The 60,948-nt window shown below is 38.6% G+C and overlaps 8 protein-coding genes across 16 annotated transcripts; 5 read left to right on the top strand and 3 right to left on the bottom strand.

The window, feature by feature from the left end:
* Window positions 1–812: 812 nt before the first annotated feature.
* On the bottom strand, window positions 813–2,711 carry RB195_000497 (uncharacterized protein; the record flags this gene model as incomplete). Of its 2 annotated transcripts, XM_064196879.1 has the most annotated exons (6): window positions 813–893; window positions 976–1,038; window positions 2,108–2,208; window positions 2,282–2,380; window positions 2,437–2,591; window positions 2,668–2,711. In XM_064196879.1, 6 exons carry the CDS (start codon window positions 2,709–2,711, stop codon window positions 813–815), a joined length of 543 nt encoding a protein of 180 aa, XP_064052760.1. The 2 variants fall into 2 exon arrangements, with proteins under 2 accessions (XP_064052760.1, XP_013296977.1); XM_013441523.2 differs by lacking the exon at window positions 813–893 and having other exon boundaries at window positions 934–1,038.
* Window positions 2,712–3,454: 743 nt separating this feature from the next.
* On the top strand, window positions 3,455–6,274 carry RB195_000496 (uncharacterized protein; the record flags this gene model as incomplete). Its single annotated transcript, XM_013441524.2, has 9 exons — window positions 3,455–3,648; window positions 3,712–3,814; window positions 3,888–4,016; window positions 5,080–5,183; window positions 5,269–5,356; window positions 5,475–5,555; window positions 5,624–5,710; window positions 5,787–5,876; window positions 6,224–6,274. 9 exons carry the CDS (start codon window positions 3,455–3,457, stop codon window positions 6,272–6,274), a joined length of 927 nt encoding a protein of 308 aa, XP_013296978.2.
* Window positions 6,275–6,314: 40 nt separating this feature from the next.
* RB195_000495 (uncharacterized protein) lies at window positions 6,315–6,784 on the top strand (the record flags this gene model as incomplete). Of its 2 annotated transcripts, XM_064196877.1 has the most annotated exons (3): window positions 6,315–6,317; window positions 6,445–6,588; window positions 6,644–6,784. In XM_064196877.1, 3 exons carry the CDS (start codon window positions 6,315–6,317, stop codon window positions 6,782–6,784), a joined length of 288 nt encoding a protein of 95 aa, XP_064052758.1. The 2 variants fall into 2 exon arrangements, with proteins under 2 accessions (XP_064052758.1, XP_064052759.1); XM_064196878.1 differs by lacking the exon at window positions 6,315–6,317 and having other exon boundaries at window positions 6,463–6,588.
* Window positions 6,785–17,653: 10,869 nt separating this feature from the next.
* On the top strand, window positions 17,654–20,796 carry RB195_000494 (uncharacterized protein; the record flags this gene model as incomplete). Its single annotated transcript, XM_064196876.1, has 7 exons — window positions 17,654–17,761; window positions 17,827–17,976; window positions 18,057–18,188; window positions 18,585–18,691; window positions 19,010–19,111; window positions 20,636–20,696; window positions 20,749–20,796. The coding sequence occupies 7 exons, from the start codon at window positions 17,654–17,656 to the stop codon at window positions 20,794–20,796; spliced, it is 708 nt and encodes a 235-aa protein (XP_064052757.1).
* Window positions 20,797–23,090: 2,294 nt separating this feature from the next.
* Window positions 23,091–29,583, bottom strand: RB195_000493 (uncharacterized protein; the record flags this gene model as incomplete). The annotated part of the gene is made up of 14 exons (XM_064196875.1): window positions 23,091–23,274; window positions 23,329–23,418; window positions 23,475–23,597; window positions 23,656–23,730; window positions 25,215–25,315; window positions 25,403–25,478; window positions 25,610–25,717; window positions 25,774–25,937; window positions 26,694–26,821; window positions 26,883–26,966; window positions 27,042–27,159; window positions 27,767–27,868; window positions 28,261–28,344; window positions 29,479–29,583. 14 exons carry the CDS (start codon window positions 29,581–29,583, stop codon window positions 23,091–23,093), a joined length of 1,542 nt encoding a protein of 513 aa, XP_064052756.1.
* Window positions 29,584–29,823: 240 nt separating this feature from the next.
* Window positions 29,824–36,972, bottom strand: RB195_000492 (uncharacterized protein; the record flags this gene model as incomplete). Of its 5 annotated transcripts, none has more annotated exons than XM_064196873.1 (11): window positions 29,824–29,892; window positions 31,016–31,123; window positions 31,917–32,015; window positions 32,084–32,151; window positions 32,851–32,962; window positions 33,580–33,702; window positions 34,182–34,301; window positions 34,367–34,516; window positions 34,571–34,723; window positions 35,832–35,963; window positions 36,023–36,040. In XM_064196873.1, the coding sequence occupies 11 exons, from the start codon at window positions 36,038–36,040 to the stop codon at window positions 29,824–29,826; spliced, it is 1,152 nt and encodes a 383-aa protein (XP_064052754.1). The 5 variants fall into 5 exon arrangements, with proteins under 5 accessions (XP_064052754.1, XP_064052755.1, XP_013296982.2 ...); XM_064196874.1 differs by having other exon boundaries at window positions 34,188–34,301; XM_013441529.2 differs by lacking the exons at window positions 29,824–29,892; window positions 31,016–31,123; window positions 31,917–32,015; window positions 32,084–32,151 and adding an exon at window positions 36,827–36,972 and having other exon boundaries at window positions 32,846–32,962; window positions 36,023–36,128.
* Window positions 36,973–37,153: 181 nt separating this feature from the next.
* On the top strand, window positions 37,154–39,962 carry RB195_000491 (uncharacterized protein; the record flags this gene model as incomplete). The annotated part of the gene is made up of 6 exons (XM_013441530.2): window positions 37,154–37,196; window positions 38,365–38,483; window positions 38,573–38,647; window positions 39,575–39,664; window positions 39,747–39,791; window positions 39,858–39,962. The coding sequence occupies 6 exons, from the start codon at window positions 37,154–37,156 to the stop codon at window positions 39,960–39,962; spliced, it is 477 nt and encodes a 158-aa protein (XP_013296984.1).
* A 2,174-nt stretch (window positions 39,963–42,136) lies between these two features.
* On the top strand, window positions 42,137–52,673 carry RB195_000490 (uncharacterized protein; the record flags this gene model as incomplete). Of its 3 annotated transcripts, XM_064196871.1 has the most annotated exons (22): window positions 42,155–42,328; window positions 42,428–42,517; window positions 42,572–42,699; window positions 42,855–42,972; window positions 43,347–43,454; window positions 43,660–43,712; window positions 43,770–43,816; window positions 43,892–43,978; window positions 44,200–44,259; window positions 44,966–45,042; window positions 46,351–46,446; window positions 46,504–46,604; window positions 47,695–47,749; window positions 47,805–47,960; window positions 48,179–48,337; window positions 48,409–48,559; window positions 48,616–48,732; window positions 49,691–49,798; window positions 49,856–49,965; window positions 50,389–50,454; window positions 51,212–51,300; window positions 52,592–52,673. In XM_064196871.1, 22 exons carry the CDS (start codon window positions 42,155–42,157, stop codon window positions 52,671–52,673), a joined length of 2,232 nt encoding a protein of 743 aa, XP_064052750.1. The 3 variants fall into 3 exon arrangements, with proteins under 3 accessions (XP_064052752.1, XP_064052750.1, XP_064052751.1); XM_064196869.1 differs by lacking the exons at window positions 42,155–42,328; window positions 42,428–42,517; window positions 42,572–42,699; ... (4 more) ...; window positions 43,892–43,978; window positions 44,200–44,259 and having other exon boundaries at window positions 44,974–45,042; XM_064196870.1 differs by lacking the exons at window positions 43,892–43,978; window positions 44,200–44,259; window positions 44,966–45,042; ... (10 more) ...; window positions 51,212–51,300; window positions 52,592–52,673 and having other exon boundaries at window positions 42,137–42,328; window positions 43,770–43,866.
* Window positions 52,674–60,948: the final 8,275 nt, after the last annotated feature.

The raw sequence follows: 60,948 nt of genomic DNA, 5'->3' as shown, positions 1-60,948 counted from the left end.
TTTCATGTTTTCTATGTTGTAATTGTAGATATCGGCCCGAACGCGACTTATTACTAGTGTGAATTGAACAAAAAGAAAATCTTTCAGTACGCTGCCTTCAAGACCATTACTCTATAGATGTCGGTGTTCAGCAACTCGTAAATGTATATGGGAGGCTCGTACCTATGCTGGGATTTGAATGGTCGTAACTGTTTATCTATTGCTATCAGTTGTCTTCATTGTTTTTCTCGATTCCAAGCAAGTATACGCTCATACAAAATCTCTGGACCAGGGTAAGAGTAAGGACTAAGATACAACTGTAAAACTCCTTGAAATCCACCTAGATGAATAGTGACAGGCGAGGTTTTTTTGGCAGTTTATCTCTCAACTTCTGTATGAAGAGATAATTTTTAAAATTCCCAAAGAGCCGCGTCATTCGTCCACTTGCCCTGGACTCGCCGTGTACATCCATTACCAATTCCCAAACTAAGAGCACAAAGTGTCTCGCGTTAATCAACCCGCTTGGAATGCCGGAAGGATGAAGAACTTGGTTGGCTTTAGGCTGGTTTCGAACTGTCGACCATGCGGAACGGCTTACCAATTGCGCTACACCAGAACCATATCGAAAAAAATTCTTTTTTTTATTGCACTACCACTATTCAACACTACTTTACAACGTGAATTTATTTGTAAGACAAGGAACAAATGTTAACGATATGAAAAACAATAGCATGAAATAAAAGAATTTCCACTTAATTTGTACAAACACGGCTATTATCGACCTGATCACTTCAGAACTTTCTAAATAAGAAAATCCAGAGTACAAAAAGATTTCATGGACAAAAATGACTTGTGGAAGACGAATGAAGAAGAAAGAAAAACTTGAGTATTAAGAAGTACAAAAGAGTCGGTTTCTGAAAACTATTCTTTATTTGAAAGTACTCATGTAAGACATCAGCTCAGTCTTGAATCATCGCTCGGATAAGCCTTTATTACCCGTACTTCTGCACGTGGTCGGTCTTGATTGTCGGTGTCGACCTTTCCCATATTTTGAACGACCTGTAAAAATGAGGAAATTAAAACCAGACGGAAAAAGTACTCTCATTACAGGAGCCTAACATATCACGAAGACAGAGATGGAGGATGTGACCCGTATATCGTTAAAGGAACTACAAAGTTATTTTTGGTAAGACTGAAATTACCTTAGGTAGGTATTCTTAGCGGCAGAGAAGTGAGCTGCTGCAGAAAACAAATTCGATAACAGGGTTCCAAACGTAACCTCCGTGGGCTGCGTTTATGGCATCAAAACCATAACTAAAGGTGTTAGCAGGGTCTGATGTTTCTACAGATTTGATGATGTCGGGCCTATGTGCTGATTGCCACAAATTGTAACCAATTGTCGCGAATTCGTGGAGACACCAGGAAGATTCGCGCCGCCGCAAACTCTGTTGGCATCTTATAGGTCCAGAAATTCACAAATTAGATGGCATTGCTACCAAATGGCAGTTGCTTGAAAGATAAGAGCGGTTTAAGATAACTCCTAGTAGGTCAAACAGCAAGATCCTCAACGCGCTTCAATAGAGTGCAAAATCTTGGGCGAAAAGTCACGATGGTAATGACCTTTTCGAAATTTCTCATATTCTTCCCACAAATTACTTATTTTCGTGCTTAACTACGATAATAGTCAAGTTCATAAAAGACTGTAGTACAACAGGTGCCTCTATCTTCAGCGAGACATGTGATGGTGGTTATCGATCGTATTCTATCGGATGACGTTAGGTCGATAATCGCCAATTAGTTGTAACGCACCATGCTACGTCAAAAAACACTGAAAATCCTTAAACTCGATTACCTGCAGCACTTATCAAATGTTAAGCGTAAAATGTCTTGTAAATGTATTTAACACTCACTTTTTATTTAGGTTGCTTTAGGTGTTCTTACTTTACAGCTTTAAGTGCCTTACTTGAAACCTCCAAGTAAGTCACTCAAAGATCATACATAGCGTTCATTTAAGTTTCAAAACAGCGGCAAAACTTCGAATAAATGTAACTTTTACAACAGGATTCCGCGTTTTTCTTTGAAATTTTCAAATTGATCTCTTAGTTCAGTTATGATGAAGACAACATACCTTCATACCAGCTGCAACTCGGCCAAAAATTGTATGCTTCCCATCCAAATGCTGAGTGGGAGCAAGTGTAATGAAGAATTGTGATCCATTGGTGTTCGGCCCTAGAGGAAGTAAACAGTAGTGTGCAAGCTTGAAAACATAGAAAAAAACAACATATACAGAGATAAAAATTACCAGCGTTAGCCATAGATAGAATCCCGGCTCCGGTATGCTTAAGCTTCTCGGAGATTTCGTCAGCAAATCTGTCACCATAGATTGAAGCTCCGCCTCTTCCTGAAACCTACGTCATAGATTGAGAACTTCATGTACAAACATAACCACCAAATCACCGGTTCCCGTAGGATCGCCTCCTTGAATCATAAAATCAGCAATTATCCTGTGAAACATGGTGCCGTTATAGTATCCTCTTCTAGCCAATTCGCTAAAGTTTCTGCATGTCTTTGGAGCATGATCCCAGTACAATTCTAGGCAGATTTTGCCCATACTTAAATAAAAATTTGAGAAAAAACAACAAAAACTACTCTGAACAACAAAACTAACTCTCTGAAATAGAAACCAACCTCGTTTCCAACATAACAAAAGGAGGCTTGTCATTAAGCGACATGTTCCAAAGCTATGGCCTCTATGAATTCGAGGTGGAAATTAAATAAATTAGAAATTTGTCGCCGAGACACTAAAATGGAACAGTTATACGAACAACAGCAACAAACTTGCAAAAAATTACTTTTTGAACATTTTACGTGAATGCGGACAACTTTATATTTGACGTCAATGCTAACAGTAATCATTTTTCTCGAGTCAACTTCGTCTTCGTTGTTCTCCTTGTACCAACAGTAATCCTGTTTACTGTGTAGTTCGTATCACTCTCATGTGCTAATTTTGTCCCTCTGCCTGTAGCGTTGCAACTTGCTCGCCTTGACTCCCGTTGTTCGTCGATTCGTTCGAGCGGGCGCTACTAATCTTCCCATTTCTCCGGATCGCTGACCAGAGTAGCCCTAGTGGTTCTTCTTTTCACGTGGACGCCATTAACATTCAATTTGTGGGAAATATGGTCATCGTAGGACCACTTGACCGCGCCCTGGAAGTTTCTGGAAGCTCTATCCTCCTTTTTTCTCGCAGCAACTTTAACTTACTTGTCATAGATCCTCTAAGACTAATAATTAGGTCCTAGAGTACCGACTGATTTAGTCATTCGCCTCCAAAAATAAGAGCGCGATTAAATGGTCCCCTCATCACCAGCTGCATTTTCCTCTCAAATTTCTTTGAAGGACTTTGGAGGAGCTTACGCTTTGTACTTTTTCGTGAAATATTTCTATCAGTTATTAATCATGAGTTTCCAGTGCCCAAATGGACATGCAGAATCTCGTGAACAACTTGAAGAGCACAGCGCTCAGTGTTGGCGAAATGCTTACTCCAGTGTTGAAGGAAAGCAAATTTCGAGAGACCGGGGTGCTGACGCCAGAAGAGTTTGTCATCGCTGGAGATCACCTCGTTCACCATTGCTCTACATGGAAATGGTCAAAGGCAGCTGATCCGAGCAGGTAGTTGCGTTCTCAATCACTGTCAGCGTGATTTTCACGAAAGAATCATCCGATAAAATCTAGGATGCGTTCATATCTGCCAGAAGACAAGCAGTTTCTCATTGTGCGTAATGTACCCTGTCATAAAAGATGCCGCCAAATGGAATATGACGCTAGCCAGGAGAAAGTTTGTGTCTATTCAAACTTCTTAGTAAGGTTTTGATCACAACTTTTTGTGAGCTGTTCATTATTGGTTACAGATTTTGTCATCGGAAGAAATAGGCGCAGAAGACGGGTTTGCTGGTGATGAAGACAGTGGCTGGGTTGATACACATCATTTTGGCCATGAAGGAAGCGAACAAGCTCGAAATGTTGAATTGTGTGCGACAGTTAGTTTTTCTGTTTAGTTTTGTTATTAGTTTGCAAATATGATTCGGTTTTAAGCTGTGTCTAACTCCTAATAATTAGTTTTTATGTATATTCTGCAAGTATTCGGTTTAAAACGTCACATATATGGAAGTTTTTGCTTTTCTGATTTTACCGCTTTTTCAGCAAATTAATTAAAATTTCATTTCTGTGATCTCAATAACAGACTTCTCATGGCGTCTGTTTCACTTGTATAATACCTCTAGCTTCTAAGAAGAGAATTTGATTTTTAAAAAAATATTTCTCTATACTGTGTCTTTTAACCAGTATGTAACGTAAGAAACGTAAGGTGATCCAGTAAACCGAGTGTTCCGATTACAAAGTCTCTTTTGATAATTTTTCTCTAGCTTCAAGGAACTATTAGGACGATGGCGCTTTTCAAAGAGAAGTGAGAACGATATTTTGGCTTTCCAATACATTTGAAAACTGTAAGCAAGGATCAAAGATCTGATTTTTGTTTTTAACCGAAACAACTTGATTGGAAAACATTCTTAAGGGTTTTTTTTTTGATAGTGAGTACAAACTTCTCAAATTTGATCATGAGTACAAATTTCTTAAGTGCTGGATTCGTCGATACTTTCTAACCAGATCTATTGTCTTTTTCAATTCTAAAATCCTGTGCACTTTTGCTATTTAGTTTTGGGGTGTGCAACTTTAACTTCTGGTTGCTTGGAGAGACAATTATAGCAAATCACAGACATTACTGTTGTTTGTGCAACAAACGTCATGTGTAAAAAAAAAGAATTCCATAGGTTTTTATTGGATTGGTAGCCTGATTGTGCGCAGTTACGTGTCCATGAATCACGGCGAAGAAGCCATGAAATCGTGGTTTCGCAACTTTGTGATATTCACAACTTCGACTACCTTATGTTAAATTGTTATTGTTTCGTGTTACGTGAAAACTATACGCTAGAGGGAAGTTATATGAAGATTCTGGTGCATCTTCGAAAGATACGAATGAGACGTTATTTAAATTTTGGACTGTCATTACAGTAGTTCTTACGTCTAATCCTACTTTATTTTTAGGTAAATGACAATTCGAATGGTGACGGTGACGATGAGGATGAACCGGCTATGGATCTTGATGATTTTGTTGAGTCTGGTGGTCTAGAGGACATTGACCCAAACAGGTTTATGATTATAATTACTTCTTTACATTATTTGATATTTTTTGCCACTTTTTTCAACTCTGTGGTGATATTCAACCCCTTTTAGGTATGTTGCCTCACGTTCAGTGGCAGTTGCTGAAATGGAAAAGCCACGTACTTATGACTTGCACATTACGTACGACAAGTATTATCAGGTCACATATTGCTTTTTTTCTGTTCTGTTTTTATTTTATTTCTCTACGCTCTTTTTTCTTAAACGGAAAAGTTTCTACCGTTTTTCTAAAGCTGGGATCACTTCAGTATTATTTTTAGGTACCAAGATTGTTTTTAATGGGGTACGATGAAAATCGTAAACCTTTAACTGTGGAGCAGACGTACGAGGACTTTTCTGCTGTATGCTTTAACACTACTTTTTCAATAGCCTCTTTTTTCATTTATTCACTACTTTATTGTTATTTTAGGACCACGCAAATAAAACTATAACCGTAGAAGGGCATCCTCATATTGATTGTGATATGCCTACTGTACATCCATGTCGACATGCAGAGGTACTTCTTCATTACATCTATTTCTCTCAGTTTTATTATTAATTAGCGTTTAACCGATTATTATCATTGTATGAAGATGATGAAACGTTTGCTTGATCAATTGGCGGAGAATGGGAAAGAACTCGGGGTGCACGAGTACCTGCTTATCTTCCTTAAGTTTGTACAGGTACGACAATTCTCTCTATCTCCAAGGTAAAGACCGAGACCACTTAAGCTCGTTTTGCTATTTTTATTATGCTATTATTTCTTCTCTCTTCTTATGCAGTTTTTTTTTCATTTGAAATAGAAGACGTCATGGATGAACGTAGCAGTTGGTAGATTATTTGTAGAAATTTTCTTATTTTAGCAACTTATTTCTTTGACATGACTAACAACACATAGTCGGTACCTTTAAAATTCCGCATTTCTCGTGCATTATTTTTTCTACCATTTTCAAAATGTTGGTATTAGTTCTGCTAGCTTTTGCTTTAAAAGTGTACTCGGTCACCCTAAATGCGATTGAGACATTTTCAGGCTGTTATTCCAACGATCGAATACGACTATACGAAGTCCATACATCTGTAGTCTTCAGTAACTCGACAATGTTAAAGATGCTGTGATATGAATGGTGCGAACGCATGCTTTTCTCTACAAATTTCCCCATATTTGTAAAGTCCCTAAGAATGTTGCTACAGTCTCCCCTTTTCCTCTTGTTTACTTTGCATTCATTGTAATTATACATTAGACTGTTCAAGTTTTTTCCATATGGGAGCATGAACAAACTAGCAGTTTGTTGGCAAAAGGCAGGAGCTTTGTTCCTTTCATTCTTCCTTAACAATCGGTGTATTCTATGCGATATGGATTGCAAAAGTGTTGTTCACCTGTCCTACAACATTCAGGTCTGTCTTATGCATGTATCGTCCTAATTGAAGAAAGAAATTCAATGCGTTGTAGAAGATTACTTCATGCACCGAGAACAGGTCGGGTCTCGGCGGATATAACGGAGACCGTCTTTCGCTTCTTGCTTACGCTAAGCCGGATTTGCTATCTTTCCCTTTGAGTTCTTCTTTTGTTACTTCACTAACTCGAACATGAGTTCATAATTGTATGAAGCTCGTGCTGTTTCACGTTAACGTATCAAATGATATTTTCTTCCCCAGTACTGTAGTGAAAATCTTCAATATGCTGATTACAAGGTTCACAAACTTCATTTTAGTAATGTTGATTATTGTAGTATCCTCTCCAGAATGTAACGAAGCGAAAAAATTTCAGTTGCTTATGATATTGGTAGTTTGCTTTTGAACTGTGTTATTTTCTTCCACTGAAGAAAAATTTACTATGAAGAAGGTGATAGACTATCCCTGCGTAAAACTTTGGGACAACAATTGGATTAGTTAGGTAAAACCTCCAAATGGGTACTTGGTGGTCTGCTTGTTAGTCTTGGATCTAAGATGTATATCACTTCATTTGCATGCTCTACTCCTCCGTTGTAATTTGTTATTTTCTCAATGATCTCTGCTTATCGTGTTAGCAGTTTTTTCTTTTCTATACAGTTCATTCCTATGAAAACATCTGCTACTATTTTAGGAATACTCTAAGTTCATTTTCGAATTTTTAGGATGCCTTCTGCTTTGGAATTGATGGCGGTTTGCTTCTTCTATGCTTCTTTGAGTTTGGAAAAATGCTTGGAAATTTGCATTAATGTTTAAACCGTTTTGACGCTTGGGAAAATCGACAATGCTCTGTTAAAACTCCATCACAACAGTGCAGCATGGGGAATTCATAGAAGTTTCGTGGTCGGTGCGCTAGGTTCACTACAAATTTCCTACGGGGTTCGGATAGATCAACAAAATTTTCACGTTTGAATATGTGGAAAACATCAGAGGGTGGAAGGCAAATGAAAGAATCAAACTCGTCCGTCCCTGCTTTTCTAGTCTCTACTTGATACGTTGACGTACACAACACGAGCAGCTTATTTCTGATATCTTAGAGCTCTGAGAAAGAGGATAAACGATGAAACTATGTGTGAATAAATATCTTCTTAGAACGAGTTTTAACATCACATGGAAAAAAAGATGGTCAAATGTCTGGAAGTTATGTCGCGGTTTGAACTTTGAAGAAGATTGAGCTGAGCGGTTCGAGTATGTTTTCGGATATCGCTCCGGATATAGGCCACAAATGATAGAAACTAGTGAATAAAAAGTAATAAGCATCAGGTATATCCGTCAGGATATATTTTTCTTGATGGAATGAAACCCATGATATGAAGGAAAGCGTGCACTTTTCCAGTTGTAGAAGCTCAACAGTAAGTGTTTCTGTTTGCCACCCACAGGTTTCCCAGCTACATAATGCCCTGCTCTTAAGTCTTCCTTAAAAACAGGGCATCATGTAGCTGGGGAACTTGTGGGAAAATATAGAATTTCCCAACTACGTCAGTTTCGTGATACGCTGTCTTTGATGAGGTGAAGTAGAGAGTTTTGGACAAAGACGTAAGGAATCTCCAGGTAGAGGTTTTGAAGGTAGATAGCTGTTTTAGTGTTTGAAAAATGTAACTGATTGTTCTTTCAGAAAGATGTTTGTTCAGAAAGTTTACTGCATTCATCTCTTCTTAAGGTAAAAAGGAAAAAAACAATGTTTGCCTACGAGGAGATACTGGGTGACTTTTGCTTTAGTATGGATCTGGGAGATCTCCAACTGGCACCAAATTTCAAGAATATTCTCGTCGTTGTGATTCGCTATGTATTCTAGCAGTTTTTTTTTTCATAGCTGTACATTTATTTCTATTCAACCAACCAAAAAACGTATATAGATATAATTTTTAGATCTGGAACGCTTCATTTTTGGGGAAATACTTACTTGAATACTTAATAATAAATGCATACTTAAATACCTGTAGGTGCACATTGGTGGAACCATTGACACTATCTTAGTTCCTTTCAGATTTTAGATTAGATTTTTTAAAGATTTTTTTCTCGGAAACTGAGTGTGTGCTGTACTCCTGCATCACTTCTGAGTCATTTATTCTGATTTTTCGAATTATCTAGGATCAACGTGGCACAAAAGATCAGGGAGATCGGCATAAAAGAGGCGGATCTCCAGATCCATACGACAATTCACGATTGCTGAATTGGAAAACACAAACATCAAGTCTAACTAGGAAATAGAAAATTAGAATTATTCACTACACCTTATTTTCTGCATATTTCCAGCGCCTGAGGAAGCACCATAAATTAAAAAAGTAGAATAAGATTTAGGTGCAGTTTTAGCTAAAAAGTATTCACTTAAATAGTTTGATGTATAAATAGTTTAATCTGATGTTTAATGCTTAATTAAGGAAACCTGTAATATTTTTTTACAAATAGGAAAGGAATCCTTGGTCTATTTTGTTACATGGTTGGGTGAGGCATTCTGTGAATATTAGAAAAGGAACAAAAAAGTTTTTTCACACAAATACATATTTCTTCTACTATACTACTATACTTACTACTATAACTTCTGAATTTTGTACCTGTGAGCATAAAACACTAGCTGTTAAATATTTACGCTTGTCCAGTTATTCTTGCCAATAATATACTATGGATCTAAAAATTAACAAAAATTAAATCAGCATAAAATAAAAAAAAACTCTTTCTTGTAGGGGAAAAAATGTCTTTCAAACCACATATTACAAAACGTCAAAGTTTTCTTTGCGTTTGCGCGAGTTTAAATTTAAAAAAAAAAAGACATTACTTATACATCAACCAAATAGAGGCAAACATCTACACGTGAGTGTCAATCAACGTGAACTAACTGATTTACGAAAATAGTTGTCTATACTAATTCACCCCGGCTTTCTCTCGTGGATGATCATTTTAATCAGGGTGAAATCTACCGTTGACTTGAATGAAGAAGTAGCTACGATGTCGAATTTTTACACGAGATTGCACCTCAACACCTGATGATGAAGATCCGAGGACATGGGAGGATTCCGGACCGTAAATGGTCCACGACCTCCCGACCAAGTCCCTCCAATAACCATCTGCGATATACATATTCTCAGCCAAATTTGGGTATTTGAACTGCAATTAAATTATTTTTGAATTAGTATTCGCATACAGGATCGTAGATTATGGAGGGGGGAGTGATTCTGCCCATTTCTTCCTAATTGCCGTAAAAAACGGCCCGGAAGATGCGGTACGTGCACAAGGCTGGCGCGCTCCAATCGAACTCGTTGTAGAAAGTAGCGCGCCGGAATGCTCGAAGCCGTATCTTCCGGGCCGTTTTTTAGGAAGAAATGGACGGGATTACCCCTTTCTCCGTAATCTACGATCCCGTTTACGAATACTCCATCTGAAATCCGTACCACCTCAGATTCGTGGGGTGATGCCTTTAAATCACTTAACGTTGAACACGCAAGTTCAAATAAAAAACACCATTATTTGTTGATATTTGCCCGATATTCTAAGGCGTTAATCGACAGGTTTCCGCTGCACAACCTGTTAATTAATGTGATTGATTAAAGAGCTAAGGTAAAGCGTTCTCGTGACAAGCCTTCAATTTTGCATTGCATTTTGCAATCGCTTCTGTTTGTCCTCGGTAAAACGGTCTTCGAGACGAATATTCAACTTCATGCAGTCATTCGTGCTCATCCTCAACCACACACGCATAAAAGAGATCCACATTAATTCTTTATTATCCATTTTTTTCTGCTGATTGCTTAAGAGTCACGAGTCTTTGGGGTGCGTCGTAGATCAGAAGGAAAAAAATTCACTTAAAAATAGGAAATATTACTCCCTTAATTGCAACATCGGTTCAAAACAACACCAATGTTATTTTTGAGGGATGCATTGTGCTGCTTAATCTTTGCGAGGAAAAATTGCCACATCCTGTTTGGTTCTGTCTACGTTGTTCTTATAATCCTTCTAGCTAAATTCTATAAGAATCTTTTTTTTTCAAGAAAATGTGATTGTTGTTCTTGATTTCGTGTCCTATGATTGTTTTTTACTTTTTCGTTTCTTCTTGTATGATTTCGAAGGAAAAAAAAACAAAGGAATTTATGCAGGCTCTCGTGAGGTCGTTGGCCTATTTCCAGAAGGAATAATTTTGTTGAGAACTTTCTTAGAGTATTGTAACCTTTTAGTGACCTCGTCTTCAGGCGCATCACCGTGAATCCTCCTTAATTCCGAATATGTTACTTGTTCACTGAGAAAATGAGCAAATAGTATTCAGGTGCAGTCAAGTGCAGGAGAATAAAAGGCTGGGGAAGAACGTTTTGAGAAATTAATTGAAGCGAAAAGGAAAAAAAAATGAAGTGAAAAAGGTACAGGTCTACCGCAGTTCACGGAGCTTCACAATGTTTGTTTATTTGTTTATTTGAAAACACTCATGTGGGTACCATAAAACAAACGCAAACAGGAACAGAGTTCACCAGAATTATCGTCCTATCATTATGTCGCAACGATTACAGTTTACAATCTTTTCAGAAGCATATCTCGTATTTTTCATATTCAGGCAAAATTTTTGCATTCAGTAACTATTTTGCCAGTAAGTATTTTTAATATAAGTAAAAATAATAAATAATAATAATAAATAATAAAAAGTAAAAATTAAAATAAAATAATATAAGTTAAGTAAAAATATTACATTAGTAAGTGTTTTTTTTTCCAACCATTGCCGTATATTTTCCTTTTAGTGAAGATATTTCATTGGGAACACTTCGAAAAACCTCAGAAATTCCTATTAATCAGATCATTTTTGATATTGAGCGTTGAGCTCAATGGTGTTTTCCGACCATTGAGGCCAGTCATAAAAAAACACTTTGTCGATAATTGTTAGAGTTTTATGCTGAGGGCGTAACTTGTGATAATAGATTTCATGAGGTAATAGTCGACCATTTCATCACTTCCAACTCAGCACTGATTTCTGCTGTTTTCCTTGCTAACGGAATAGTGTTAATGGTACGTTACATTTTGCGAATGTTGACAGCAGCACACATTTCGGCGTATTCCAGAGGGATTTCTTCATATAAATGTTAATTCGTGTAGATGTAATTTTTTTTTTTTTGAAATTATCTATGATTGGAACTTCAGAACATGATTCTGTTTTAGAAGAGAATGAAAAATAAATCCTTTAAAAATTGCCCTATTTTTTTTTGGAGGGAAGAGGTATTGCCTATGATCATGGATTGGATTTCGAGATTGCGGAAGCGAATGGAAAAAAAATCAAGGAACTTCTTTTGTTTCTTTGTTTGATGTACATACTTCCCAACACCCAGGTGCAACAACACGGCAAACCCAAATCTCAATAGCTTCAGTTACATAGCCTTGTTTTCGATTGGTTGAAAAATTAAATTATCATAAATTACCTAGCTGGAAATGGGAATCGATTGTAGGATTTATTTTGCTGATTATTCGCTATTATCCATGAAGTTTTGTTGATTATTCGCCATTTAGAGGCAGATCAAACTCACTTACCTATATGTCTCGAGTCTTGTCGGCACTAGTAATTAGTCCAAGTAGATGTATACTGATATGCAAATCTTAAGGACGTTTCGTATGTGATCTACCAAGTGAAATAGCTCGATGAAACTTGGACCATACATAGAAATAACTGTTACGGTATAGTACAGAAGGTAACATAAAAATACGCAATGAGATAAACAGAAATATCATTTTTATTCGACGACATTAGTTATGCCGAAGTCATCACGATTTATGATGGTTGCTTCAACATTAGAAAAAGGGAGAAATTGTTCTTAGCAAGATGTGTGATCTCTGTGGATAGCAAAGAATGCTCTGCATTGTACGCCCATCCTGGCCACAAGGTTGGTAAGGAGTTGTTGTGGTGGGGCGCTACAGTCTACAGTCGCGCTATAGTCACGCTGACCTCACACCATGTGACCTCCAGCTTTCTGTACAGAACTGCGAGACTTCTAGCAACATACTCGCACACTTTTATTCATTTCCACCGAGTTGTTCATATACTATGTTACTTTACTTATCTCGTTCTTAAGGACATCACCCCACGAATCTGGAGTGGTACGTATTTCCGGTGGAGTATTCGTATACGGCACTGTATATTATGAGGACGACGGTGATTCCGTTCATTTCTTCCTAATTTCCGTAGAAAACGGCCCGGAAGATACGGTTCCGAGCGTTCCGGCGCACTATTTTCTACAAGGAGTTCGATTGGAGCGCGCCAGCCTGTGTGGCGCCGCATCTTCCGGGCCGTTTTTTACGGCAATTAGGAAGAAATGGACGGAATCACCTCCCCCCCTCTCCATAATCCTACCATCCCGTGTACGAATACTCCACCTGAAATCTGTACCACCTCAGATTCGTGGTATGCTGCCTTTAAGTTTTCCATACCAATGAGTTAAAGCATCCGGAAGTTTTGAGACAGACAAACTGTTCCCGAGATTTCCTATTGTAACGATAACAGATTTCCCTGACAGATAATCGCAGGCGAACTCGCATTATCTCAGGCCCTCTAGCAATGCTTCTAACATCACTAGTACTTCAATCTCATACAGAATAGGGTTCTTTACAGTTACTGCATTTTTGAAATTCTTAGGTTTTTTTTTTCGTAGGTGACTTAATTATTGTGTGAAAGCTGAAGAAACCTACTCAATTGCTTACTGTTCAGGATGGTGTTGCATTTGATATTGTTTATGGAATATTGGTTATTCTAACAGCAATGGCTGTTCTCCTACTGTATTTCTTCATTCTAAAGGTAAATCTGCTTCTTGCTGGGAAATCCGAAATCCAGAGCACATCATTAGTTTATTTATTCACAAAGTCGGATGGAATCACAGTGAAAATCGTCCCAACAGATAATGGGACAGGAACTGCCATGACACAACGCCTAACGAAACGATAACCTTATCTTCAAAATGCTCAAAATCATATATTATTTTGCAACCATGTTTTTATCTTCGTTCATGTGTCAAGTTCAAGTTCATGTGCCAGCAGATCCAGCGCTTCTGAAAATTTAGGATTAGAATCATTCGCCTTCAACTGACCTCGCAGCTTAATTGCTCAAGGACAAAGTACACTGCTGATTCGAGGATGCGCCTACGCAGCCAACTTCAATTCCGAATAGTTTCAATTCATAAGCGAGATAAATGAGTGTTTAGCCAATGGTGCCATCTAAATCTACTTAAAGGCATCACTCCACGAATCTGAGGTGGTACGGATTTCAGGTGGAGTATTCGTATACGGGATAGCAGATTATGGAGAGTGGGGTGATTTCGTCCATTTCTTCCTAATTGCCGTAAAAAGCGGCCCGGAAGATACGACCTCAGGCGTCCTGGCGCACTATTTTCTACAAGGAGTTCGGCTGGAGCGCGCCAGCCTTTTGCGGTGCCGCATCTTTCGGGCCGTTTTTTACGCCAATACCCCCCCCTTCCCCCCATCCCTTAAACGAAAACTCCACCTGAAATCTTCTCCAATTCCGAATCGGGGGTCTTCAAACGACTGCGCGGGAGGTCAAGTCACGGCGCTAGCCCGCTGCCACCTCTGCCAAATCGGCGGCCCTTCACAAGCGTGAGGGCCTTTAGTGTTAAAAGGCACTCGGAGCTATTCGACCTGAGGTAAATGGGTGAAAGTGATAACTTCCACCTTCGCTGCACCTGTTTCACTGCCTATTCTAGGTTCAGATGTCTGTTAACTAAGGTAAGTTGCTTCTAGATATGTATTCTATGTTGTGACTTCTCTCTCTCACTTAAGTAGTTTTTATTTCTTGACATGTGCTAGCATGGAGTTGTTTTTGGCAGGAACGTTAATGATTCGTGGTTTCCACAACTCACAGCTGGCACGATCCTCTCTGTTCACGCATTCTTTATGTAGTTGAAAATTGGGTTTCTTCTACGAGATGTAGCCAGCCAGATGTCCCACACATTTCCAATTATGTTTATCCTTACCCTTTAGAAATTGCATTTCACCTTACCCTCCTTCTTCGTTGCTGAGATCATTCTATTTCTCCTTTGAGCTGCGCTGAATTGATTTTCAAATAATCGCTTTTAATTATTGAATTGCCGAAGATATGACTTTGAATTGCACGACTCCGAAATAAAGAGACTTTCAATAGCGATAACCATGTATTTAACAAATTGACACTCTTATAATGCCCAAAATAAAGTATAAGCCAAAGCAGATGGAGTGAAAAGAAATATGGACGTAGATGGAGCGTTGTAATACACAAAAATCACTATGAGTTTCGCAAAATCCTTAATTCGAACGGTTCCAAATCACTATCCCAGCAAAACAGTATGCTCTCCGAAAACCGTACCTTCGACTAGTCAATAATTGAAAGCGATTATTTGAAAATCAATTCAGCGCAGTTCAAAGGAGAAATAGAATTATCTCAGCAACGAAGGAAAGTAAACAAGGAAAGCAACCTTTAAAGGGGAGAGATAAACATAATTGGAAATGTGTGGGACATCTGGCTACATCTCGTAGAAGAAACCCAATTTTCAACTACATAAAGAATGCGTGAACAGAGAGGATCGTGCCAGCTGTGAGTTGTGGAAACCACGAATCATTAACGTTCCTGCCAAAAACAACTCCATGCTAGCACATGTCAAGAAATAAAGACTACTTAAGTGAGGGAGAAGTCACAACATAGAATACATATCTAGAAATAACTTACCTTAGTTAACATACATTTAAAGGCATCACCCCACGAATCTGAGGTGGTGCAGATTTCAGGTGGAGTATTCGTATACAGGATGGGAGACTACGGAGAGGGAGGTGATTCCGCCCATTTCTTGCTAATTGCCGTAAAAAACGGCCCGGAAGATCCCCCCAAAAAAATAGCCTTCCTTTTTAAAATTTTTTTTAAAAAATTTTGCCAAAAAAAATAAAAGCATTTTTTTCTTAAAATTTTTTTGGGAATTAAGAAAAAAAGGGGGGAATTCCCCCCATCTCCGTAGTCTCCCATCCCGTATACGAATACTCCACCTGAAATCTGCACCACCTCAGATTCGTGGGGTGATGCCTTTAAACCTAGAATAGGCAATGAAACAGGTGCAGCGAAGGTGGAAGTCACCACTTTCACCTGTTTACCTCAGGTCGAATAGCTACGAATGCCTTTTAACGCTAAAGGCCCTCACGCTTGTGAAGGGCCGCCGATTTGGCAGAAGTGGTAACGGGCTTCGAGCGCAGCCGCTTACGCGACTGTCCGTGCTTCATTCTTTCTGATTAGACTGAAAGCTGTGAACTCCACTGGTAATTCCTTCCACTCAAAGTATGTATTACATCGGTATTATACCTTTATCAGTATTACATTTCCAATAACTAGAGTTGAAAATATGGTAAGACATGCAGCCATTTGACTTTTGGCGCACTTGCTTAAAGGCATCACCCCACGAATCTGAGGTGGTGCAGATTTCAGGTGGAGTATTCGTATACGGGATGGGAGACTGTGGATAGAAGGGTGATTTCGTCCATTTCTTCCTAATTGCCGTAAAAAACGGCCCGAAAGATGCGGCACCGCACAAGGCTGGCGCGCTCCAGTCGAACTCCTTGTAGAAAATAGCGCGCCGGAGCGCTCGAAGCTGTATCTTCCGGGCCGTTTTTTTTTCCGGCAATTAGGAAAAAATGAACGAGGTCTCACTTGTGTCTGCAATCTACGATCATTTATAGTCTTTGACCATCGAAAATCCATATCACGTGAAATTCGTGGGATGATGCCTTTAAACAGTGGTGAGACCTTCATCAGTTCCAAATGAGCTGCATAGCTTAGTCCCATAGGATCACTTTTAGCACATCTATTAACGCAGGTGTATCAGAACTCAGACCATTTTGACCCGGATGTAACTACGTCCAGAGGAAACGATGGGAGAGTAATTTTCGTGCATCACCTAAATCATTCCATTTCCCTTTCTGTTTTTTTCTACTTTGTATTCCTTTGTATTTCCTGTTTTCTTTTATTGCTTTATTTTACAACTTATAAGTCTTGTTTTTTTAACTTTTAGCTCGGCAATCAGAGCCCACCTTTATTGTTCTCTTCAGTTGTTTACTTCCCCATTTCTCCCTTGCATGCTATTAATGTATGTTTTTCGTTCAGCTCTGGAGACTATATTAGTGACTTTATGTGATTCCTGATATGTTTTATAGGTTACACATTGCGAGTTTTGTGCTATTGAGTTAAAAATACTCCCTTGTGCTAGAAAGACTACTGTAGGTCACAAAAGAAAATAGTTGGCTCTGGTTTTTGTTCGTCACATTACTCAGAGCAATTATTTCTACTGACCAACGGCAATATTTTCCGAATCAACAGCATGCACCTACACATATGTCCACTTTCTCTTCCTGTTCTTTATAGTTGGAGTCTTGTTTTCGTAAAAAAAAAAGTATAATAAAATAAAATCTAACAGTTTGATCACGTTTAAAGAATTCCGGAGATCATAGGTGGGTTGCTATTGCAACGGTGATATAGTCGGGTCAAAACGACGCATAAAGCTCGTTGCAGTTAAAGGGATCACCCCACAAAAGTATATCTGTATCGGGTCGGAACTTATGAATACTGGAGTGGTTCCGCTCATCTCTCTCTGCGTCACTGTAGACAGATGGATCTAGAACGCTGTTTCTTATGACGTCCTCTATTGCAACGCAACACCCTTGCTCCCCGCCCCTGCCTGCGATTCGTCGAAAAACCATTCGGACGCCCCGATGAGCAATTCATTTCACTCGACGAATTGTAGGCGGGGGCGGGGCGCAAGGCTGGCGCGTTGCAATAGAGGACGTCATAAGAAACAGCGTTCTGGAGCCGTCTGTCTACAGTGATGCGGGGGAGATGAGCGGAACCACATCTGTATTCATCATGTACGATCCGATATAAGCATACCCCAACAAAAATCCATACCACTCCAGATTCGTGGGGTGATGCCTTTACGCAAACACCAGTGTTCGAAACAGTGTGGAGGAGCGCAGCGGTTAGGATCGATGAGGGACCCCGTGAAAGTGCCAGTCATCGTTGCAGTTCATGATATGGTCCCACCACGGTCGCAACCGCTACGCTCCACCGCGCCGCTTCGGGCGCAGCGTATTGCAGCGAGTTTCGTGTCGTTTCGACACGATTATTAGTCAACTGGTGAGTTAGGTCTAATGTTCTTTCCTCCTCTTACGGTTCCTCAATCAGCTATGTGTCTTCTTCAGGCGATTATATCAGACAGTGATATACGCAGCCTTACCGTATATCGATTTATCATCTTGCTCGCTGCGTGCGACATTGTTGGAGCCAGTATACATTGTGTAACTGGATTCGCACTGATATTTCCATCATTCTGGTCAATTACACTTGGCAACGTAAGCAATTACTGTATTATTTGATTATTGCTCGTATTCTACTTTGATTGGTTTTTTTGATATTATCGTTACTCGTTTAGTTCCTCGGCTCCGTTCTCATACCGTCGTATTTTTGCTATATTTTGACGGAATTCCTGTTATCATTCGTGCGATTTGTACAAATTTTGTATCCGAATTGTGCAGAAATACTGTTCAGTCCAAAAAGAGGAAAGGTATTTTATAGTCTTCACACATTTTCTTCTAAGGAGCTATAGGAGAATTCAATTTTGAAGTTTAACCAAGTTGTTATTCATTATATTTTACAGTACTGGTTAAGTATTGTGGCAGCTGTGTATCTGCCATACTTTGGTATAATGTTTTCTCCACTTTCAATGTGTTCTTATAATATTTCCTCATACACATGGGAATACGATCTCAGCCTACCGTTTTCATTCTTCTTCATGTATATTGAACAATACGTCCAGCAGTCTATGATTGCTTTATCATTTATTCTCTACGTTGTAATTTTTGCTGTCCTCTATAGAATGGTAAGGTCATTAAAATCGAAATATTCAAAGAAACTACAAATATTACATTCTAATAATTATAAAATGAACTAGTTATTGTAGGGAAACATCAATGGTGACAGCGCTCATCGAGAACGACGACTTATGTATCAAACATTTTTTGCGACCGCTTACGCTACGTGTCTCAACTTCACGTCGCATAATATAGGGTGTGTTTTGGTGGCAGACTATCTTTTGTTTGTTTGTTTATTTGTTTTTGTTCTTTTTTAAAGAAGAACATTACATTAACCTGCAGTCTCTTAGTTCTACAGTAGGGTCAAAACTACTTGCGATTGAGTAGGTGGCTGGGTTTAGAGGGAGCGAGTGGTGCTAGATCGCGACAATCCTAGTGAAGTTGGCGATGGTCCCACCTCGGTCCCAACCGTTAGCGCCACCGCATCACTTCAAGCGCAGCCGCTTACGCAACTACACCATTGTTCAGGTCGTTTTGATCCTACAATATCGGTGTTGTATTCAACTATTTATAGATGGATAAACAAAGGACGGCTGCCAGTAGTCTACGCTGCGTGCACGTACTTTTGGCTGCTTAATACTGCCGTTTATCCGCTAACATTTATTGTCATGAATAGGTTGGTGAATTAATTTCCGTAATGAGTATGGCTCCATTACCATCCAAGCAGTTATAATGAAGTTGTGTTCTTAATATTTCTTCGCAGTACCCATCACAAGGCTTCCCTCGTTAGAATACGGATAGGTAGATGTATTAGAAAGAAAAGAAACCTTAGATGTACGTTTCCTTCCTTCCAAAAATATGAATACCCCATTTTTGAAGAGAGGGTGAAGGCAAGAAAAAAAATTTTAATCCGTTACAACTACGGAGTATGATTTCCCCATCATTAGCGCTAATTCATTGCTTGTTCCACAGAACATTTGCTATTTCTACCAACAGTTCTCAGCATTTATTTACAGAGTACATCCACGAATTGTTTACTATGGAGATATCGAATAGATTCATTCAGATTTAGATTTTTTTTTATCATTTGAGGAATGAAAACCTTTGAAAATTAACGAGAGTTTTTTGAAGGTGACTACAATGTGTTGTGGTAGTAGCTTAGTTTTTCTGAAGGGATATTTCTAATGTTGGATTCTTTACAGTAATTCGTAGGGTTCTAGGAGTAGTTTGCAAGTATCACAGCGAAGCGACAACAAAAAGGTTATCTGAGCTTGTTTTTTAACCCGTTTGTTTTGTACAAGGGCAAGCTAGGTAATGGGCATTGTTGGTTCTTACGTCTTAAGAAAACATATCAGGTAAAGCTCCGCCCAGCGCTTAAAAGGTGTCACTACGTCAAGTTTCAAGCGAAGACGAATTTTCGCACATACAGCAGATACAAAAGTCTGTTTATTCTTTCAAAAATTAGAAGAACAAGACCAGAAGTTCCCCAACTACGTGGTTTCGTCAAACACTAATCAGCACGTTGTTTGCGAAAACGATCCTGTAAAATGAGATATTAAGAGAAAGAGTAACTTCAAGAAATTAAAATTTTGCGAATACTAACTGTAAACAACTTACTAGTAGGTTAGACGGATGAGTTGTTCCCTCGGTCGTTATTTTTGCATATTTCGTGCATATTGACAGCTCTGAGTACTGGTCATGTTTTAAATCTTTGGATTTGAGGGAGAAAGGTAGTTGTACCCATTCATCATAATACTTCTGAACAATTTCGGTCCCTACTAGTAGAGATCCCGGTCTCGAAAATTCACTGCCTGTATTCAGGTAAAATACAGCAAAGGATGTCGTATTGATTTTGATAAGCTGTACACGAAGTTGTTAAATAATTTTATTGGCTAACGTTTCGGCAGAATCTCTTTTCGTTTCGCTTCGGCAGCCTTCTTCAGAGCCTGAAATGGGCGATTCAATTTACAATTTAAACGACCAAAACTCTCCAAAACTAAACAGATAAACTACAGCTTATCAAAATCACTACGACATCCAACTACGTCGAGGTTCATTGAAAGTCGAACTTTTCAACAGCAAAGGATATTGAGTACTATCTCGGAGCACAAAAAACTTAATTGGAATGCACGTCATTCATCCGAAAACTTGTAGAGACGTAGAGCTCGGGAGAGCGGAATCTAACCGCTACCTATTCCAGAACGATGCGCCAGAAGATTATCAGCAGCCTACGATTCACGCGCTTGACGCCGAAGAAACTTGTAAGCTCCACAGAAGATTATCAGATAAACATTTATGAGTTGATTTTTGTAGGTCACGACAACGTTGAAGGTTATGCCGTCGAGCAGATCACTAGCTTGAGATGTCCAAAATTCAGCAATCAGTTCTTGCTTCTTTCGATGTACATACCGCACATTTTACAGGTATTAAAGAAGTAAAAAATATGTTTCCATTACTTAACGGAAGTTTATAGCCCAGGTGAGAATTAGTATAGAAGTTTTCACAAAGTTTCACTTCTGGAATAAGAGTCAATAGTGGCACACTGTCTGTCTCTCTCCTCTGGCTTACTCGTTGTACTTCTGGTTTTTGAACTACAGTCTTTTCTTCCTGTTCGTTGATTGACCCGTTTTTTTTTTTGAGTTGTTAGTCTAAATAAACATGGATTTGCTATGGAGAACAGGTGTGAATTGAAAATGTAGGCAAAATTAGAGTCGCTCACTCATTCAACTGGGATGGAATGAACTGTACATTCATTTAGCGCGTGGCAAGAGCCGAACCTTAGTGTTCGTGGGTCCACCGCTTTACGAGCTTTCAATTGTGCAGTAAGTGAAGGTCATTCCCTTAAGTACCTGCTCAGAACTGCAACATTCCATACATTCCAGCCACAGGCTCCACCACGCTGCCTTGAGCGCAGTCGCTTACGCAACTGCACCAAGTTCCATGTCATTTCGATCTGACTTTAGTTGATCAATGAATATGAGGATATTATGGAATTGCCAAAGCGTGAACCTTTTGATCCCATTATTGAAGTCGAAGCACTTGCACAAGAAGGTTTCTACACATTTCATCAGTTTCTAGAAGCACTTTTGAAATTCCGAAGCAACCTAAGAGGGATACAGACCATGTCGATCTTACCAAGGACAAAAAAAAATTGATGTAGTCAAAAAAGTGTACACCACAATAATTTCTAGACGTTTTCGTGAAATTAATTGTCTTTATCACCTATGTGATGCTTTCAATGAGAAGTCTCATGCACGTAATTTGAAGCAAACAGATGCATCCTCTTTTACTCACGTAAAGAATTATCTTACTTTTGGGAAGATTACAGATTATATATCACCTTACATCATAACATTTCTCCTCAAAAATATTGGGGATGAGGACAATCGACCCGTCGAGGATAATCCTCCTAGTTTTTTTCCCCCCTAGTTTTTTGTAGTCTTAATTGTCTCCATGTGAAATTGGAAATATATGCTTGAACTCTCACTACGTATTCTTCTCTTCATATTTCCTTGTAGCTGCGTAGTTCTCTATGTCTCTAGCCAGGATGCTCGGAAGCACTAGTGGAAAAATGTAATGAAAAATAATAAGTAGGTCTCTCTATCGTTTCCCCCTCTTAACACAAATATTCAGAATACTGAAATAATTTCATTACCAATACAAGCAAAGGCAGAACACATAAGGCAGTACAAAGAGCTACCAATATCGAAGTTTCAATACCCTTGAAACTTGAGCACAATTCATACTAGATAGTGGCTTTTACAACTGAGATACAGAAAGTATATTACTGTGTACGATGGATGGTGAAGAAAGTACTAAATGTATATTCTACATGTAAACTGTAGAATTGCAAACAGAGCTATTCCTAGTAAATCAGATCTTGTAATAATTAATTTTATGCCGCATTGAAAGCTGCTACAGTGTCTTGAAAAAAAGATAGCCTCACGCCCTAAGACACTAAATTAGCCGTATCAAGGTTTTGTTCTCTTGAAAGTCTTGAAAAGCTAATTCGTGATTCGTCGTGTCTGAACATCTTGAGCTGGTAGCATTAGTCTGTTTTATTTTAAAATATTACTCTTTTCCGAAAGTATCACGTTGCCATCACCTCAAAAGTCATGTCTTCTTTTTTTCCGCACTTTTATGTTAATTTTGCACTAGTTCTAATTCTTATTGTGCTAAAAGAATGAGAGCCTAGAGATTTTGAAATGTAGCAGATCGAAGTTCGAGGAAATTCAACTAAACTGTGAGACCGGGAAAAAGTTGATTTGAAATGGAAGCATCTGGTGGTTCGGTATTAGACAAAATGTTTAATTACGGGTATTCGGAGATGGCGTAACTGTTAATGCGAAATTGACCATAAATAATAAAATTCTGTGCTTTTGAGTGCGCTTGGGTGAGGCTATCTTTTTGTTATGTGCTGTAGTAAGAGGTAGTTACAACCGACCCACGCGTTGATCCGAGCTTTCGCGACGGACAGTGGTGTTTCGAAGCGCATGCCAACGCGCTATCGATCGGAACATGCGTCACAGAAGCAGGGCACTGCTGTCTTCTTTTGACGCGGACACGTCGCATCAGCCGGGTTGAACGGAATCGATGGCGAGTGTACATGTATATATTTTTGTATGCAACAGTAAAATTTACACTTTTTGTCTACGTCAGATATGTTCCGTCTCGCGATACACTTTTTCCTTCTGCCTAACTTCATCTAGAATACATTCAGTGTTGATTGGTACAGAATGAAGATTTTCATGTGGAAGAGCGTTCCGACGTGGAAAGAAGCAATGATTCAAGTCGTATTTCAGCATGTTAGGCACACGACTTGTGTAAACATCCGACAATCTGAAGTAAACAAAACCAAAATAGATCTGTAGGACTTTTGACTGATAATCGAACCTATTCAGTCTTCTTGAGAAATGAGTCATATTGTGGAATGTCCTGAATAAGGACCCAAACTGTGGGTTAAACAAGGATTTTGCACCTTCTCTGAAAGTATTTCAAGTTGAAAACCTGCTTGCGACACCTATACTTCAACCTATTACCTAAGGCGGCTCCGCTCATTCCTCCATTTACTGATTATTTCTGTGGACTCAGGATCCTCTTGAGCACCAGCTTGGTACTCTTCTATGATTGCTGTGAGCATCTCCAACCACTGGATATTTCTTCTGCAAACTTCCTAATAAATTTGCCAGAGCGATGTAAAGAAAAAAACTTGCAACAGACCTGTATACGTCATCGTTCTGAATTCTAATTTCGCGAGCAAGTTCAGGAACTACAGCAGCAGTACGCCATCCTAACCTTAAAAATCATTTGTGCAGTCAAAGATGAACGTATCTTGCCGGTCTGACGCATGACGTCTTTGACGAAAGCAAGAAGATGTAAGGGTACATTGATTCTCCCCGCATCGATCGGTGAAGCAACAATCGATAAAGCGATTGCTCTTCGGAGCTTTTTCTTACTCTTTCTACTTAATCTTCCTGGCTTGCATCATCAGATCTTCAATGACCGCTTCCGATGCAAGTGTACGTGCATTATAAGTAGAGATCGTCATCCTAGTTCTTTTCCGTTTCGGTGGCCTATATGACTCCTGCAACCCCGTCTTTCCTAGCGTTACCGTATCAGGCTTTCCTCCGGAACCAGGAGACTCCTTTCTATTAGTGTGACATGCAAAAAATTTTAAAACCCATGGGCAGGTTGCAAGCCTCTAGTCCCGTGAGTTTTTCGGAGAGCTTCCGTTCTGCTGGAGTGGACATATGGAGGTTATTTGTTGGAGGCGACATCAAACCGCCTTTCCTTCACCTTCCAGTCACTTGATTGCAGGTTTTTAGCCGAACCGACGAGCGGGATACAATCATGAGTCAATCTTGGGACAGCAAAAGCAGAGAGTCCGTCCCCTGAATCCACCCGCGTCTCAGAGAACCCACAAGGTTTGGTTCGCGAATAGCTCCTATCCAGTACGGTACGCGCCAGATAGCTTCGCGGTTAGCCGGTTGTGATCCCTCTAGTGAGTGAGATCCCTGGTTCCGTGTTTCCGTCTTTATCATTGCAACTATGCATGGTTAGGATTCGTCATAGTAATTCGTAACATTTTTTATGTTAGCATTTGCACCATCACTCTATCGACTACCGTCCCGTTCCCGCTCAGGACGTAATGGAATGTTCAGCGGTGACTGTGGGTGTAATTGCATTGCAGTCAAGTCAAAACCACCTAAAGCCTGGTGCAGTTTCGTAGATGTCTGCGCCCTAATTGGCAACTTATTCATTCATGGAGTTCGACCGGAGCAAGTGACGGTCTCTAGAGCAACTGCTACCTCAACTGCGCCACTGCGAGAGCAGCCGCTTATGCATTTCACCATATTGCAGTCGTTTCAATCCGACTGTACGAGGTTGAAATCAGAAAGAGATATCGGTGAGATCATAGGCAAGACCACCGTGAGGATTAGGAATGATCGTTGTGATGCCTCTGCATCTGTTCAGGTGTAGCTAAAATACACCTATTTTCATGGTTAAAAAGCTGCTAGGGTTTTATAAACGGTTTCGCTTTAAGTAGGGTGTGTGGCAGGACCTTCGCTCAGACACTCGGACGAATTATTCGAGCTACCGAGGGTCTCACATCAAACCCAACCGCTAACGTATTTGTACCAGGCTTCAGACCGTATTGACCTAACTGTACTTGCCACAGTATGTAGCACAGAACCAAATGAAGTTTAGTTTCGTTTTGTATGATTATAGGAAGTGACATAGAAGTGCAGCTAATTATTTCTTATTCAAAATTGACTAACCTCAAAACAGGATCTGCAAGATCTGTATAGATGTGGTCACCGAAATACAAAACTCCTTTTCCGATGAAGCCTGCGCGATTTGACAAATCATCGATGTTGCCCTGGAAGGAAAATATTTTAAAGAAATATCCAGTCCATTAATAATTCGCCATCATAGAATAATTCTATTTACTCCACTCCGCACGTACCCCACAATAAACCATCCCTTCTTCAAGACGTGAAACCTTCACAAACTTCACAACATTCTGTTCTGGGTCATATAATCTGGAAATTGACTTCATAATAACTGTTACTCTACATTTTTCACGAAATTTTTAGGTGTAAACTCCTTGAAATTTTTTTCCTTAGGAAAAAACTGAAAAAAAAAACTCCTAAAAAAATGAGGGTGAGCATACCGAAAAGGTTCGCGTCCATGAAAGAAGCCCGGTTTTTTTGCAGAAACAACAACGTATTTGAAGTACTTCCTCCAATCCGAACCTAACATGTACGTCATGCCGACATTTCTGAAAACTATACTGAAATTTCGGCCAGTGAACTGGTTATCGACATCTTCACATACATAAACGTAAAAGGACTGTTTGTGACGACAAATAGCTCCTTTCCAGAAGATTGCAATAGCTCGAGGTAATTTTTTAGCCCTTCATTTCGATGGATATAGACTTCCAGATTCTCGGAAACTTTTTGATACATTTCTCCGCTAACGTGTACTTGTTTAACACATTCCTGGAATGAAACATATAAATACTATTAGTACTTACTGCGCGAAGCACATAAGCATCGACTAAGAATGAATTTGGAAACAAAGTCATAAAGCTCAAAGGTAGCGCATCACAAAATTAATGTGATGTGGAGAATTCATGGAAATATGAAGTTCGGGGTGTAGATTACGAATATAAACGGCGTTCCGTTCAGTTTCCTCTAATCGTCCTTAAAAAAAAGCAGCGTGGAGAACGACGTTCTTTCTTATCAGGTGCGTAAGGACCCGTCACAATTGTGCACGCGCCGCACCCACGTGCGAGCGGTCGAGGATCAATGAGGTCTCCTCAGCTGCCTCTTCAAGCGAAACCAATAAATAGGCTGGTAAGAGGACTGGAGCATCTACAAAGGAGTGTGTTCTAACGTACCTCGTGGGAGCAAATACTGTGCCCACACCGTTTTTTTAGAGCGATTAGGGAGACCCTGAATGGGGCTGCGCATACATTTGAATGCCTCAAGCTCTATATTTTCCATAAGGTCTCCACACTACGGCAGTTTCGTGGTACGGTAACTTAAAAGTGCTAAGAAATTGGGATTTTCATCTGTACTGCAAAATATATTATGAGTCGGGAGCTAAAATTTATAATTCTTCTGTTCCTCACCGTTCGTAGAGTATGCTCTCAGATCTATTCAACTGTTTTGTAAGATATCAAACATGTATCCAGCCTGTTGGATAGCTCGTCGATAAAATCGAGAAGAAACCTCGGGATTTTTTTCGCTTACCGCTAAATCGTCATATAAACATTTTGGATCGAACACAATATTGTGTAAGTCGCAGTAATGTACTACGGTAGAAAGGAGTCCAGCCCATGGAAGCGAGAATAGATCTACTAGTTGTGGCATTTGTCGGCCTTAAACATAAAATATTAAGCTATGAGAGGACATATTCATTTAAAAACTATCAAATATCACCTTTAATCTCTGGGACATTAAAACCAGGGAATAACGCTTTCACTTCTTCGTCAGACAACCTTCTTCTACCTCTATATACAGCTCCTAAAAATAGAAGCAGACCTAATATGTGTCTGTGATCTTTTACATATAAGAATAGATAATACAAAGATGGCGAACCTTCTTGAATTTGAGAAAAAGCGTCCACCTTTAGAAGACAACAGCTTTGAATGTCGAAGTGCAATCCACGAATAGAGAATTCACGGTCATAAGGGATATTCAGGAGACCCGACGGATACTTAGGAAAGCAGAAAGTTATTTGCGAAAATGATATTTATAAACAAGGCAAAGTGAATGAAGCTCTTGTTCAGCTTAAAATGATAAACAGTTATATTTATGTCAACAAATTTTTTTCTCTTGAAATTATCATGTTGATGATGTAATAAGATCATCATCGTTTTTTAACACACAAAAAAATGAAGCAAGACGTTTTGAAACTAATGCTAACCATTAAAGCACTCTACGTGCAGTTTATGCGTGAGGGACAAGGAGTGGATAAGTGAAGATATATTAAATGTCAGAGTTTTACAATCTCCACAAAATTCAGGATATATAACATATTCACCGCACTCATCCTGCGCAGAGTATGCCCAGCCGGATGAGTGCGGTGCAGCAGCTGCGAATAAATAAAATAATAGTAATAAAATAAAATAAATAATAGATGTTTTCAGCTCACACTGTCGGCTTGTTTTACCATCTTCCCTCCCGCCGATCGGTTTCATTTGCCTCAAACGAAGCCGATCGGCGATTACTATAGTTTCTATGTGTGAAATGCAGACTAAGAAAGAATAGTTTCTCTTTTTTTTTTCGACTTCGAAGCTATTCACAAAGAGAACAGTGATTACCTTGAATTGTGAAATGAGTCGACGAAGAGCTAAATCGTAGATGAGCTCGTTGAGGTCACGGGTGTACACAGCAAGAGTATAGTCGTAGTCGAAACCGTACACCTGGAATGAATCAGTTATTATACTTTAGTCATTAGCAAATTCAGTTCTGTTAAGTTTTTTTTCAGAAGAAATATATAAACGAGAGAAGAAAAGAAGAAAAACAAATTATGTCGATAGTCCAATTTAGCAACAACCAAGATTGTTAACAAACTTTATTACGGCTAACGTTTCGGCGTCGTCGCCTTCGTCAGAGCCTGGAAAGTCAGATCATTTGTGATATATCCTCTCAAAACAAATTAAGCTTGACTGAACTGATAAACGAATGAGGGAATAATTAAAGTGTTCTCAGTTACTCATGTAAACTCTGCAATTACTCTTTATCATCCAGAATAATATGAAATACAATGTACATGAATGCCAACACTAAATCAAGCAGTAAAGAAATGTCTCACATCTATCGAGCCCAAATCAAGTTCGTTGTTGACGAAAACGGCACGAGGATCGACTCTTGGGACTATGCTGACATTTGCACATGCCTGGAAGGAAATAAGAGAAGGCGTAAAAAAATACAAATGCGTAGATCACAAATATTAATGGAGCTATCATCCACGGCATAGGCTAAACAATTGTTTTAGTAAGAAATTTCGGTTTTCAGCGCTTAGAATATATAAAAGCGATATGTAGTTTTTTTTTTCAAACTCCCATGATTTCTCATAAAAATTCTCGATTTTTATGATAATTTGTGACAACGGGAATTCTTGGGAATGATATAAAAATATTCTCTTTTCCCACCGAATTTCTCTCATTCCCCAAGGGTTTATGTGTTGTATTGTGCTCGTTGGCTTGATACCGCAACGTTTCAAACAGCATTCATTAGTGACAGCGTATCACGAAATCGACGTAGTACGGAAATTCCAGGGAAACGATATAGTTTGGGTTGTAAATAACGGAATCCAGTGTGACTATGCTCAACCCCTCTTCCCCCAATCGTCGTGAAAAAAAAACGGCTTGGAAGACCGGTTCTTTCCTACGAAGTAAGTTGGAACGCATAGGCACAACCCTGTGTACGCGACGCGTCCACGAAAATTCCTCGTTACCAGCCCATTCAAGTGAAACCAATGAATGTGGTGCTGAGGGGACCTGAACGTGTATATCTGGACGTGTTCTAACGTGCCTCGTAGGGACGAATGCCGCTCACACACCGTTTTTTCAGGACGATTAGGTGAAGTTGAACGGAGCCACGTTGGGTACCGTAAAACCGAATTCCACGAGTTCTCTGAGGTTTCTGTACTACGTCAGTGTTGTGATACTCCGCATTTAAAGAAAATTTCTCCAGAACTGTGTCATTTGCTTTCTCGTTTCACTAACGAAAGTGGTATTCTTTTCATGCGACATTCGAGACATGTTGTGCTAAAGAATACTAAAGGTTCCTCTAGTGAATTAAAACAGTATGCTGTTTCATACTACTACAATCCATAGGTGTTCGTATTCTAATCTAATAACGTTATTAATCTATTTCGCAACGAATCCTCTTGCTTATTACCGACCACAGGAAGTTGAATTTGAATGCAGTAGCTAATTGTATCCGGATCACAGCTCCAAAAACGCCGAGACAAAAGGAAAATCATACAGACAAAGGTATATATAATTGCAGAGCTGAAAACACTAACCTCTCGAGCCAATTCGTATATACGTGTGAGAGACTGAGCGTGAAGATATCTTCTTGGATTCAAAAGTGATAAAGCAACGGACGTACGTCGTAGTAAAGAGAACATTCACTAAGATGTGGGACTATTCACATGCACTCAAAGTGACAACATAAAATTACAAAAGGTACATATGCATCGCAAGCAACTATGTTATAAGGAACATAACACGGAATACGATCACATTGATGAAAAAGATTTTATCGGCAATCATAACAACAACGAAACAATAAGTTCGAAATTCGTAACAAAGAATGTAAATTGAATAACGACTTAAAAGTAGCAGTAGTAATAACAATAAAATAATTGCTATGAGTCTTCTGCTTCATCGGGTTTTTCTTTCTTTATATCATCATCCATTTTTTCTTCTGGGACTAACTGGAAAATTCGAACATATTTTAGTGAAAAAAAAAAACAAACGCGATGGACCAATCATTGACACCTATAGAGTGAACCAGTGCAGCGCAACAAACACATAATCATCAAATTTCTATCCAAAGCATTCCATCTATGTGACCTGACAGTTCTAAATTCAAGACATGCGCAAAGTATAATTTGAGAAGTATGTGTGGAGATGTACGAATGTATATTTGGAGGTAAGTAAGCGGCTGCGCTCATCTCTGGAGTCCGAGAAGAGCTAGCGATCGTCCCACTTCGATCGCACACAGCGGCTGGTTTCACCTCGCCGCTTCGAGCGCAGCCGCAGGTTTCACTTGGGTCTTGATTCGAAGAAATGAAATGAAATTTTGATGCAAACACCATTTGAGGGATGCATGGTATGGTATTAGATCGACTTCCATGTTGGTATTTGAACAACAGGTGGCATGCTTTAGCTAGAAGCCACCATTTTTAGGAAATACACATGTTTAGTGATATTCTGCAAGAAGATGGTCTTTCGCTATTATTTCTTTTAACCTGCAGCACTAAATTGTCGTTAGTGGTGCAGATTTACCCAGTGTCAGAGCATAACTGCATGCTGATGTCATCAAGATCTATGAGCTTTTTTCCCCAAAAATATGAGTCATTGCCCCGGATATCGCTCCGCTCACCAAACTTACAACTTTGATTTGATTTTAACTTTGACTCGAGGTTAAGAAAATGCTCGATCATGTATCTTGGGTATGAGACAATTGAATATGCGAATATTCCACACGCCATTACTCATCTTCAGAACTGACTAATACTTAAGAATACTGAACATGGAGTAAATTTCAAGCTTTGTAACTCTGCAATAGATTAAATTCTCGGAGCACATTGAATGGAATGCCAATGTAATAACGCTGTAGATTGATAAATCAAAAATAAATGATCCCACATTTCAAATGAAAGTAGCTCTCTAACAGAACCATTTAAAGACAACAATTTATATTCTTGTTAACTAACAGTGAAAGACTGGAACATCTTCAGAACCACGCAGACTTGATGAGATGTGTCACAACAACGAGACAAAAGAAAAAATTCCCGATCGGACTTGGAATGTAGTCTTGATGTGCAAACCAACCTTTGATTTGAGGGTAACATGCTTATAGGTTCCATGTCCTGCAGCTGCTTCAGCTTCTTTCATGGAATATGGAACTTCTTTTAGAGATCGAACGCGATTTTTGTGCAACTAAATATATTATATAACCATAACATATGCATAGTTAAGTCGTTGGAGTTTATTATGGACATAGCTAGTTCCTCCTCTACATATAACAGGCAAAATAGAAGGTCACTGTATAATCCTCACAGAATGGAGACCTTTATTTAAGCTGAAACTTTTCTTTGTTTATTTTGCTTCGTCCAGGGAATCCAAATAACACGATCATCACTGTTGTGGTAAAAATTATCACCTGCTTTGATTCAACCAGTGTTTTCCTAATCACTACATCAACTTCGCAAGTTCACAGATAGTAAGCTGAACAGAAATGATATCTTTGAAAAAGGCTGATAAATCTCAACTCCGGACGAATGGTATTGTAAAACAATTTTATTTGAACGCATGTTGCATGGATGTATTTCTGTTTGCAGAAACTGGACTTTGTTCCAATCATAACTCTTTAATCAGGTGAATTGGTGCTGTAGAGGCGAATAGGTGTAGGATCCAGCAAATAAACTTTTGCTGGATCCTACACCTGGCGTTCCAAAACCTCAACGGTTACGAATTCCAGTAAAAACGCGTTGGCGCACAAGAAGTGGATTGATACGCCAGTGATTTTATCCTTTTTATTCTCCGTTCCCATGTTCAGGGAAAACACTAGGAACTTCGTGGGAATTCTTTATTGAAAAAATGTTCCCACCCGCATCGGATAATCACTTGCTACACGTTCTGTTAACAGCATATAACACCTGAGGCAGCATAGCGAAGAGTGATACTCCATTGCAACGCCCGATACAAAACCATATGGAATTGAACCACCAACTTTTGACTTTCGATGATCACTCCTAGTCTTCCCATCAATAAAATATCGTTCACATTCGATGCAATAGAACTGACCGTCTCCAGGTAAATCAAAATCAACCTGGAACAGACCAAAATCACTGCCTACAGTCGAAAGCGATGCCCCTCTCTCAAACGTAACAACAATACCTCCTGCCTGAGTAATTTTGCTGCTTTGTTTGGCTTCAAATCTTCATGTATTTGATCAAGATCTTTTCCTGGACGCTTCCTCACCTTATTAGAAATGGTGTGCTTCCGTTGACTATTAGAAGGCATCTCTTTGAAGCTTCGAAGAGAAATATGTATTATGATTAAATAATCACAAATCACAACGATATACGAATATCAAAAGCATCAGGAGCGAGGAACACTGCACTGTGGAGGACAGACCACATATAATTGCAGCAAAAAAAAGTCCACCAAGATCAAGTGTTTTACGCATACCGCTTTGAAGAAGCATATCAATAACAAGTATTACACCGTGACGAATGAAAACATTTCGATGCATTACTTCAAAAAATAGTTCGAATACTTCTCATTAGGCAGTCACTATGCGGAGACCTACCAAAAATAACCCCATGTTCCTTGTACAGAAAAAAAAGACAGAAAACGGCTAGAGATCTCATAAAAATTAACAACTAAGAACCGGAATTGTCGGCGTATACAATGATCCATCAATTCTCTGCGACAAACACCTTTGTTTGCTTATGTCAAGAGCATAGGCAGTGACATGTAGCAAACAAAAAGTGCATTAGCACTCTAACATACATCTGTAGCACATACGGTATCAGAACAGTACTATAACGGCAGTGCACATGCAAAATTTGCTCAGTGAAACTTCATGAAAACGCATAGGAATTTGTATACAAACAAAAGTACATTGAAAACCAGAAAAAGTAGAGCTTCATTAGACTAACTGACAGCGACAACTTCTTTTTCCCTATCTAAATCTTCCAATTTATGTGCGGATTGCGAAAGTGAGAGTGACGAACCAAGTCCGAACAAGTGACCCTGGACTAGCCGTGAAACCTGAAAAAAATCGTCAATAATCACAATACATTTCGACAGTGAAGTGCAACGACACTTTATTTTGTCCAATAACTCTGCACCTGAAGAATAAACGGTTTGAACTAGTTAAACACAAAGTGCTAAAATATAAATTGTCCAAATATTAAAGAGAGTAGTGACGAATACATTGACAGTTAACTAACAAAAGAGCATGAAACGAATAAGATAACCTGTAGTCTAATAGTCTGTAACAGATAAAAACTAATTGCTCACAGTTTAAAGGGAGAGTTCGACGTTACTATCTCTCTCTTCCCCAACTTCAGAAATTACACCGGCAGCTGCTTTTAAAGAACAGTTACGAGAGTTTTCGTGAAAATAACGTCCATAACTTCTCTTTATACCTCTAAGGGGTGCACTTCTATCCATAAACTAGAACCAAGTTTCTAATGGAGGTTCCTAGACAACGCAGATGACGTGAATACATGGTTACAAAGCGCGAAGAAAATGCAGTAGTATTTAACCATTTAGTGTGTGCAAATAGCAAAATTCCATCTTTTTTGAATCGTTCCCTTCAAACTTCATACAACTGGTCCAATGAGTTTGTGTCTGCGACGAGAACAGAACCTGGTTAGCCTCACCTTGTCCCAATTGTCGTTGAAAAACTGCTGTTTTATTTTAAAGAAGGTTTTAGCGGTAAGCAAAGCATCCGATCCGGCTTGATGACGCATACCGTGTCGTTTCACATCCAGTTGATCCGCCACCTAAAATAAAGCTGATTTCGAGGGGAAAATGACAAAGTAGCGAAAACCATAGACCCATAGAAGAACAAAGAACTGTAGCAAAATCGATGCTAGAATTTCACTCATTGTCACTAGCATTACATTTTTTTTGGAATAGAAATCAAATCAAAGAGGCTATACAATAGGGATTAGGACATTAAGACCTACGCGAGTAAAGTGTTTTGCACAACTAGATGAAATCCTACTTCCTTGCAAAACAAATTGCAATTATATAGCAGACTGTTGATATTTCCGATAGTTAAACGCAATAAACTAAATCTTTTCTTTCAGATAACAGTCAAGAAATCTCGGCACTATGATCGAGATCATCAATTTCCAATGCAGTCACTCACACTGTGCAAGAATATTCATATTACAACTCTGGACTACAAAGTTTTGCTAAGTTCAAAATTTTGCAAGGAAACTTAAGAATGAAACAGCATAAATGGTCAGTAACTTACAAGTACCTCTTGCAAACCACCCTTGAGCTTTGTGTTGAAGGCTCCTGGCATCCGTAGCATGAGTTTAATATCATAACAACGGGGAAAAAGAGCACGATGGAATTGGAAGAATTGTGACTCCTAAAGTTAAAGAAAAATACAACAAACAAATATAACGAGATCACAAGAGAAAACTATTGACCAACCTCTTTTGGTAATTCACCAAGGGTGATCGACTTTAAAAGGTATCCAAAATCGTACCCCGATGAGAACGTAAGCCATGTAATCCGGTCATCCACGATCAATCCCGAAGTTGTCAACAACTCACCAAAAATATCCATGGAAATTCCCTCATTCTTCAAATAGAAGTTTTTTCTAATAGTTTTTATTTGCTACCAACTTATTCATACCTGCAGACGGTTGAAGTCGATTCCTGCGGCTCTGAGCATCTCAACGCTTTCTTGCGAATACATATCATCTGTCAGCGAAAAGTGAAAATTGAACTGCCATACGTCACCAGTCGGAGGGAGTTCGCCTTTTTCATCAACAAGCGCAAAACCGACCTGATAAAATGATTGAACTAGACTAGTTGTCACAAAGTTTGTCACTAGACTAAATAGTACTTTAGTAAGAAAAAAGTGAGAACGGTAAACTGAGGGGATCGGAAAGAAACACAGAATCAGAAGGAAAGAAGGCTTTCCCGTTACAAAAGAACGTCATCGCTTTGCTCGAGTTTTTTTTTTTTTTTTTTTGATGAGATCAACCGTAGTAAAAAGATTATGCGCAAAACAGGACTTTGCAACATGATCGACATTCATTTATAAGCCAAATTAGACCACAAAACTTTGACATGAGAAAATAGATCCTTTGTCTGATGCCTGAATCTCTTTATGTTAGGATGGACGGAAAAATGAAACATTTCTGCCACCTGACTCTGGGACTAGAAAAGCTGAATTCGCCATTTCGGCGACTTTTAGCCTTAGTTTGAATTCCATCAAATGTATTCACAGCAAGATTAAAAATCTTAATTTTCATATCTTCCCAACAATGTGAATCTGTTGTCATACTGAAATTTGCTGCAACCGATTTAGTTTTGCACCTCATGTCTTTTTGGATAGGTATCAGTTACTACAAAGAGATGTTCTTAGGCAAATGAGACCATCATTGTTTCTTCCAGCACCACAAACAGCGTTTACATAGAAAGTGAGCAAATGACACAGGTTAAATAGGAAAAAGCATGAAAATTCCCCAATGGAAGTTTGATCGAAAAATTTTATGTATTTGTAATTTATGCCCATGGAAAGAGGGCCATGGAGCACAAGAAAAGAACAAAACTTGAACTCATGCCACTTAATCGAAACTTTATCGGCGTCTACGTCCAAAAAGGACAAGATCTGTTAACCTCTTCAAGACCGGAGTGTGCCACACTACAGACGTAAAAGATTCTAGTAAAGTGAGAAATTAATAACAGTCTTGGTAATTGATGTGTTCTTGCTGCCTATGAACTTATGAAGTGTGGAAGACAAGAACAAAGAAGAAAAGACAGAATGTTTTCAGAGAACAAATGTTAGGTATGACGTTATGTTATCCCTTTCTCAAAATAAAAATAATAGAAATAACCAAACAAAAACAGAATAAAAGGATAACAAACAAAAGGAAGCAATAACGAACCTGAATCAGTTTTAGCATGTTAACGTTGCAGGAAACCTGTTGATAATTGAAGTCCTCCTTACTTTTAAAGGTCCCGAGAGGAGTTGCCACCACTCCCGGGAACTCAGTATCCATTGCAACAAATGGATAGTCCTAAATACGTAAGAGTGAATAAATGAACTGTGAAACTATTCTATTGGTAATAAACACACCTCAATCAGAGTCCGCATTTTAGCGAACTCCTCTTCAACATTAGAATTCCAAACGTCATGTATCCTGACTTCTTGATTGCCACTCATGAACTCCAGAAGAATGAATCTGTAACAAAGTGATAAGTAGTCAATTACAGCCATTTGCCGGTGTTGAACATATAAGGGAACAGCTCAAAATCACAAAACAGCTGATCGCCCTTGTAGACTTTAGGAAAAGTACGACAATTCTTTCAAGATATAAGATCTCAAGCGGCCCCTATGTTTCAGGAAAAGAAGTTGGTGAAGATCCATTCGAAGTGTCTATGTTTCGACAGGAAACGAAAAATGAAAGCATGAAAGCTCTGTTGTTCCAAGGGATATTGTTGGCAAATAGAAAAAGCCTCCAAATTTTCACCAACAAACGTTTAAAAAAAAGAAGAATGGATATACAATGGAAAGGCATAGGCATTGAATTTAGTAAGGCAAATGAAATCGTTTACTACGACTGATCAACAGTAATTCATGTAGAACAAACGTTAATGCACGGAAACAACAATTTTTACAGAGGTAGCAGTGAATAGTACAAACATAAAAGACAAGTATAATAAATAAAGCGAAGACGTAAGACATCGAAGAAGAAACAACTTTAGCCAACAAGCCATTGAAACAAGTTTCCATGACGAACGAACATGCTAGACGATAGGGAGAGGCCGTAACGACCGCCTTCCGCTCAAGCTTGCGAAATCCGCGCAGAATGTCAACATCAATATTTCACAATGCTTTGAAGCAAAGAAAAACTAAAATGTAAATACACAACCCACCCACAAAGCAAAAAGTTGATTAATCACCAGAACTGTCCTAAAGGACGGAGCAGATTTGCTTGCTGCTGGTCCGGATAGGAGAATGTCGCACTGCAAGCAACCGAATTGGACAGGAGCCAGGGCACCTTGTTTTCCAACACCGTATCCCATCCTTGCGTTTATCTCGCTGTTGAAGTCGTTTTAGCATTCATTTTTGTTCTTCACAGATAGGCCGTTGTTCTGTATTAAAGCGGTCTCGTAGGGTTTTGAACTGTTGAATTCTGTTCTTGTTGTTGAGGGTGCATGGTCATCACGGTTTAAGTCTGCCCGAAGTTTTCAGGTAATCCAAAAGATGTGGGCTCTCCTTCTGGTTGCGCTGGCTTCTTCTGCACTTGGTGTGTTTTTTTATGATTAGAGTCAGCTTTGCCTTTAATTCCCACGTTCACTGTGATAGAAGATACTGTTCGGAGTAGCAGTAAGACTTTGGTTTGGTTGCATCACCGACCAAAGTCGAAAGCAGCTCATATCGCTCGCGCTGGCTAAACATCGCTTATTTATTTGATGCTAGGCTGCTCCTGCAGTTTTCGACGACTACAGTCATGTCAGAATGACCTGAAGCTTGGTGACATTCCAAAAGCGGTTGCGCTTGCGGTGACACAATCAGATATTAGTCTAGAGTCCGATTGGAGTTAGCGATGGTCTCACCTCTATCGCAACCGCTTACAAATATCGGCTTCAGGCTTCAGGTCGTTTAAACCCGAGTGTGTGGCTTTTTTCATCTCCGGCGATGACAACGATTAATAAATATCGATCTCAACAATGAATTTCTCTCTTATTCAACATATCTACTCATTATCCCTTCGTTTGAGTTACCAATATTTTTACCTACCTTTAAACATTCTATTGTTGTCGTTGATCTGTGTTGCGATTAAAGTATATTAGTAGTTGTGACCGCCCTCACTGACGACATCGTTAGTACAATTATTGTCATTAACAAAAACACAGCGAAGCACCACGATGGGCATCGCCAGCCTCGTGGCCGCAAACCCTATATTTCTCGAGGTGTATACGTGGTTTCACACTGACATAAATATAGATTCACAGGTGCATATAGATACGGGTTTAGCTAAAACGACGAAAACAGTGGGTAGCACCTTTTTCCTCTTCCAGGATTTTTCCACATTTTCTAGAAATGCCTTATCAATAGTGCAAGGTGTGCCAGACCAAAACAGATTAAAATGATTGTGACAGATTAAGATTTGATTGACCAGAACAGGGTACTCGAACTTCTCTAAATGCTAATGTGTTTCCTTTTCTTTTTATTTGACTTGCTTGACTTAATCGGCGGGGTGATATTATCCCCTAAGGCTGCCCGCAGAGTTCACAACCGCGCGGTTCTCGACTCTGCGGGCAGCCTAATGCTGGCACAGAATCAATCCATTCGTCGCTGTTCTTTATTTACTATACTCAACTATTCAAAAGTGAAAGTTGTTGAATTAATTGAAGGATTTGACTTTATGCTGGTTTTTGAAGGCACCTCTTCCTAATAAATTTCTATTTCAGCTTTCAAATGTGAGTCACCGAAACATTCGGCAACATCTTTTTCTACCACTGACGGGTTTTTCCATTTCCACACAACTTTCATCGCAGAATTCACACTTCAGTGCAGTAACAGTGTAAAGGTATGAGTTCTTCTCTTTTTTTTCCCTTTTATTTGTTGTTTTCTGCTTCACAATCATTTTTATTTTTTTTATTGGAATCTGACATCTAGGATGCTCCATTCTTCGCTGTGGTGAACGGCAACATCTACAGTGTTGCAGTTTCGGTGGAGACCGCAAAATATCAGGTAATTTTACGTCTGAGTATGTTAAAGGTTGTAGATCAAATATGTAAGCTTTTCCCAACAACGAAGTTTCAATGCATTGTGTCGGTTTTAGTCTCTAAACGTCTTTAAAAAAACGGATTCTAATAGATATGGCGTAATTCTACACTAGTTAATTCTTGATGAGCCCACCAAATATGAAGGAAATCACAGCAAATAAAAAAAATAATGGAACATTACGCTGGATTGCGAAGCATAATCCTGAGCTAGCGATCTCATCTTCAAAAATTTGAGGATGTTGTGAAATAGCGTCGCGATTACTATCTGAGAGGAGGTCTCTTAGGGACACCGTTTTGATCATGCGGTATCATTATTACCTACGTTACTATTAGTTAACATTAGTGTTAGTATTATATTTGTTTGGTTAGGATTAGTTGGGCATAGTCATATACTTCGAATAGTGTTTTTGAACCACTTTGCTATCATATCTTAAACAATCTAAGATCTATTTCTGAGATTTTCCTGATTCTTAGGAAAGATTGAATTCAGGAAGATTTGAAAGTGGTGAATGTTTTTACATTACGTAAAATTAGAAGCGAATATTGCTTATTAGATGGGAAATTGCCAAAGCTTCTTGATTGGATAGATTCTCTTCTTTGATTCGTTTAGTCTTTATTGCAATTTCCCTCTTTCCTTTATTCCACTTCTTTTAGTTATGCCTAATTCGGATAACTATTTTTAAGTTAGTGTAGGAATTGCACTGCACGTTTTTGGACTCTTCGTCGCTTGTTACTCCTTGAATTCTATTGTACTGACAATCCTAAGAAGCAATTTTGTGGAATGTGTGAACAACGTGAAAGTATAAGTGCTTAGATTTCATTGATTTCTTGAAAATCTGATAGATTCCTTTGAATATTTGTTGTATTTTTATTTCTATCCTTTTGTTATTAGGTTTCGTGGGCTCAGGAGCACGACCAGTCTGACGCTCAAACATTTGCCATTAAGATCTTTGACGAAGATGGTATTGCTTCTTATAGAAAGGTCAGTTCTTTGTTTGTGCGATAGTGGTGTTTTATCCGAGATGGATTTTTCCTTATCTCCCATAATGTTTCAATTCTTTAAGGATCCTAATACTGCCCCGTTGTTCACTATCGACCATTACCATCCGGTGAGTTCTTCGCCTTACGCTTCATATACCATTTTTAACACCGGCTTTCATATTTGCTTGTTTCAGGGCCTTACACGAAAGCCTTTTGTTTCCTCAGAAACGGTAGCCTTGTTTTTATGTGTTGCAGCTCTATACTATGCTATCAAGCAGAAGTCGGAGATCACTCATTAATTTATTCGTAGAGATTTAGAATCCTTCTCTTTTGATTTCTAGAAATACGCGTTTGTTTCCATATTTGAAACAATGATTAATTTATTTCAATTCCGTTTTTCTTGATATGTGATATTGTTTTTCTGCGTTGTTTCTGGATGTTTTATTGCGATGTTGCTGTACATGAACGGATTTTTTAAAGCATGTTTCCAGTGTTACGGCCTCCTCCGTATTAGATGTCTCTTCAAAATATCACAGTCACATCTCGTTTCCCCTAAGGTGTGTGGGTTTTGACTTACTCTCACCCTTCAATACAGGTGTCTGTAATCAATTTACTGCTTGTGGGTTATGAATCTTGTGTTCTAAGGGTGTTACAGTGTTTTTTTAAATATAAATTATGGAGTTAAATTATAAATTATTATTGTAAATTTTTAAATATAAATTATTATTATTATTTTCACAAAAACATTACTTCCAATTTTCGTCTTTTTGTTTTACAGTAGCAGTGGTAGCTGACATTGAATTTTTGCATTACAACAGCGTACTTAATAATGAATGAAAGCAGTAACGCAGAACTAAAAGAATTAGTCAATCGTCGGACCTTTCTTTGGAGCCGTACTTGTTTTAATTAAAGAAGCTTTTAATGTGAAAAGATCTTGTCTTATATGTAACACGGGAGTCCGAGCGGTGAGCTCTACGACATGGTGACGGAACGAAAGTCCCGTACAAACGAGAGTCTGTGTGAGTTGGAATGGAAGCCATTTAATCATGAGGTTACTATCTAATGGATGATGATTGTGCGATTTTTTTTAAAGTGGACCAGAAGTAACGCGGACTCGTTGGTTCCAAACTGGGCCAGGATACATTGAAAATAGCACCCCTATCGAATATGCAGTGCCTTTAATGTAGCGGTTGTTCGATCGTTCACCACATCTGAGTCACAACTTTCAGGTTTGGGTTCTTTCGCTGTGAGTCTGTCAGAGATGACCATGCGTTCAGCAATATAGTACGCGTCCATAGTCGGAACAAAAAGTCATGAAGGTCGGTGCATTTGCGTAAGCGCCTGAGGTGGTGACGTTGTCGTGGAGCGCAGCAGTTCGGATCGAGGGGGGCACTTGATAGCAGCAATCATCGCTGCAGTTCGACGTGGTCCCATCTCGATCCCAACCGCTACGCTCCACCGCATCGCTTCTAGTGAAGGCTGACGCAACTTAACCGAGCTCTATGTCGTTCTGACTCGACCATGGAACAGTCAAAGGTAGGCGCCAAGGCACATAGGGGTAGCGACTAGTTTTCGCTTCACTCGTCACATCCGTGTTAGAACAGCCTTCGACATTGGAAATGAGGATGCAACCGTTTGTATTCGCTTGTTAAAGTGCCCTCTACTACTGTAATAATACTCTAATAAAAATAAATAATAGTACTAATATAATAATACTCTAATAAAATAATAAATTCGCCGCACTCTGCTTCTTGCACCTGCAAGTAATCGATGTTTTTGTTACTTTAAGCGGGCGTTGATCCAAGGAATAATTTGACATGAGTAGGGATGCTCCTTTGGATCTGAAACTTCTCTTGATGAAGCAGCTGTGTATTCCAAACCAAAGAAAGGAGCGCGTAGTTGTGTGAAACGAGAAACAGCAATCTGGACAGTAGGAACCACTTCCAACTTTTGGATTAGCAGTGTACACTCCTCAAAAAACCAATCGGTTTCTGCACGTGTAACGAAATTCAAAGTTTCAAGGGCAATGATAAGAATGCGAGTGAAGCGACATAGTTTGTTATCGATCAATTTGATAACTTGGTGATTTGTATGTCTCTAGTATCGCTATTTTACCTCTAGTATCGCTATTTTGTATTTTATTATATCGCTAAGAACCGTATTGTTGAAGTTCCTTACATGTTGCTGAACCACTTTAATCTCTGCTATACAGTATCGATTGGAACGTCACGAATCGTAGCAATTCTGTAGCAGGCCTAATTAGTTTCATTCTAATTAATGTACGAATGATGAAGTAAACTTTGCCTTTACCTGCAAATGTACATAATTTGAAGGGAAAACGTGCTGAAAGGACTAAGGCTATGTTTTTTTAAGGCTATTTTCTAGAGATAGAAAGTAAAAGACTACTGGATTACCATACGATGCTCTAGGTTTAGTCGTCTTTTACTCTCTATCTTTTTAACTTTACATATTAATGGTGATTTTCGGGTTGATGTTCAACTTGTGGAGATGTGGACGAAGCTCCTTGGTATCACTATCAAGACTTGGCCAAGCTTCAGTATTATCTTGCAACAAAGTTTGTTTCTCAAACAAATTTCTGTATTCCTCTGTTTATCGATCAGCTGCTGCTTTTCACACAACTTCCATCAGGCTCTCTAATGAGCAGGTGGGTTTACGACTTTCACACAACTTCTATCAGGCTCTCTAATGACTTTGGTTTTGTTCCATAAGAATCTTACTACTTACTATCTTACTACGCGTTAAGGAAAAGGGAAAGTCGAAATGGCCGTTCCATATGACTATGACAGAAGAGCAAAAAGAGGAGAAGAAACAAAAGATCAAAGAAATGAGCGAGGTGGGTTGATACAACTTTTTGATTGGTCTTTTATCTCAACATTTCAAAATTCAGGAGGAACATCCCAAAACAATGTTCGGTAAAATAAAGTACTATCTAAAACGTTATTGGTATATCGCAGTCCCTGCTCATATGGTATCGAGCACTCTTTGGTTTGGAGGCATGTACGCGATAGCGCATTTGTGAGTGTTCTAAGGGTTCACTGTTCAAACTATCTTGTGCAAATCCCTATAGTTTTTTTTTTTAATTCTTGAGTTCTTAGTAAAGGTATTGCCAATTTTCTTATGTTGTGCGCACAGTTTACTCGAAGGATCAGACTACCCATGTTTTTTTTTAGCGGTGTCGATGTCATAGCACTTTTGCGGTTTCTACACATGCCAACTGTGGTCATCGAAAAAATCGAGAACGTACCACCTAGCGCTGGTGCCTTGGTCGTAGCTCTACTTCTTTACAAGGTATATTTTTTTGCTTTTTTCCTTCATATTATTTTCGTAATAGTAGCTCAAAATGTCAATATTGGGAGTATTAAGAACAATAAAACAACGGAAGGCATCATCTCTGATGGCTTTTGACAGAGTCCAATCAAAACGAAATGTACTCGCGTAAGCGGTTGCGCTTGAAGCGGGGCGGTAGAGATAGCGGCTGGAATCGAAGCGGAACTATCGCGAACTGGAACGAAGAATGGTGCTAGCGAGGGTCCCCAGTCGATCCTAACCGCTACGCTTCACCGTACCGCTTCCAACGCAACCGCTTACGCAACTGCACTGTGCTTCGTGTCGTTTTGACCCCACTATACGCATATATGTTTGTTTTGCATGGTGACATTTAGGTGGCTACTCCACTGAGGTACACAACGACACTAGTGTTGATCCAAGCAGCCTTTTGGACTCTTCGAAGGATGGGTAAACTACGTACTGCTCGCGAAGTCGAATTCAAGGTTAGTTTCGTTACGTAGCTTCATTTATTCTGTTTCACTGGCTTTCATGTTTTATTTTGTCTTATCATGATCATATCGTAACAGTGTTATTATTTTTGTACTCGTTGCCAGCCTAAAGTGTATTGTTTTATTCTGAACTATCTAAACTATTTCCGTTTTTATAAACGAGCCTGCTTAAAACAAACACATCTCGTATCCATTCTAGATGCGCACTGAGTACGAGAAGAACAAACTCAAATACGGAAGAAAGCTGTATCGGTATGTTGGGAATTCCTGTACAAACTTTGTTATGCTTATCTTTCGGAACACTTCTAGGTACCGCCACCTAGGCGTTCGCGATGTGTCGCGGAAAAGTTCTCAAGGTCACATCAGGAGAGAGAGCACAACAGACAAATCTGAACGAAAAAATTGACAGTATCTTAAGCAGTCTTGTACAGAACTTTTTGGTACAGGTATACCTGGTCTCACCGTGACGTTTTTGCTTACTTTGTTGATGGTTCGTATACAATACACCAGCATACAAGGTAAGAACTTGACACATCCAATCCGGCACTACTACTAGTACGCCCTTTTTTACGGTTATTTCCCTTTTTTTAAACTCCTACATGTAATTTAGACAGTTTTGAAGTGCAGGCATTTCTAAACGCCTTGTAAATCCTAATCCAAAATAGAGTACCTGGGTACAGTAGCGTATAATGTCAGGTCCGCTTTTTTAAAGTGTGGTTCTTTTGTTTTTAATTTCAAGAACTATTCGAAACCACGGGAAAACCGTCAGTTCGGTCTGAACGGTGCACGAGCCATACTAGTGAGTTCTTCGGAAAGTGCCTACAGAGGTGCTGTCTCAACGTTGCGATAGCGACTAGGATTTTACTAGTTTTTTTTTTGCGTAGGTTGTGTTAATTTGAGGAATGTGAAACTTATAGATGTCCTTAGTTTAGTCTAGATATTAGGAGAAATACTTCACGTTTCAGACTAGAAAATATTAGATAGGAAGCTGTTTTTTTAAAAGCAAAAGGCTTCGAATGTTGTTAGACTGGGTTTACGTCCTCGGAACCATATATTCATCTTGTGTCTTTCTTTGTCCCCTCGATTGTTTAAAGTATTACCTGTACGATATCTGCGATCTGAAGAATTCCTGAGATCGAAGGTCGTTTTCCACTAGAATCGTATTGACTCTCTCGAAATCACACATTGTATGCTTTTCTGCATTCTTTCCACACGTGATTAAACATAAAAGTGTGTTTTGCTCCTTTCTTGATCGAATATTATATGCTTTATTACTGCCTCTTCTTAGATCTTAGCTGCAGACATGTCGTTGTACACTTAACTGCCTTTTATTGTTTGCTAGTCTTGCATATTTATACAGAGATTTCATTTATAAAAAGTTGTCAATAAATAATAAGAACTTGTTAACGTCTTTTTTCCTATCGAGTGGAGTACCCCATAGTTTTCTGGAAGATTATGTGTAATAGGATAAGAACGATATGACATTCTGCTTGATATTGTTGCAGCGCTGTTGATGCTGACAGCACTCAAGTCAGCATTTCGAAGAGCCATGACGACATCATCTACTTGTAGGCGATCGATGGTGTGTTGACATAACTTTTTACTTACTTGTTTTGGAAACTTGGGATTTATATAGAAAATTGTACAACAATAAAAAACATTTCTGACGGAGGTTACCGCATAATGCACATCTGCTAGGGATGTCATTCATGCTGAAATTACTAGCACCGTATATCATTGTCGACAAAGTGCCGGGGTTATTCAGCGGTGTGTTTTCTCTCCTAGTTTGGAATATTCGATTAGAGACTAAACACCTATTTCTTATTAAGACAAAATGTAGCACTATATGTATAGGGTTGCGACGAGCGCCAGTGTCTTCTTCCGTCCATTGCCTTCCTAACAAAGGAGAAAGGTGGTTGCTGGGACATGTATCTAAAGTGTTTTTAACATTAATACTGCATTACAGCGCTAATTAGGTGTGCTTGGGGAAGTGGGAAGTTTCTGTGATTTTTTTCTGCGTCCTTTATCCTTCTTTCAGTACTAATTTTCTTTCGGAAGTGGATAAAGTAGTCCATTCTTGACTGACTTACTTCCGTGGTAACTTTTAGTTGTTATTGCATGAGTGTCATGAAAAACAATGCTGTCATACCACTTTATATCTTATACACGGGGGATTTTTCATTCGCCTGTTCAAGTGAATCGATTAAATACATGGATCAGCTTCAGGATTAGTGTTGCAGTGTCATAAATTAGGCATGCGTGATAAGCTTTCTTTTGATTTCCTTTTCCTTTCTGCGGAGAGAATGATCAAACGTTGCTCAGGTACTGGGGGACTTCTTGCGCTGGTCCGAGGCGCTAAGTCCTTAGTAGACATTAACACTTATATTTTGCCTTTCTGCAGCTGTAAATCGGCAGGTATAGTCGGGTCAAAGCGGCAAGAGTGTCGGTGCAGTTGCGTTGGTGGAAGAGGTCGAGGTGGGACAATGCGAACTGCAGCAATGAGTGCTGCCAAAAAGGGTCTCCCTTCTCCTTCCTCCCTCGAATCTAACCGCTGCGCCAAGCCGCACTGACTATAGGAGAATGGTGCTGATGCTAGAAAAAAGTCTTTGCAACGACTGATGACATGAAATATTCCTAGCTATAGCCATTTACGTGAAAAAAGATTGTCCTGATATTTGGATCAAGACCCCACTATTCTAAATGGTATATCTTTTGTAAGCACATTTTCTTCGGCATTTTTCGACTCCTAGTAAGTATTTACTCTTTACCTCGCCATTTCCTACTGTCTTAAGGACTTTGCATAATTTTTTCTGCTAAAGTTCCTTTACCTATAATTAACTAGTGTTTGGGAGCTTTTATGTTCTGTTTTCTTTCATTTTCATCGATTCAGATAGCTGTGTGTCAGCTAACAAGTGATCACGATATAGACAAAAATTTTGAAATCTGCAAAGATATGGTGAGAAGAGCAACCGATCAGAAATGTAAGGTACGATTGAATTGACGCTGCTGATACCGTATTGTTTTCAAGTTAAATAATATTCAGATGATATTCTTTCCGGAATGTTTCGATTTTGTTGGGAGGACCAAGGAGGAGAACATCTCATTAGCCACAGAGGAAAACGGAGCCGTGATGGAGCGGTTCAGGTGATGAGATCCTTTGAAACTTATTTGCGTCCACAATTCGTTTGATTTATGAGGCTGAGTAGGTCAGCAATTATAGAGCAGTCGGGGACGAACGTATTGGATTCGCATGACGCGTTACACAGTCTCGACAAAATCGTTTTTTTTCTTCAGTTTTATTTTCCAAAAACTGGATTTCTGCCTCTTTTCAGTAGTTGTACATGATTTTTACGAGTTAAACTCGTTTTAGGGACGCCCCAACTGCAAAAGAAACTGTTAAGCTAATTCTTATTCTTTGCTAAGGCTGGTTAACCATATTTGTGTTTTATAGCATGGGAAATTGTCAAAAAACAGAAGAGCGAAAAAAAACGAAAAAAAAAACCGGAAGAAACGACCCCACGGTCCTACTGATCAATCGTTCCGAGAGGATGAGTTAGTGTCTGCTTCTGTCGAGGGCGTAATACATCACGCCGGCTGCAGAGTAGGATCAAAACGACATGAAGGATGGTGCAATTGCGTACGTGGCTTCTCTCGAGGCGGTGCGATGGAGCGTAGCGGGTAGTAGCGTGGTGAAACCTTTGCTGGCATCACCCATCGCTGCAATTTACGATGGTCGCATCTCTTAGAATTGCCCATGTTTGAATGTTCTTGAATCTTGAAAGTACGTTGAATGCGTAGCTTTTTTTATTGATTTGCGTGAGCTGTGGCCGAGGGTAAAAAGGTAAAAACGCCAAAACGTTGGCTGTCAATAAATATCAATACCTCAATAATAATCTTGGCCACAACTCAAGCAAATCAATAAAAAAAGGTCCCATCTCAGCTCCAACTGCTGCCTTTGAGCGCGTACGCAAATGCACCATGCTTCATGTCGTTTTGACCCGACTATACATACGATGTTGTAGCTGCAATATTAACTCATCCTCCATTTTGATGCTGACAGTCTGAGATATTTTCGAACAGACACCTCAAGGACATCCATTTCATCATTTTTAAAAATATATTAAAAGAATTATTATTGATTTTATTAAAAATTGAATATTTCGAGGTATTTGACACAAAAGAAACAATGTATTAACGAACTAAGGATTGTATTTCTCCATGCATGTGTTTTCAGGTCTTTAGCAAGAGAAAGTGGATTGTGGATTTCACTAGGAGGTCTTCACAACAAGGTTCGCTTCTTTTCCATGTGGAGCCTAATCCGTTGTCTGAGTAAACAATGTTCAGGATCTTTCTGAACCACAGCGCCCGTGGAATTCCCATGTTGTTATCGATGACGAAGGGAAAACAAGAGCTCTCTACAACAAATTACATCTTTTCGATCTAGAAATCCCTGGAAAAGTTAGACTAATGGAAAGCGAATTCAGTAAAAGTGGAACTCAGGTATTTTGATTCTAGTACGCCTTTCGGTTCAACTTGGGAAAATTGAATACCTCCTTATAATTTTTTTCTAGGATTTGGAGTTAATTTTTTTCAAAACTTTTCTCCGTGGTCTAGTTGTTATAATATTTCTCTATTTTATTTATTTCTGCTGTTCTATTGATAGGACAATTTCTCCACCTCGCTAACTGTAGATTAACTAAAGAGTAAACGAATTTCAGATGGTTCAACCAATTGATACCCCTATTGGACGACTTGGGCTCTCAATCTGTTATGACCTACGATTTGCAGAGTTGTCACTCTGGAATCGGCAAAAAGGAGCCGAGATTCTCTCATTCCCCTCCGCGTTCACCGTAAATACTGGACTTGCACATTGGGAGGTACGTAGTAGTGATTAGCGGGTATACGGTAATGAGAAGGATGAGTCTCGAAGTGAACTCCGACATTTTAGCCGTTACTTCGTGCTCGAGCCATTGAAACTCAATGTTACGTGGTTGCTGCCGCTCAAACGGGGAAACACAACGAGAAACGCTCCTCCTATGGACATTCCATGGTTATTGATCCTTGGGGAGCTATTGTTGCTCAATGTTCTGAACGTGTAGGTAAGTACGATCTGTGAGCAATCCTAGAATGCTCTGGAACTAACGAATTATTTCAGATATGTGTTTTGCTGAGATAGACACTTCATATGTTTCTGAATTACGTAGCATGCAGCCTGTTTTCGCTCATCGACGATCCGATCTTTACACATTGCATGTTAACGAAATTGATAACGGTTAGAAATTTTATTTTTATCACAATTTAATTATTTTTCAAGTTAATTATTATTTTGATTAATTTAAGTGCTCGATTCAAATCTTATTATTTATTGTTTTTATTTTTAATTTAATTTTAATTCCATTTCATTTCGAACATATAATGTCGATCCGACACATTGCGTCCTCTGCGGAGGCGAACAACGATAGAATGGTATAGTCGAATTAAAACAATCAATCCATATCAGTTAATCCATACAACGGTACCAGGACGGTGGCTCAAATAAGCTCGAAAGTGGACTTTGCTATTAAAACGACTATAAAGTGGTGCTGTTCATGCGCTTTTGCACAAAAAAGCACGGCAAAACAACTAAAAAAGAAATCCAAGGGGCTTCCTGGCGCCAGCGCCTGTCCCTGTGATCGGTGGATGCAGAGACAGGGGTGTAGTCGTGTCAGAACTTTATGAAGCGGTGCAGTTGCGTCAGCCGGTGCGCTCGAAGTGAATCGGTCGAACTAGGGGTTGGAATGGAGGTGGGGCCGTCGCGGACTGCAGCGAGTAAATGGCGCTCGCTAGCAAGGGTCCCACCTCGATTCTAACCGCTACGCTCCACCGAATCGCTTTGAGCGCGGCCTCGTACGCAAATGCGGTTGGGGTTCGTGTCGTTTTGTCCCGACTGTACCAGCGCATGCTTCTGCCATGAGGAGAAATCGTCAGACTGGCAGAATACGTTGAATGCGACCAAATGTTGAGGACAGAGTCGATAAATTGATGCACCACCTCGATTAGGAATAGTATATAACATTTTTATTGTATTTATTTATTTATTTATTTATTCACATACACCAATGGTGCACTAAAAGGAAAAAAAACAAAACAAAAACTATTTTATTTAAGTAGGAGCGTTAAAAAAATGAAAAATTAGCAACGCTGTTGTCAGTTGAATCTTTAAATTTAATTTATGTGTTTAAATATTTCAGACAATTCTCCAATGAAGTTTTCCGAATTCCCTATCGATGCCGAATCGATCTTCTACAGATCTGGTCTTTCCTTTGCATTCGTCAATCTAAAGCCGGTTCTAAATGGACGTAAGTAGCTTTTCGAATGTTTGTTATTCACTCGTTTTGACTGCGGTTCTGTTATAGATGTGTTAATATGTCCAAAACGGGTGTGCAACCATCTTACGGAATTGACGGATGCTGAAACAGCGGATTTGTTTATAGTAGCGAAAAAAGTGCAACGAATGATAGAGAAGGTGAGCATGCCTTCTATAACGTGGATGAGACAGTAGAGAGTAGAAATAACTGAAAGGGTAAAGTTAAGTCTTTAGTTTTTGAAGATTTGTTTTTTTTTCCAAAGTAGACACAAATGAACGAAATTGCTGGATGAGCCGCCTATCTTTGCCCTCATGGCGATAATTACAGTTAAGCAGTAAAAAGTAAAAACAGTATATTATACATATACAACATGTAATATGATATACGATACAACAGTAAAAACTTAATATTTATATGTCTTCTGGAGCTTCTGTGGCTCCTCGAGACTTTCCGCTATGTGTCTGAAGTGAATAAATAAAACTCGTATAGCGTTGTTTTCCAGATTTGTGTACCTTAGTCAACATAACTCAAAGGGTTCCGGATGAATTTCTTAGCAAAAATATGAAATAGTGTTTTTTTAGGTTCACGGCGTATCTTCATCGACTGTATGCATACAAGACGGAGTGGATGCGGGACAAACTGTAAAGGTAGCAGATTTTTCCTGCATTTTTTACCCGAAAGCAGCGTATCACAATTTCGACGTGGAACCCACAGCGAAAACGTATATGTAAAACGGCAGTAGATTGTGGAACTCAGTGTGGTTTTGCTAATCTTTCTCTAGTCGCCGTAGAAAATACCGTGGAAGAGGGTGCATTTTTCTACGAAATCAGTAGCAACGCGCCGCATCCACTTGCGAGCGGCCAGAGATCAGTGATGTCCTCTCACCAGCCTATTGAATTAAAGACAATGAATAAATTGCTGAGGGATAGGAACGTCTATAAAGAGGCTCGTGCTAACGTGTATCGTAGGGACAAATACCGTTCCCACGTTCCTATTCTGAACGATTAAGGTGAACTGAGCGTGAGCACGCTCATATTCGTAATCCACACCCCAAACTCAACGTTTTCCTTCAGGTTTCCACGCTACATCAGTTTCGTGATACGCTGTCTTTGAAATTACAGCCGCTTCATTTCTGCGAGTTTTTGCTTGAATCTACAATTATACAAACGTTAATATAGCGGCATTGCACATGCTTTTTTTCACTTTTGAGAAGTTCTTCACCGTTAATGTATAATAGAATTGAAATTACCGCTGCAAATTTTCGCGGATTCCAACGAAATTGTGAGCGTGTAGTGGAACCATCATCTTAAGTCTGATGAAAAACATTTATTTTTCTTGTTTTAACTAACATATAACACTTTTTAAAATTTATTTCTTCAATTTTCTTTCACTTTTTATTTCTAGCACGTTCATGTTCATGTGCTTGCTCGTCGTAAGGATGACTTCGGATGCTCTCCAGACAATTTGTACCGCGACTTGGCAACGCACGATAAGTTCGTTTTAAGTGGTTTTCTAAATTTCGTTTTCTTGGAACAAAAGTAGTTGTATAGGTATATTTTTTCAATTTTTTATTTTCAAGCCGTCCAAAACCATCTAAGCTTATTTCTTAGAACTCGCTTAGAACGAATGGTATAGCGTATTGATTAAATATTGATATTAGATATTTATTGATTTTGAAGAAAGCAAAATCAGCCATGCTGCTTCTTATGGGTGATCTAAGCTGTCTTACGTAGGAAAGCAGCAAGAACTCGGATCATTGAACGCTGACATATCATAAAAGTTGGACCTGGGCTCAAATTTTTGTTTAAAAAGAACCCAATGAGCCCAAATCTATGAAAAATCTCGTATTTTACTGTATAAAAAGTCTAGAGTCTTAATTAAATTCTATTTCTCTCGTAAATTTGTTTTGCGAAAAGTGCGTTCAGATTTAAATTTTACAGTTTGTTAGTGTTACAACTCGTGTTCTACAACTGAAAGTAACCCGACGTCAAGCATTTCATCCTTCAATCGTATTTCAACGTGGATGAAAATTATGAACGGTCTTATTTCCTTTGTAGACTCAAAAACTTTGACTAGATAGATGGTGAGCCGGGGAACAGTTGTCCAACATTACTGTATATCTAGCCAAGGTTGTCCAGTAGCCGTTAAATGTTAAAGCGCGATTAGTTGATGTTTTTTTTTCGCTACGAATCTGCTAAATCTATGTATTAAATTATGGAATATTTATGGAAATATTTATTTTAAACTGAATTAAAATTAGTTGAAATTAATTGAAATTTCTTTTCCAAAGTTTTTTTTTTGACGCATTCTCCAGAAGTTTACTTTCACTTGGGTTGTTACCGATGGCCGCTGCTATGCACCTAGAAAAGGGTAGAGGCTGAAATTGAACGAGTGGATCGTTTCGCTAATCGTTTTTAGGGTAACAAAGTGCGATCCGATTCTGCTCTTGTTCTTTTTTGTAGTTTTTTTGTAGTTCTTCTTTGTAAAGAAATGTTTCGGTTTGTCTTAGATTAGGTTGATGAATAAGTAATGTCGTTTTTTTTTCTCAAAATTTTTAACTCGCGCAGAGAAAAAAAAAAGATTCAAAGTTATGTAACACGTTATCGGAAAGAGCACTTTTTCTCTACAAGATAGTATTTTTGGTTTTTTTCAATGTTGATTTATTTTTATTTATTTTTCTATTTTTATTTATTGTTTTTTGTTGATTTTTAGATCAATATTACATGTGACTCGTATACACAAACCCGGATAAATTATTAGCAAGGAATAGAATATTCTTTCCAGGGATCCGAAAATTCAACCACGTTCACAAGAGGAAATGAGCAGTGAAGCGGCAATTTATCGAGAAGCGATGAGAAACATGTGAGCGACGTCGGAGCGCACTTGACAATCGTGGAATCGTGGAACAAGTGGAAATTAATTGAAATGTCAAATTTTCCAGAAAAATTCGCTTGTGATGTTGCGAGAATCTTTGGGAAAATTCATTTTCCAGGAGTGGTTGTTTGCTGATATGTGGTTTTGTTTGTGTATGATAGTAGGTTTTTGGATGCTATTTATTTATGACCTCAATATTTTTATAGATAGATTTTTTTTGGATAAAATTCCGAAATGAAATTTTCCCTTTCTAGGTAATACATACAGAAAAAAGTGTTTTTATAGATAGAATTTTCTCAGATTGAATTCTCAAAAAAAAAAAAATTAGGTAGTACATATAAAAGGGAGTATTGTATTTTTTCCAGATACTCGGGGAATTTGTCAACGTTTTTTTATAGATAGAATTTTTCGAAAAATAAAATTCTGGAATAAAATGTTCTCTATCTAGGTAATACATATAGAAGGGAGTATAAGATTCCCTTCAGGTACTCCAGGAATTTTTCAACGTTTTTTGTAAGTGGAATTATTTTGCGATTAAAATTTCTAATAACATAAAAAATATTTTTACAGATGAATAGATCTAAAAATTTTTAATATAAAAGGGAGTATTTATTTTTTTGTAGATCAAATCCTGAAAAAAAATTCTGGAATAAAATGTTCCCTTCCTAGGTAATACGTATAGAAGGGAGTATAAGATTTTCTGCAGGCACCCGTAGAATTTTTCTACGTTTTTTGTGAATAGAATTTTTTTGCCATTAAATTCTAAAATAAAACGCTCCCTCTTTAGGTAATATATACATATAGAAGGGAGTATAAGATTCCCTTAGGGTATCCAGGAAATTTCAACGTTTTTTATAAACAGATTTTTTTTGCGATTAAATTCTGAAATAAAATGTTCCCTTTCTAGGAAATACATATGGAAGAGAGTAGAATATTCCCTTCAGGTATCCGGGCAATTTGTCACGAGTTGACACGGTTGTCCGCTCGTCGTCGAGTCATTTTCGCCGCATTTTACATGCGTCAATGATGTATGTATGTGTCCTCATTTGCAAAGTGCTCCTCTTCATTTTTCTGTCCATGTATTCACCGACTTTTCCTCGTCGAAATGTTTTTTCTGTGGATTTGCGTTTGAGGAGCGTGTTCCTTCTTTTTTTGTTCGGTGGATTTGCATTTGAGGACCGTGACTTTTTTTTTTCGAAAAACCGAAAGGGTCAATTTTAGACATTTTTGACACAAATTTTTCTATTTTATTTTCCAAGTAATAATTTTATGACTAATTTTATTACTTACTTAGATACTTGGACATTATTATTATTATTATCATTATATTATTTATTATGATTAATATTCACAACTAATTTTATTTCTAAATTCTATTTTCGATAATTCGACCCTAAAATATTTCTATTATTATTATTAATTAAAAAAAAACTCATAGGTTTACTATAAATAAAAAAGATTCTGAAGTTAACTCAAAAAAATTCCTAACTTTTATATAGCAAGGCTGACTATCCATAGAATGCGTGGTGGGTTTATATGCCATTCTCCTGCTATCCTGAAGGTGAAGGAGAAATCCTCACATGAGATTCTTTTCTCAAACTCGGAACGCCACAGTAGATAAACCGCAGTATATACGTACAGTATATTCTATATCCGTGTAGGAAGAACTACTCCACTTCAACCATTTTCTTTAATTCCCACTCTTCACAAATCAAACTAAGCCGTTCGAGGGAATTTTCTATAATCGGTTCTCTTCAATTAAAATTAAAATTAAATTCAAAAAAAAAAATTAAACGGAATTCGGGTAGTAAATTACCAGTTATCATCCTGAAAACGAACTTACCTCCATCCTCCCTACACCCTTCAACTGTATCTTCTGTGCTCTCGTTGTTCGTCGATTTTTTTTTTTTTGAGTGGGCTCCAATGATTCCTTCGGTTCGCCCCAATCACATGCAAGTGTTAACCTTTGGAGAAGAAGTAATTTTGAAATTTTGGTATTTTCTATACTCGGCTCTCTTCACTAAACTGAACGGATTTTTTTAATCTATCTGGTTCCTGAAAGCACAGAGCATTTTTGGTGTTTTTGCTGGGATTTTTAACAGCTATGTACCGATCTCTATCTGTTCTTGGTGGAGAACACTGTAACAAAAATCACCCGAAATGCTGTCTTCGAAACCATTCGTCGAGTAAGAGACGGAACGTTCCATCTTTTTTCAAATTTTAGTCTCAATCTTTTCTTTTTTTGATATACTTTAGATGAATGTAGATCCATAAGCAAATTTTGGGTCTTTGCATATTTTTTTCTCCACCCTTGAGAAACTCCATGGATTATTTTCATTAGTACTATATAAGGATCAACTATATATCAATTACCGCCACTGTCAACGACATGTAGCCAGATAATCCGGAAAATTCAATGCCCTTCTTTCAGAAGAAAAGGGACTCCAACTATAAAAGTGGTTTAGTACGTTTTTAAGGTCACCGAGACTTTTGATTTTTTTCGCCCAGATGTTGCTCCAGCGTGCAGGATAGGTGATAGTCGAATAATGTAAGTTCTGGGCTATAGGGAAACTGGTGCACGGTCGTCCAGCTCGAGTCCCTGGCCTCTGCCTCCCTCCACAAATTGCCTTGTCACCTTTACCGTGTAAGTTCTCGCGTTTTTACGTAATGGTGCGACCCCAAAGCTTTTTCGGGCTCGAGGCTCCAGGCTTTTTCGCGCACTCCATCGCCCACCTTCTGAGATTGCCTCGTGTAGAGATCGGCGTTGATTGCCTGATTACCAATTAATCGTTCCAGTATTTTCTTCGGAACAAAGTAAAATAAAAATTTATAATCAAAACTGGGAAAAAACATGCAAAGACTGATTAACAAGCTTTTTTGTAAAGAAGGCGGACCATCGGGCCAGCGACGGTCCTCCTGTGGAGCGCTTGATATCACTTGGTATCCACAGTCGTTCGCAGCTCACTCCATCTTACCAATCCATAAATTAGTTGCTTGCTTCAAGAGGTCCCAAAGGCTTCATTCCGTTCCAGTCCGTCCAACTGGGTGATTCCTTATCAACAATCGTAGGCAACATAATGGGCATATTGCAGGAGAAGATAACTGTTTGCACCCTTACCTTAGGATCGCACTCAACTTGCGCTTCCATTCCATCGATCGCACGAGTATTGATTATAAACTGATTAATCTGGATGTTTTTCAATCCTTTGCTTCCCGAGCCTTTCTTTTATAGAGGGTTTTCATCGTTATTGCTTGGATTCTTTAGAACTATGTACCCAGCTCTATCTGTTCTTGGAGGAGAACACAATAACAAAAATCACCCAAAATGCTGCCTTCGGAACCATTCGTCTGAGAAGAGACGGAACGTTCCACCTTTTTTTTCAAATTTTGTTCTCAATTATTTCTTTTTTTGATATATTTTAGATGAATGTAGATCCATGAGCAAGGTTATCATTCTTCAAAATGCTCGAAAATTATGTCCACCGTCATTTTGACGGGTGAGGAGAAGGATGAGACAGGAATTGTCATACCATACGTCACCACGGAAGTGACATAGTGAAATGTTGCCGCTGATGGCCAGCGCAAAAAAGTGTCGACAGAGGGTTGAGTTTGCAAGTGACAGTTGTAGAGTACACAAGTCAGTTGTTCTTACGAATTTTGCAAATGGAACGAATTTTTTTCTCGGATAAATTCAAACATTATTACTTGGATTTACGTTGCCTTTAAGAAGGAGAGTACAAGTGTAGGATGTTTTTTTTTCTAAATTGAATTCATATGTTGATGTTTGCAACCGCTCCGCAATGAATGCGCTCAACTTACACATTCCTACCGCAACTGCTCCAAATGAATATTTCCCTGTAGATCTAAGTGTGGAAAATGATGAAAAAGTGGAGTCATAGAAAATACTATGAATTAAAAATAAATTATTAAAAAATGAAGTGGAGAAACTAGGTTTTATACTTTATTTCCTTTTATTTTAGTTTATCTTGTTTTTAATTATTTTTTTAAGAACCTTCGTGCAAACAGTAGAAGAGAGCTTAATTGTAGAAAAATATCAGCAAAAAGTTAGATCATGAGCAGTGAATCACTTTTTTTTCCCTGGATTTTGCCTGAATATCTCTTCGGAATCTCATCTTTTTTCTCTACGCTAAGAAGAAATTCTAGAAGTTGTCATTCGAATGAATTTTACTTTTGAAGTCTACGGAAATTTGTCTGACCACATAGTGAATTTTCGTCACGTGATGGCTCTACTCACCGACAAATTCCCGCTGAATACCATGTATATTCGAGCCGCCACGTTAGCCTTTTCAGCTGAAGGCAGCTGGATAAATGATAACGGACACAGTTTCTGGATTTCTAGCCTATTCCTTTCGAATTCATGGTCGGTAGCAAAACAAGAACAATACCTATAGACATATGTCAGATTTGTTGTGGATTCACGTGTAATATTCAGGATAATTGATACCTAATTCATAATTATGGAATTCTGTATTTTATATTGTCGGAGAATGAATTACGGATAAAGTGTCCTTCAATTCAGAATTTTTTTCGAACGTTGAAGCACTTGTTTCACTTCTTAAATGCATTCGAGTCGAATTCGAGTAATTCGAGTAATTCGAGTTATTCGTGAACAGTATGGGACTACAAGAGGTAGATCCCAGCAATGAGAGGATCCCAAGAATGTGTTAAGAGCAGACGATTGATTCAGAATTCACTTCAATTCAGAATTTTTCGAATTTACGAACCTACAACTAGTTTGTACAATGAGTTGGGGTGGCTAGCCGATGAGTCAATTCAGTGTTTTCATCCTCCCAGACAAGTCTCGTACCAATTTATCGACCCCGGAGGGATGAAAGACTTGATCGGCACCGGGGCGGCTTCGAACCACCTATCGATTTTGCAGTCAAAACGGAACCTCTTACCGACAGCGCTTCACCTACAAATATTGCCGAAATAGGAATAACACAATCAACATTGGCTTAAACAGTGTTTCAGAGTTCTCGTATAGTTTACTCATCTGTGAAAATTGAATTTTCATATTCCAAGTTTTTACAATAAATAATTTTCATATTTTTATAAATTAAATTTTAGATATTAAAGTATGGAATTGAAATAGATATTAGAGTATTTTTTTTGAAATACAGTTCTGAGCCGTGCTCCGTGCTTAGGTGCTTTTCTCCGTACAAATGACATTTCCAGATGTAAGGGAATTTATCTAATAAAAAAATTGTCCAAATTATACGAAACCATCCATTTCTTGCTGTGATTGACATCATAGTGGATGAGAAAGGCCCCGAAAGTAATGTTCAGAGTATAATATCCAGGAAAAACCAGATATTGGCGTACAGTCATCTCGCGGTAAATTTTTGCTAAAATTTTGAAATTACGACTTATTCACAGATCGCTAAACCATACCTCACCCTCCTTTCATTTCCTTTAGAGTTTTTTTTGAGAGAACTTACGAACAAGACTGAAAGTAATAATTTTTGTTTCGCAAAAGCTAATCGCGTGACTAACCAAACCGCCTGTTTTAATATTTATTAAGATTCAAATGGACAATAATTAAACAAGCATGATAAATTTAACAAACCAGCTTTTGTATCATAAGTCATGGAAATTTGATGACCTATTGCTTCTACAAATTTTTCAAAGTTGATTAGAGTGTGGAAATGAATCTCAGTTAAGAATATCTCCGGCAACATCCTGAAGACCACAAATTTTTATAATACCAGTTCAAATTCATGATCGTTGTTTCCGCTTAATGGAGACAACAAATAGAAGAATAATCGGTTAAATATAAAAGTATTATAAGAAGTATAAAATAGATGAACTAGTAAGGTGGTATAAATTACTACAAATATTTGTGGGTGGAAGTCCTGTTTTTAAATTTGGGAAGGGAATATTTTTAGAACTTTTCATTTTTTCATTTCTTTTTTTTTGGAACTAACATTTTGGAGCTTACTACTATTTATTTTTATTGTGAACTCTATTATGAAAACTCTAAGATAAGCTGGTAGCGCTTTGGTAGATCATTGTGTTGTGATCGGTGGGATCAATAATTCTGACTTATCGTTTGGGATCATGTAATACTGGTGTTCACATGCACATTTTGCTTCAGATCCTGGCTATTTCCTCATTCCTAGCGCTAGAAGTTCGCGTCGAAATATTCTTTTATGAATAAACTGTGTGATACAGCTTTAGTTTAGAAATTTCAGATTTGGTTTGCTGTTTTTTTTTGCTATTTTTTGCTATTCGATTTAATTATTTTTCTTGTGTGTGTGTATGTGATCTATCCAATGAACTATCAACCAGTGTGCACAGTAGGTGTTTTTATTCTCGCGAGGAAATGTGGTGCGTAAAATTTGTGACTACCCTTTAAACGATAGAAAACTTTATTGGCCTCAACCGGTGTCGGAAACCGTCACCGTCGCAAATTCAGTGCTGATCCCCAATGGCTCTCAGCGACTACAATGATCACACCACCGATACTTTTAGTCACGAATATTACAACAATAGGATGAAATAATCAAAATATAAAAAGAATAGGTTCTCAAAAATTGATTTTAACTATAGATACAATATAAAATGCATTATAATACAATTTTTAACTATAAATACAAAGCTTATTGTATGAAGTTTCTCTCAGTCTGTCAAAAAAAAAATCGAATAGTCACAAAGGTGTGCGCAGCTGAAACTATTGATTATTTGCTATTATTTTGATCGTGTTGAATTTCCTCAAAGTTTTTTTTTTCCCCGATTGTATGCGACTTTCCCTAGCTCCCTTTCGGATATCGCTTCTTCTTGCGGGATTCGCTCAAATTTTTTGTCCGTTTCTATCAAGAAAATCTCAAATTTAGATGGTTAAATTTTATTATTATTATTCTCATGGTTGTTCTATTAACTTTATTTATTAACTTGGATATTTCCGTCCCACAACTTATAGGAGAACCCTGACAAATTTTGCCCGACCACCCATAAAACTATCCTTCCTCGTCTTCTTTGCAGCATTTTTGTTGCAGCTTAGGATCGCCGCTTGGATTCTTTGGAAAACTTTACACATTCGCATATGTTTGACATTCCGATGCACGTCCGTAATTGCCTGCAAAGTGCCTGAAAACTTATTGTGTGAATAGCTTGTGCAAACATGAGAGAACTCGAAAAATGTGAACGCTGAAATGAAATGCAAAAACTGAGAGAATCCGGAGTAAATCTGTGTTTTAGAATTTAATAATAAAAATAGAATGTTCTAGAAACGAATCGCTATCTAAGAATTGGACTTTGCGTGGCTTACCTCTGATACTAGAACATTTTTCATATCGTACACCTTTGCGAACGGGGCCAGTGGCAAGGTACGGGGAAGATATCGGTGTAATTAGTAGCGACGTTAATGATAAATCAGAAATTCTTGTATCTCATGTCCCAAGCTGTCTTTTATGAACAGTAGATACAGTTGAGTTCGGGTCTTCTTCTGTCAAAGTGGGTGTTCAGCTCTGAAATCGCACTCTCCCAACGTTTTTCTTTTTTATTTCAGTTTTTTTTTTCATTTTCCATCTGTTCGTGCTCTTACGATACCATAAGTACAGATGAGAACGAGGTTTTAGAAGAAATTTGTTCTCAAACGATTCATGGTGACGTTCGTCATTGGGAAAGAACGGCTTGACGTAAAATAACAAACGATTATCATCATTTTGCTAGAGGTTCCCAAAAAATTCTCGTTGTTTAACTATTCCGGGCAGAAAATAGGACTTAGGATGTGGCCTGTAGATATCACGGCGAGAACTCTGAATACCTCTTAGAAATGTAGAGAATAAATGGATAGGGAGCGGAAGGCAGGTCAGTTTATCCGACAAAGCAACTTTTTACAGTCATGCGAATGATGAAGGGTCTAATTTAGGTGCTTTCACAGCAGGTTGATGAATTTATCCGACGAGCTGACTCCTTACACTTGCATTAGTGATGTAGGGATCCACTTTGGGTAATTCCGCAGGAGGTTGATCAATTAATCCGACGATGCAACTCTTTACACTCGTAGTGGTGATGTGGGGGCCCACTTTAGGCGCTCCTATACAAGTAGGACGTGAGCAATTGATTCAAGGGGTGAGTAGATGCCTCTTTGTAATCCGTGTGATTCTAGGATTATAGAACCTGTTCCATGTCTCTGTCCGATACTTGTAAACTACAGTCAATAATAGCATAGAATTCACACAGGAGAGAGCCGAAAATTGGAAATTTCACTCAAGCGTTAGATTTAGCAGTTGTTTTAGCTG

This window comes from Necator americanus, chromosome IV (assembly GCF_031761385.1).
Source record: "Necator americanus strain Aroian chromosome IV, whole genome shotgun sequence".
Classification (NCBI taxonomy): Eukaryota; Metazoa; Nematoda; class Chromadorea; order Rhabditida; family Ancylostomatidae; genus Necator; species Necator americanus.
The sequence above is the reverse complement of the archived record's forward strand: the minus strand, read 5'-3'. Positions and strand labels throughout refer to the sequence as shown.